At 39.7% G+C, this 68,760-nt stretch overlaps 4 protein-coding genes across 4 annotated transcripts; all 4 read left to right on the top strand.

Moving 5' to 3' along the window:
- On the top strand, positions 13,347-14,869 carry LOC109229884. The gene is made up of 3 exons (XM_019395433.1): positions 13,347-14,072; positions 14,175-14,506; positions 14,755-14,869. The coding sequence occupies exons 1-3, from the start codon at positions 13,347-13,349 to the stop codon at positions 14,867-14,869; spliced, it is 1,173 nt and encodes a 390-aa protein (XP_019250978.1).
- On the top strand, positions 34,905-41,212 carry LOC109228786 (protein TIC 22-like, chloroplastic). Its single transcript, XM_019393991.1, has 7 exons — positions 34,905-35,453; positions 37,434-37,508; positions 38,831-38,887; positions 40,210-40,269; positions 40,353-40,430; positions 40,509-40,544; positions 40,931-41,212. Exons 1-7 carry the CDS (start codon positions 35,013-35,015, stop codon positions 41,009-41,011), a joined length of 828 nt encoding a protein of 275 aa, XP_019249536.1. The 5' UTR covers positions 34,905-35,012; the 3' UTR covers positions 41,012-41,212.
- Positions 46,715-48,042, top strand: LOC109229883. The gene is made up of 2 exons (XM_019395432.1): positions 46,715-47,834; positions 47,987-48,042. The coding sequence occupies exons 1-2, from the start codon at positions 46,715-46,717 to the stop codon at positions 48,040-48,042; spliced, it is 1,176 nt and encodes a 391-aa protein (XP_019250977.1).
- On the top strand, positions 62,504-63,679 carry LOC109229882 (classical arabinogalactan protein 9-like). The gene is made up of 2 exons (XM_019395431.1): positions 62,504-62,667; positions 63,415-63,679. The coding sequence occupies exons 1-2, from the start codon at positions 62,504-62,506 to the stop codon at positions 63,677-63,679; spliced, it is 429 nt and encodes a 142-aa protein (XP_019250976.1).

Here is a 68,760-nt window from a genome sequence, read left to right as displayed (position 1 = left end):
ACTCTTGGGACTACTCTTGGCGGTGGCGGAGGAGGGTCTGGAATAGGATTGTTGTCATTGGCCTGACGGCCTCTACGTGGAGCTTGAGGTACGGGAAGCTCATCATGATCAATATCTTCTACCTCCTCCCCCGCCATGGCATTGCCAAGAGGGTCATTAGCATTTAAGGCCATAGTACCTGAGTGATCGACACAAACAAAATTAGTAAACAAGAAGGAAAGAGAAGCAAAACACAAAACGAACTAAACAGATAGTCAACACCGTAAGCTCCATGGCAACGGCGCCAAAAAGAGATCGCTTCCAACTCGAAGCTTCACCAAGGTAGGAAGAGCGGGTCGCAATAGCTTTTACCCGAATAGAGGTCGGGATCGATTTCCTCAGGGAGCTAGTAGTGGAGTTGATTTTCTGTCTAGTCTAGAGATGTGTTTGTACTCCTAATGTCACTTCAAACATTCTTGGTTTCTGATTTTATAACTACTATGATAAAACTAATGATTAACGCTAAATTATGCTACTAGAATATTGCTAACTTGTATCTAATGGGAAGAAAGGCACTAGGGTCGTGACACTACCTAGGTGGCTAATTGACGGGTAGATGTTACTAAGGATAGATTGACATATTTGGGGCTTATGCTATAACCGTTGCACAATTGTACCCACTCTCACACCTCTCAGTAGAGAGAGTGATTTTGCCCAATTGACTCTCTCGAGACCAATTGGGTAGGCCAATTAGATCAAGCAACTAGGGTTCAAGTAGGGTGATTACTCTCTCGAGATTTAACCCGTTAATTGGGACTATCATTTCTCATGAGTCCATCCCAATTCCTTGTTGGGTCAATTTTGGGGTCATAAACTCTCTTTCTCAAGAAGAGTCAAACCCACAAAGCTTGAATCAGTGTTTGCAACCACCAATTCTTAAATAAAAACATAAAATCAACCCAAATAACAAACACCCATAATCAATCTAACCCTAGATGGCAACACCCATCAATTACCCATACTAGGGTTGAGCCACAGCCCTAGCTAATGGGTTTAGCTACTCATGCTTGAAAGAGAAAATGAAGAAATAGATGAAGGACTAAGCATATTAATTAATTACTAAGAAGAAATCACACGAATCTATCGTAAAATTAAAGCTAAAGTGCAAAAACTGGCTACAAAACCGAGTCTCACGAGCGCAGCTATCTCTCGAATACCAAAAACTTCCCTAAAAATGGTAAAATGTTCTATTTATACTAGGCTGGAAAAACTGGACAAAAATACCCCTGCAGGGTCAGTGTGGGTCGTACAAAAAGGACTGCGGCCGCACTGGCTCTTAGACTTCACATTTCTGCTTCTCTGAACTTGAGGACCGGGGACCGCGTGGAAGTGTACCGCAGCCGCGGAGGGAGTTGGCGCGTTTTGCACATTATGGACCGCGGACCGCATGGCTGGAACACTGGGAATCTTCACTTTCTGAATCTCTGCTCCGCGGACCGCGCCAAAAGGTAGCGTGGCCGCGAAGCAACCACCGCGGACCGCATAACGAGTACCGCGGCCGCCTGGACTTAAGCCCAAATTAGTCAAGTCTCTAAACCTCATGTCCGCAGACCGCACAAAAGAGTAGTGCGGCCGCGGAGCCTGACCGCGGACCGCACAAAAGAGTAGTGCGGCCGCGTAGCCTCAGCCTGATTATACCAACTCTCTGAACCTCCTAGTGCGGCCGCATTCACTTTTGCGCGGTCCGCACTAGGGTCTCTATTCCTTAGATTTCTTGGTCTTTAATACTTGAGCAGGTTTCACTCCTTTTGAGCCGATCTTTGACATTTCGTCACTTTGTCGATCAAACATGCAATCAAGCACAACTTGTGAGCATTTTGGGACTATTTTGTAGCGATTTATAACCAAAGCACAAGCAAGTAGGGGCATAAAACATGTTAAAATCCTAACTTATCAGTGGCGTATAAGTGAGGTGACTAGTACCTATGCGCCGCCATATTATTTGTTTATCATGTTCCCTTCCCCATTCCCAATTGATCATCTTCTTGCCTTGACTATTTCCTGCTTATTGATGCTTCTATGTCTAACTGCTTCCTGGTAGATGTTGTTTCTTTATTGAAAGTATTAGATGTTCCGTAGTTTCATGGTGTTGCATTATTGGTTTAAGCTGGTTTGCCGGTATTTCATAGTATATTTCGGTTGGTCTCGCTGTGTAGCATTAATTGATGAAGTTTCATAATTGTTTAGTTTTCCGTTTGCATTGGTTTGAGGCATTAATATGGTGGAGGGTTTTGAGCTAAATTGTGAAATACTTGTTCTTATTGTGTGACTGTGTCACGACCCCAAATCTAAACTGGCCGTGATGGCGCCTATCGTGGTACTAGGCTAGCCAAATTTACTGAAAATATCATAAGGTTCCCATTTGATACATAAATTATCCTATGTTTTATAATAATTTCCACTTTTAAGCATTTCAAAACAATAAAAATGATCAGAACGTCTAAACAAATCCCCAACATCTAGAGTCAACCGTCATGAGTATCTAAGAAGTGATACGCTCTAATACTAATTCTCTACTACAACAAATGTGGGAAGTAAAGTAAAATGACAGAGGAGGAAGGAGAAAGAGTAGGCTGCGGACGCCGAGCAGCTACCTCACAATCTCCGACAATGCTCCAAATAGGGTAGCTCAACTATCGCTCTGCCCCGGTACCTGAATCTGCACACAAGGTGCAGGGAGTAACGTGAGTACGCCAACTCAGTAAGTAACAACCATAACTAAAGACTTGAGTGCAGTGACGAGCATTTTTAAAGATCATGTAAAAACCATATAATAAGCAACAGTAGAAGTGATTAAACTCAAGTCGGGAATCTACATTCCGAATATTTCATAAAAACTCAAGTTTTTCCGTTTAAACTCGTATAAAACATTCGTTCAACATTTATCAAAGAGGCTCAGTGTAAAGAAAAGTGAAAACAGTAGTTTCATTAAAATATCAGCCCTCCGGACACAGTGTCACTCCCAAATAAAGCATCTCGGGCAAGCCTCTCAGTCACTCGTGACTCTACTCTCATAAGTCAATGCTCACACTCAGCACTCTCACTCAACAGGTACCATATAACAACCGCTGCGGCATGCAACCCGATCCATAATAGTAACTCGCTGCGGCGTGCAGCCCGATCCATAATAGTAACCCGCTGCGGCGTGCAGCCCGATCCATAATAGTAACCCGTTGTGGCGTGCAGCCGGATCTATAATAGTCGACTACGCTCACTAGGGGTGTACAGACTCCTGGAGGGGCTCCTACAGCCCAATCGCTATATTGTTGCAGCATGCAGCCCGATCCAATATATATCACTGTGGTGTGCAGCCCGATCCATATAATATCTGCTACAGCGTGCAGCCCGATCCATAACTATCCTCACAAACTCGGCTCTCGGTCTCACTCAGTCATCCTCACAAGCCTCTCGGGCAACTCATCTCAACTCACAGGACTCAGCCCAAAGTACCTCTGAGTATTCAAAAACGGTGTGATAATAGTGATAACAGCAACAGGTATAAAGCATGAGTGAGTTCATAAATTCTTCTATCAAAAATAGTGTGAGAATAGTGGGAAAAAAACCCTGAGGGTCTAAATAGGTCGGCACAAGGCCCCGAACATGGCATACAGCTATAATAAAGTATAAATCTCTAAAATATAGGATATCATATGGTTTCAAATCAACACGCGGCTTAATAGTCGCTACGGGACGGACCAAGTCACAATCCCTATCGGTGCACGCGCACACGCTCGTCACCTAGCATGTGTGTCACCTCATTTATCAAAACAATATGAAATACTGGGGTTTCATACCCTCAGGTCTAGATTTACAATCGTTACTTACCTCAAACCGGCCCGAATACTACTCCGCGATGCTCTTGCCTCTCGAGTCGGCTCCCAAATGCTCCGAATCTATTCAAAACCAGATTAATAACTTCAAAATATGCTAGGGAGACGAAACCCATTAGAGAATTATCAAAATTAGGCACAAATCCCGAAATTGGCCAAACCCGACCCCCGGGCCCATGTCTCGGGATTCGATAAAAATCACAAAATCGGAATCCTCATTCTCCCATGAGTCCATACATACCAAGAACATCAAAATCGGACCATAATTGCCCCTTCAACTCCTCAATTAAAGTCTCCAATCTCCCATGCCCTAACTTTCCCAATTTTGAGTTTAAATCCAACTAATTTCGGGTTTAATTATAGAAATCTACCTAGAATCGAGTTATGAAGTCAAAAATCTTACCTCCAAGTGTTTCTCCTTTGATTCCTTCTTTAATCTCTCTTAAAAGCTTCAATTCCATCCAAAAATTGTGAAAAGTGGGCTAAAAATCGCGGAGATTGCTTTTTAAATATTCTGCCCAGGTCCTTGTATGCGAACACGGCCACAGCCTCGCGTTCGCGAAGCGCAAAGTTCCACTGCACAATTTTCCTCTTTCGCGAACACGATCTCTATCTCGCGAACGTGGAGCTTCAGCTGCCCAAAATTACGCGAACGCGTCTCCACCATGCGAACGCGATGGGCAAATCTCTGGCTGCCCCACTTTACCTCTTCGCGAACGCATCATACACCCCGCGTTCGCATTCCTTCCACTAGCCAAACCTTCACGAACGCGGGCCTACTTTGCGTACACATAGAACAAAAAGGCCCCAGCCCCCATAACCCTTCGCGAACGCGGCTCCACCAACGCGAACGCGAAGAAGAAACTCTACAACCAACAACCAGCAAAAATCTACCAACTCTTAAGTCCAAAATTTGATCCGTTAACCACCCGAAACACACCCGAGGCCCTCGGGACCTCAACCAAACATACCAACACGTCCCATAACCTTATTCAAACTTTGTAGAGCCTAAGAAACACCCAAAACAACACCCATTCCAACCCCGATAGCTAATTTTTCACTGCCAACCTGAAATCGCCAAAAACTCAATTTCGCCAATTCAAGCCTAAACCTACTCCGGACCTCCGAAAAATATTCCGAACTCACTCCTAAGTCCCAAATCACCTAACGAAACTATCCGAGCCATAAAATCTGCATTCCGAGGTCGTTTACCAAATAGTCAACTTCCGGTTGACTTTTCTAACCATAAGGCCAACTTAAGAGACTAAGTGTCTCATTTCTCACCACGACCACTCCGAACCCGAGCCAACCAACCCAACAAAACACACAAGAGCTGAACCACACAAAATGAAGCAGAAATAGGGGAAATGGGGCTAAACTCTCGGAACGACCGACCGGGTCGTTACATTCTCCCCCACTTAAACATACGTTCGTCCTCGAACGTGCCCAGAGTTATTTCAGAAACCATCAAATTGCCGTGAAATCCTACCATACACATATCCCGGGGGTGATCCCACGTCGCCCCATCCTATATAGGTCCAATAGCACAACACAGTTGAAATTTCGAAATCCAACCTGACCCATAAACCTTAGAACCAAATTCCCACTTCTGAAATAATTTACAAGATCAAAATTCCACAACTATAAACTGAATAAGTCTGAATATGCTGAATCAAGCCATATACGTAACCCCAGATGTAATCACATAATATACCGCATGACTCAAACACTCATAGCGATAACTCCTAATCGCAATAGCTGCTTAAAACAACCCAATACCGGTAAATAACCTCTTATCAAGCAAAGCCTCGCTTTAACACTTTCATATGGTGCCGATGATGAAAGAAACACGTAGAAACTAGCAGCCATTCGTCCGATCAGTCAGTCATGGAACTCCCCTTCTCTGACAGGAAATACTGCAAAGTTTCTAAGCCGATCAGCATCAATACCATCCAGAGCCATAACTTGTGCAACTCATGCACTCAATAACAACATCTCAAGAGTTCAAATCATAAAATAAAGAAGATTCACACGAGAGGACTATTCTGCCACTAACAATTACCATCACAACATCATCCTAAAAGCCTGGCACACATCGTAAAATCAGAACACACGAATCTGACACCAAGGAGCATACCTCTACATAACTCCGCTGCAATGCATGATCCCATCCAAACGTTGGTCCACATGAAATACTTCAAGCCACCTTGCTCAAAATCAACAACCATGCGCAATCCAACATTAAGTACTCGAAGTGCATTGCCATAATCATGGGGAAATAGGACGATACCATGCCACACAAACCCGTAAGAACATAACCAACACGTCTCAATCCCGCAACACCCAATTACCCACCTTACTCAAATCTAGCTATAAAGCCTAACTAGAACCGCACCATATGTGCCTATAACCAACAATCACAACTCCCCGCAACCCCGAAGGGTAACTCATAGATCACTCCAGAATACGAATAAACTCAATGATAGACAAAGGGTACATCCCTTAACAATAGCAATTTGGAGTCAACAACTCCGACCTGGTGTAGAACACACCCCATACTGGCCTACCAATAACCCTAAATCAACTTGGGTCACCCGCAACATATAGATAACTCACCGAAAGTTCACAATGATTGAATCATGGTACATACTAACATCTGACTAGCTTTGCTCGCATCTTCACAGTTCACTACCACAAAATAACCTGTTTATGAGAACTCTCAGTCTCGAAGTCCATGAAGCGCATGAATCTCCATATCTGATCCCATCTCCACCGCTCGAATATATAACACCTCTAATACTCAATCATTCCACGAGGGATACCCCTATAATTCTTCTGTGCCACCAAACAACCTTGAATATCAGCAGTCGATCCAACAAGAAAGCGTCGCAATACCAATGAAGTACCCTTAACTCTACACATTGCCCTTTCTGAAATGTATACCCTCATCAAGCCGCCCAATAGTGATATCATCTACCTAGTCGTCTGAAACTCCCGATGTTGTCTAAGAATTTTTTTTTGACCTTCCTTCCAGAACTGAACCGTGACCTCACATATGCAAATCTCAACTCTATCCAACATACCGCATACGCCATGCCATCCTAGGACAAATATGGGAACTTCATGATCCCTTCTGAGGCACAAGCTACTACGTACTCAACTAGCCAAGAACTTTCCATTTGATCCCATCTAGAAGAAAAATCATTATACATCATATGATCCTCGCGCTAGTAGAAAATATACATCTCTAATCGTGGTAGAAACCATCAGGAACTATCTGAATCCCATTTGTACAACACCAAACCGTCAGGATTGAATCTTTCTAACTCAACCAAGCTACGCAGGTCACCAAAACCCAAGAGCATTGCTAAGAAACACCTGTAAAACTCATTTCCTCATAAACACCCAAAGGACTAATCATACCCCTTACCATGTCGATCCGACGTACTACCAAGCTGTCCTATTAATCCAAGTTCCTTCTGACTTACCTTCGAATTGATACTTCTCCTTGCCATAATACCGCAATTCTAAACCTAGACTCACCACACGAGACCCAAGCATAGGACTGTATCGTTTAAGGCTCGTAAGCCGCTAAATACTCTCTCAAATATCCCCAAAAGTGACATTCAAAATACTTACTCTGAAGAGACTTCCTGCGAATCTGAAACCATTACCTTCATTTTCCTGATACTTATAGATAGAATCCAAAAACACCACAAGCCTTGACACCCTCCACGTAAATCTCAGTTCTAGCCCAATTCACACCTTGAAGATCCTCAATTGCTACATATAACCTTGAATCCGTCAGAACCATTCTCGAGAGTCATCCACTCTACGCAAATTGCAATTACACTGACCAAGCAGACAGAACGATCTGACCCTATTTGCAAACCACATACTAGGAAAGTAATCCACACATTTGAAGCAACAAGCAAACTCATACTGCACACACTACACTTTTTACAATTACAACTCAATCATTCAATAAAGTCCATTTACCCGTAGAGTACATTACAACCTGTATCGAAGAATTCCATTACTCGAGTCATTCCCAGACTCCACCTCTGCAGGTCATATCTGGTTCACCAATATACCTCGAACCGACCAATACAACACATAATCGTGCCATCAAATCATCATTAACGGGCTCCCCCACTTGGCTCAAGGCCAAAGATTCAGGACCAACAATAACTCACAATGCCCATACGCTATAACTGCCACCATACTGTGGTGAGATTTAACTAAATCCTTCATAAGCTCATATGACACAAACCATCTAATATCCCAAATCGAATGCAAATCTTGCATTCACCATTGCAACAGTAAATGCCAACTCCCACAAGCGACCTAGCTCAAATTGCAACAAATATCAATTACTGATAAAAGAGGACTTGCTACAAAACTACCTAAGGGTCACACAACCTCAGAACACCCCGCGGGAAATAACCCCCCTCAAACTGATATCATCTCTATACCCTTCGAAAAATCATAACTATCACGCAATCACTACACCCTTCTGCATTAAAACACAACCAATGCCTAACCTCGAGGCATAAACATACGCGGTATAAGAACCTGAAGCTGATGGCAGAACTAACACCAGAGCTGAGGTCAAATAAATCTTGAGCTTCTGGAAGCTCTACCCACACTTGTCTGACCACATGGATACCCTCACTAGACACCACGTGTCCCAAGAATGCTACTGAACTGAGCAAAAATTCACACTTGGAGAACTTTGTATAGAGCTTCTCCTCCCTGAATCCTTATAATGCCATCCTCAAATACTGAGTATGCTACCCCTGGCTACGTGTATATGCAAGGATTCCATCAATGAATACTATAACAAAGGAGTGCTAGTACGGCTGGAATACACCGTTAATCAAGTACATGAACGCTACTGGACAATGGTCGGCGCCAAAGATATCACCAAGAACTCATAACACAATAGAAAGATCCGCTTCACTCCACAACTAAACAACATAAGAGGTCTTCCAATACACTCACAATTCGAGGCCATATGCCAACTCCAGACATAAGTCAAACACTCAATAGTTCTTGCTACATATCCAGCCCATCCTTTTTTGACACAATCAAGCAATATGACCACCTCTCACCCTCAAATCATACTCACCACATAGTCATCTAGTCATAAAGTCCCGTCAATAAGGACACCAACGGACATATAAGTCCCCAAATACATGTGCTCACACAACAAAATCTCAGCACTCAAGCCACAGACAGAATCCGTCCTCAAGTCCTCCAGACTGGCCCATTATCAACATGCTAAAACTCGCATCTCATCCATGGAAGTCATAAGTCGTCGATGCACAGCTGATACCAAGCACTCACGTGCGCATTCGAATACATGAAAGGAATTCAAAGAGTTACGCTTTTGGCTGAATAAAATGGATTTGCGCGACAAGACTTCAAGAATGTGAGATTTTTCCTAAGGGTTCTGTATCCTCTCGAAGATAAGTACAGACGTCTCTGTACCGATCCGCAAGACTCTACTAAACCTGCTCATGACCGGTGAGTCCTATGTAACCTAGGCTTTGATACAAACTTGTCACGACCCCAAATCTAAACTGGCCGTGATGGCGCCTATCGTGGTACTAGGCTAGCCAAATTTACTGAAAATATCATAAGGTTCCCATTTAATACATAAATTGTCCTATGTTTCAAAATAATTTCCATTTTTAAGCATTTCAAAACAATAAAAATGATCAGAACGTCTAAACAAAGCCCCAATATCTGGAGTCAACCGTCATGAGCATCTAAGAAGTGATACAGTCTAATACTAATTCTCTACTACAACAAATCTGGGAAGTAAAGTAAAATGACAGAGTAGGAAGGAGAAAGAGTAGGTTGCGGATGCCGAGCACCTACCTCACAATCTCCGAACAATGCTACAAATGGGGTAGCTCAACTATCGCTCTGCCCCGGTACCTGAAAATGGTGAAAAGTGGGCTAAAAATCACAGAGATGGCTTTTTAAATATTCTGCCCAGGTCCTTGTATGCGAACGCGGCCACAGCCTCGCGTTCGCGAAGCACAGAGTTCCATTGCCCAATTGTCCTCTTTCGCGAACGCGAGCTCCGTCTCGCGAATGCGGAGCTTCAGCTGCCCAAAATTATGCGAACGCGTCTCCACCATGCGAACGCGATGGGCAAATCCCTGGCTGCCCCACTTTACCTCTTCGCGAACGCATCATACACCCCGCGTTCGCATTCCTTCCACTGGCCAAACCTTCGCAAAATCGGGCCTACTTCGCGGACGCATAGAACAAAAAGGCCCCAGCCCCCATAAAACTTCGCTAACGCGGCTCCACCAATGCGAACGCGAAGAAGAAACTCTGCAACCAAAAACCAGCAAAAATCTGCCAACTCTTAAGTCCAAAATTTGATCCGTTAACAACTCAAAACTCACCCGAGGCCCTCGGTACCTCAACCAAACATACCAACACATCGCATAACCTTATTCAAACTTAGTCGAGCCTTCGAAACACCCAAAACAATTCCAAAACACCAAAATCACATCGGATTCAAGCCTATGAACTTTAAGATTTCTAAATTTCGCTAATGTTGCTGAAACTACCCAAAACACGTCCACACATATCCAAAATGACACTACTAACCTGTTCCAACTTCCAGAATTCTATTCCGACCCCGATAGCTAATTTTTCACTACCGACCTAAAATCGCCAAAAACTCAATTTTGCCAATTCAAGCCTAAACCTACTCCGGACCTCCGAAAAATATTCCGAACTCACTCCTAAGTCACAAATCACCTAACAAAACTATCCAAGCTATAAAATCCGCATTCCGAGGTCGTTTCCCAAATAGTCAACTTCCGGTTGACTTTTCTAACTATAAGGCCAACTTAAAAGACTAAGTGTCTCATTTCTCACCACGACTACTCCGAACCCGAGCCAACCAACCCAACAAAACACACAAGAGCTGAACCACACAAAATGAAGCAAAAATAGGGGAAATAGGGATAAACTCTCGCAACGATCGACCGGGTCGTTACAGACTGGTTATTGTTTGGTGGGATCGGGTTGCACGCCGTAACAAGGAGTAATAAGGATGGACAGGTGGGATCGGGTTGAACACCGCAACAGGAGGAATAAGGGTGATATATTGAGGAGTAATAAGAGCGGACTGGTGGGATCGGGTTGCACGCCGCAACAGGAGTAATACAGGTGAATGTTCATGTTGTTACTGATTATATGGTGGGACCCGGATGCACGTCGCATCATTTTATTGTTTGCGTATTCTACTTCTACTGTTATTTTATTCTGTAGCATTGAAATTCTCTTAAGGATTGGTTATAGCTGAGTACTGGCAAGATAGCTGGGTTCCTTATTTATTTACTGCAAGTTACTATTTCATTTTGTTTCGTTCTCCCTTTTTGCTTTATTATAAACTATATGCATGTTATATTATAAACGCCCCGCCGTAGCCTCGTCACTACCTCGTCGAGGTTATGCTCGGCACTTATTAGTATATGGGGTCGTTGTACTGATATTGCACTCTGCACTTTCTGTGCAGATTTTGGAGCTGATTGTGGCTGATCGAGAGGTCGGTTGCAGGCATTCGTCCAGGAGACCCAAGGTAGTCCTGCAGGCGTCGGCAGGTCCTGCCGTCCCCTTCTATGTTATACATTTTCGTTTTATTTTCTTTCGAGACAGATGTACTTTTCTTTCCAATACTTGTAGATATTCATAGAACGTTCGTGGATTGTGACACCAGTTCTGGGTGGTAGTAATAGTTCATGGTTAAGCAGTATTTATTTAATTCCGCATTGGTGATCACTTGTTTAAAACTGTGTACTTGTATTCAATTAATTGTAAAAGAAAATAGTTAGCTAAATTTTAATGTTGGCTTGCCTAGCTGGTGCGATGTTAGGCGTCATCACGGTCCCGACGGTTGAGAATTCGGGTCGTAACAAGTTGGTATAAGAGCATTAGATTGCTTAGGTCTCACAATTCACGGACAAGCTTAGTAGAGTCCGGCGGGACCAACGTGGCACCAGCAGTATCTCAGGCTGGAGGAGGAGCCCAAACTCCTGCCACTCATACTCCGGAGCAGATGGCTCCCTAGTTTCAGACCCCAGCAGCTCATCCAGTTAGGGTAGTTCAGCCAGTTACTGCAGCACCGCCCATTAATGGGGCAGCTACGTCCTTCGATGCTTGGGCGAAGTGCACAAATAGCCACTAAAAGCAGCTGCTTTTATTTTAAAGCCAGTGTTTTCAATGTATTTAGGCTTTAGCCACTACTTTAATAAACTTATACCTAACTGGACGAAAATACCCTTCTGGTATAAGTTATACCTACGCTTTTAATCCCACAGAACGAGAAGCAGCAGCAGCAGCAGAAGCGTCGATCGACACTTTGATCGCAATTCTCTTCCAATTTCAAAAATTCAACATTCTCATCCAAAAAATCGACATAGATAAACAGTAAGGTATACTTTCATGTGTTTCTGTCGATTTTTATTTCGATATAGTTACGACATAGATAAACAGTAAGGTATACTTTCATGTGTTTCTGTCGATTTTTATTTCGATATAGTTATACTTTTTTCGATTTGTATTGATTTGATTATATAGTAGATAAGAATTTGATTTTTTTTGAATTTCTGGATTGATAAAGTTAAGGACATCGCCTCCTATGATAATTCTATAAAAGTTGAGCACATAATATTAAGGACATAGTGTCTTCATTTTGGAAATTGAATTCAAAAATTAAGGACACAATGTCCTTAACTTTGATTCCACTGTTCTCATTTTGCAAATTGAATTGAAAAACTTAAGGACACAATGTCCTTCACTTTGTTGCTGTTCTTCTGTATACTAAGTCCTGAAGTTTGAGTTTCAAATTGAAAAAGTTAAGGACAGGAAGTCCTTAAGTTTGAATTACAGATTGAAAAGTTAAGTACATGAGTCCTTAAGTTTTGACTTGCAGGTTAAAAAGTTTAGGACAGGCAGTCCTTAACTTTTAATTCCAAGTTTAAATGTTAAGGACAGGCAGTCCTTAAGTTTTGACTTGCAGGTTAAAAAGTTTAGGACAGGCAGTCCTTAACTTTTAATTCCAAGTTTAAATGTTAAGGACTGGCAGTCCTTAAGTTTTAATGTCTGGTTCAAAAGTTAAGGACAGGCAGTCCTTAACTTTTAATTCCAAGTTCAAATGTTAAGGATTGGCAGTCCTTAAGTTTTAATTCCAAGTTCAAATGTTAAGGACAGGCAGTCCTTAACTTTTAATTCCATGTTCAAATGTTAAGGACAGGCAGTCCTTAAGTTTTAATTTATGGTTCTAAAGTTAAGGACAGGCAGTCCCTAACTTTTAATTCCAAGTTAAAATGTTAAGGACACTTAGTCCTTACCTTGGTCTTGCACTTACAGTACACCTGTTCTTAATTATACAAGGATTGCTTTATAACGTATGTCCTCAGTTTCCCAATTCTCTTGACTTGCAGGATGGAAACAATATGCATTATAGTTGCTTTTAATGGTAGATGGACTGAAGACTATAAATATCTTGATCATCAAACAAAGCTTTTTCTAGTACCTGAGTCAATTCGGTTTGAAGATTTCACTAAACAGATCTTTGAGCTTATTGAATTGGATAGAGAAAAGTTTGAAGCAGTGATATGGTTTGATATCAACCTTGGAACAAGCAAAGGAATGCTTGTATCCAAAGATTTAGATCTTCACACATGTATAGAGTTGCTAAAAACTCATTCACTCTTCAAGAGCTGTCGTTTCATAGTTGATATTTCGGAAAGAGTTTTTGCATCAACAAGCAATGAACATGTCAACACAGAAACTCAACATGACAATCAAGACAAATGCCAACAGATAATGAAAATAGATATGGTTGAAGCTCAACCATTAAATGAAGAGGTGCTTCAAACATTTGATTCTATTCAAGTAGAAGGACAAAGCATTATAGAGATTGACGACGAACAAGCTTCGGGTATTCAAGTCTTAGAGAGTGCACCGGTAATCGAAGAAGTTGCTGAAAAAACCTGTACTCAAATAACTAGACGAAGATCAAATTTGAAACAAAAAGAATCCCCAACTACGATATTAAGAGAAAATGCTTTGTTGGATGAAATAAAAGTCGGATCAGTATTTGACAAGAAGAAGAGTATAATTAACTGTTTTTCCAATATAGCAATCAAAGGACATTTTGAATTCAAGGTTGTTAGATCAAGCTCAACAAGATATTCGTTGACATGCAATGATGATAGGTGTTGTTAGTGTGTGCGTGCTTTCAGAATTAAAGATTCAACACTGTTCAAGATAGTAAAGATTGAGAAAAAGCATGACTGCTCTGTTAACACTATGAAAGCAGATCAAAGGCATGCTACTTCAAAGTTGATTAGTGGTTACATTATCGACAATCTTCGGGACCCAAGATTTGAAGTTACACCAGCTTTTGTCATGGCAGAGATGCAAAAATTGCATGGACTAGACATTGGATATCACAAGGCGTGGCGTGCTATTCAACATGCTTCCGCTTTAATAAGAGGAAGTCCCGAAGAGAATTATGAATTATTGTCTTCATACTTGTATATGATGACAAGTAAAAACCCGGGAACTTATACTAACATAAAGATAGACGACAACAACAGGTAAACAATTTAGGACATGCTGTCTTTAACCTTGTTAACTTTTGAGTTTTAACCAGAAGTTGAGGACTGGCTGTCCTTAAGTTTTGATCTTGTAATTCAAAGTTAAGGACTGCCAGTCCTTAAGTTTTGAACTTTGAAATCAAAGTTAAGGACAGCATGTCCTTAACTTTATAACTTGGAAATGTAAGTTAAGGACTGACTGTCATAAACTTCAGGTATTTTAACCTTGTTTTATATTGTATTTTCAGGTTTCTTTATATGTTTTATGCATATGGATCATCAATAGCTGGTTGGAATCATTGTAGACCAGTGATTGCTGTTGATGCAACTTTTTTAAAGTCAAAATATCGTGGTGTTTTCTGAAGTTTCCTAAACTTGCAAAATTCATATGTATCCTTTACAGCAATTTTATACAAAAGAACACCACAATTTCTTTACAACTCCTTTGGACAGAAAGTTTCATTTTCACTCTCATAATCATCGCCAACATTTTCTGGTGGAGTATCATAACCAGAATTTCGTTTCCATTCACCATGTGCCCAAAGATTTGCAGCAAGTTCTTTTCAAAAGTCTTTTATGTCTTCGGGTTGGAATTGCTCCACGTCCTTTCCAATCATCAGCAACTCGACATATTTGATCAGGAATGCACCACATCAGTCCTAAGAGAAATGTATGATATGTAGTGAATTAAACAATAAATCTAAAGTACATATAAATAATATAACAAATAACAACACGTACGATCCATTTTGGTGTGGTGATCTTTGCCACTGTATATCAAATTTGTTGAAGACATTCCCAAAAGACTTGTGATGTTTGTCAAACTGTGCGAACTTTAGCAAGTGGGGGATCATGCGTGCATACATTTCCATGTGTTTCATTCCTGCCTCATATGGCTCACTGTATATGGAATCGTATACATCAATCTTTTTCTGATTCAAGTCCAATACCCCCAACAGAAAGTGTGTCAGAGCATTATCATCTTCAGAAGGAAGCCGACATGGAAAAAAGATTTTGTCAACCTCTGTCCAAGCAATTCCACATCTAAGGCTGTCCCCCCACACATATAGTGTCAGAAATAACTGATCATCACCAGCACACCAAAAGTCATCAGTAGCATCTTCACTGAAATCTTTATACACAAGTACCATATAATTATCAAAAAGAATATCAGTAGTTGTGCATCGAAAAGGATGATCGCGAGGGTGGTAGCATTCCTTCTTTCTCAGATAATATAGGGCAATGTCAATATGCTTCATAAAAAGGCAAAAAATAAAACAAATCCATCAGTCATAAAATAATTAAAAAATGATAAATTAAGAATAGAAAAAATAAATGCCTTGTGAATTATCTAACCTTATCATCAAGTATAAAACTGCTATCTGAAAGCTCAAGGAAGAACATTTTGCTACTGATTTTTTGATGATACAATTTGTATGGATTTTTCCTCACACCATTATCATCAGCATATATATCAATTTGTCCCCTGAAAATTTTGAAAATATCAAAGTTAGAATTTAATCCTGAACTTAGCCTTTCATGTTGCAAAATTAACGACAGGCAGTCCTTAAATTTGAATTAGAAGTTCAAAAGCTAAGGACACTTGGTCCTTAACTTATAGATTCAAGTTTAAAACTTAAGGACTGTCTGTCCTTAACTTTGAATTCCAAATTCAAAAGCTAAGGACAGGCAGTCCTTAAGTTTGAGTATCAAGTTCAAAAGTTAAGGACATGAGGTCCTTAACTTATAGATTCAAGTTTAAAACTTAAGGACTGTCTGTCCTTAACTTTGAATTCCAAGTTCAAAACTTAGGGACAGACAGTCCTTAAGTTTGAATTAGAAGTTCAAAAGCTAAGGACTGTCTGCCCTTAACTTTGGGTATCAAGTTCAAAAGTTAAGGACAGGAGATCCTTAACTTATAGTTTCAAGTTCAAAACTTAAGGACAGACAGTCCTTAAGTTTGACTTGAAGGTTCAAATGTTAACGATAGGCAGTCCTTTACTTTGAATTACAAGTTCGAATATTTAGGACACATGGTCCTCAACTTTGACTTACAACTTCAAATGTTCAGGAGACTTATTCCTAAAATTAGTCTTACAATCACAGAAGTTAAGGACTTAGTGAAATACATGAAGGCACTTACTCTTTTTTGCGACCTCTCCTTTTCTCCTTGCGCAACCACGCAATGAATTTCTTCATTAATTTTGCATCTTCTACGGCATAATGAAAAATACACCTACGAGTATATGTTGATTTTATCCAGCCTGAACTCTTCGGAGTATTTTGATCATCTGACTTCGAAGTTCCCGCTTTTCTTTCCTGATCAAAAGGAGATTTCAACTGCCAACTTAGCTTCTTGTACCTTTTACCTCGACCAAGCTCTTCTTCAATATTTCCTTCAACCTCCATAGTCAAAGCCCCATCAATGCTCATTTGTGTACTTGGAGGAGTAGGAGAAAGAATAGCAAATGACGGACCATCATAACCAATACTGTCTCTCTTTCTTTTCCTCGTATTTTTGCTAACAGCTTCATCATTGTTGTCCTCTGCCAGCAACTCTATATATATATATATTAGTTTGCTGCAACTCGTCAAATGAAGAGACAAAATTTCAATATGAATATAATATTTAGGACACAATCAGTACCTGTCTTCTGCACACTACCTTCTTGTATTTTTTCAAGAGACAATTCAGCTAAGATATTGCTTGCATCATTTTCTTTTTCTCCCAATTGCACATTTTCATCATCTTGCAATTGTTCACCCTGTGCTTCAGTTGCTTGTTCACAAGATTCTGCAAAAATATTTACAAGAGCTAACACAATTAGTACTTGTTAATAATCTTTGATAAAACAAACATATATAAAATAAAATAAAATACTGTCTAACCATTAAGGACTGCTTGTCCTTAACTTTTGCACTTAAAATTTGAAGTTAAGGACCAAGTGTCCTTAACTTTTCAACTTCAAACTATAAGTTAAGGACTGCACTTCCTTAACTTTTGCACATGAAACTTGAAGTTAAGGACCAAATGTCCTTAACTTTTGAACTACAATTTTGAAGTTCAAGACCTATTGTCCTTAACTTTTGAACTTCAAACTTTAAGTTAAGGACTGCTTGTCCTTAACTTTTTTACGTGACACTTGAAATTCAGAATAACATAACACTACCTTCTTGTATTTTTTCAAGAGACAATTCAGCTAAGATATTACTTGCATCATTTTCTTTTTCTTCCAATTGCACATTTTCATCATCTTGCAATTGTTCACCCTGTGCTTCAGTTGCTTGTTCACAAGATTCTGCAAAAATATTTACAAGAGCTAACACAATTAGTACTTGTTAATAATCTTTGATAAAACAAACATATATAAAATAAAATAAAATACTGTCTAACCATTTGCAATAGTCAAGATCATCCCAATTATATCATTATCTTCACTAGCATTTTCTTCGGTTCCAATATCGTCGTTAAGAGAGGGAGGTCTAGAGATATCACATGTTGCATTTATGCATTTGGAACCAATCTCACTTCTGCTTGTTCCTTCAGTATTTTGTACGTCTTGAGATTGTATTCCACTTTTCTCTTGATACTCCACTCCAGCTTCTTCCCTTCCAGCTTCAAAAGATTCTGTAACATTTGCAATTAATACCCATTCTAATAATTCACTGAAACTAACATACAATATATAATGAAAATTTTATCTAACCTTGATTGGCACAACTTTGAAATCCAAATTTTTCTTTGTATGACAGAGGTGTAGAAAGATCATATGTTCCTTCTAAGCATTTGCATACAATCCCGCTGACACTTGTTCCCAATGGACTTGATAAATCCTCCTGAGATTGCAATCCACATTTACAAATTTTTTCTGTTTCTCCTTTCTCTGTTTCTCCTTTCTCTTTTGGATTTTCCCGGTCTTGAAATTCACCTACATCTTCAACTTCCACTCCATCAGTAGATTCTACAAATATTTGTAATCACAAAAAAGTTTATATGTATTTCTCTATTCAATATAAATTTTAAAAAAAAAAAAATCAAAATCTATATCTAACCTTTCCCAATATCAGTAACGTTCTCAGTTTCATCATCTAGATGTGCATCTCTAAAATCGCTTTCATACTGCACTTCTGCATCCACATCCATATCATCACGTTCATCACCGCCTGCATCTTCGTTGATTGTAACAGTAGGCTCTGTAGCACGACAATGATCATCAACTCCATCTTTTCTAATTGGAACACTAGATTCTCTATCTGTGTTCATTTGATCAGCTTTCCCAAAAATGTTCAACAAAGTATCAAGCTTTGATCCTAGAGTTTTCTTTAAATCCTGAGAAAGAAACTAAGTTAGAAAGTTAAGGACAGGTTCAAAATTTAAGGACAGGCAGTCCTTAAGTTTGATTTACAGGTTGAAAAGTTAAGGACAGGCAGTCCTTAACTTTGAATTCCAAGTTCAAAACATAAGGACAAGAAGTCCTTAAGTTTCATTTCCAAGTTCAAAAGTTAAGGACAGGCAGTCCTTAACTTTGAATTCCAAGTTCACAAATTAAGGACAAGAAGTCCTTAACTTTGAATTCCAAGTTCAAAACTTAAGGACAAGAAGTCCTTAAGTTTCATTTCCAAGTTCAAAAGTTAAGGACAGGCAGTCCTTAACTTTGAATTCCAAGTTCAAAAGTTAAGGACAACAAGTCCTTAACTTTCAATTCCAAGTTCAAAATTTAATGACACAAAGTCCTAAAGTTAGACTAACTGAAAATACCATGATTTCATTCTCAATCTTTTTTTCTGCTACAGCTATTTTCTGATAAACTCTAGTAACTTCAGCTTGCAAATCCTTCTTAAAACTCTCTGATAATCTCTGAATCAAAAAAACATAAAATAAAAAAAAAGTGTTCGTAAGTAAGAAATAATCAAATAAAAAACTAATACTATTCAAAGGCAGAAACACATACTCTAACAATTTCCTTAAGTATGGCTTCGTCAAATTGTGTGGAAGAAGACCTTGAGCTTTGATCTTGTGAAATTGGATCCTCCACACTAAGAGGCTCTGTATCTTCTTCTTCAACAGGAATGAATGGTGACACCTCGATCAACTTAAACAACTATTATATAAGAAAAAGTAAACATAAGTATTCACAACTAAAACAAATAAACAAAAAAATAGATAGTGATTACATTAACTTACATTTTCATTATGGAAATATTTTCTACAAAGAGCATCAAACTGTGGAGACTTCATTTCAGAATAACATAACATCCGAGGATAACCAGATTCTTTGAAGTTCACAAATTGTTTTTCTTGGAAAATAGGAAGTACTTCCATAATCCAAACACAAAAGGCAAAAGGAAAGCCAACTATAGTGTAGCTATCCTTCTCTTTATCTTTGTCTTTCTCCTTCTCAATCTCATTCTCATTTGGCTTCAAACAACTCTTCAATGATTTTAATAGCGTCTCATAAGAAAGAGAGCCCCAGTTGAAGGAAGAGCAGAGTGCGTCATCGTCGACAATTTTCATTATCTGATCGGACACATTCCTATTCTTCCGCTTGCCCATCAAAACAGATTCAACAAAATAGATTGTTGCCAACTTCAAAGCATCATCATCGCTGCCAACAAATGATGAAGCTGTACCATGTGGGTGACTAGAAATAAAACTAAACAAATCACCCAACTCAATTCTATCCTTTCTAGGGAAATAGACTCTCTAAAGCCTATTCTCTTTCTCATGTAAACCTTTGATGTCGAGCGACGAATAAGACTTCAAACCAGTAATTATATGAAATGCGTCACGGGTAAACTTAATTTCACGGTCAAATACCTTGAATGTCATTGAATCAGGTTCATTATTTACAATTTCTGAAAGCAATATACAGTGAATAAGTTTACCAGAGAACTTCACACTTTGTAATCGGAAGAAGTTGCCAAAAATACCATCCCTCAATTTCTTCCACTGGCTATTCGACAAAAAACTTTTAATTGTTTTCTTATATTGTAAATCTCCTTTCCAATACACCATAAAATTACGCCAATCCTCAAACTCGAACACATGATCTCCTTCCATTATCACACTACAAAAGAAGGAAAAAGAAAACAAAGATTAGGACTTACAGTTAGTTGGAGGGACTTGGTCCTTAACTTCAAGTGTCACGTACAAAAGTTAAGGACAAGCAGTCCTTAACTTAAAGTTTAAAGTTCAAAAGTTAAGGACAATAGGTCCTGAACTTCAAATTTGTAGTTCAAAAGTTAAGGACATTTGGTCCTTAACTTAAAGTTTCAAGTTTAAAAGTTAAGGAAATGAAGTCGTTAACTTATAGTTTCAAGTTGAAAAGTTAAGGACACTTGGTCCTTAACTTCAAATTTTAAGTGCAAAAGTTAAGGATCCTTAACTTATAGTTTCAACTTCCAAAGTTAAGGACACTTGGTCCTTAACTTCAAGTTTCATGTGCAAAAGTTAAGGACAATCAGTCCTTAACTTTGAGTTACCAACTTCAAAATTTAATGTCGTTTACTTTCTTATATTTCATGTAACACAGTTAACTAAAAATTCATAAACTACAGTAAGACTTATGAATTTCTATGACTATTTTTATGAAATATCCCTACATAATCAAATATATTGAATCAAACCACAAACACATTTTCTACATTTCAACACTAAAAATTTCTGAATAACAGAATCACACTACATCTCCGACACTGAATCAACATATAATGATCATTTTTGAAATTTCACACATACTTCACACGGCATTGAACCCGAATACACATATAGAAAAACAAAAATGCATAAAAAAAACATATTACCAGTCGCGATCGATTCACAGAAGATGACGGAGAAGATGAAGGAGCAGAAAGATTAATTGAAGATCGTTTGCATGCGAGGATGATGAAGTAGCAGAGAAGACGCAACTTGCCCTGAAACCGCTCTCAAATGCTTTTCCCTCGTCTGAATGAAAAATAAGGGTTTTTGGGCATTTTGGCATTATAAGCGCATTGAAGAAAGGGTAAATGTGTCTTTTCCCTATTAGTAGTGGCTATTTTTGCTGAGCATTGTAACTAGTGGATAAAAATTAAAGACACCCTTAATTAGTGGCTACTACACGCCATTTTTACTCGATGCTTTGTGGAGATTAGATAGGTTTATCAAGCTTTTCCCAATTCATTTCAGTGGTGCTACTTCAGAGGACCCCCAGGAGTACCTTGATAGCTTCCATGAGGTTCTTCGGAACATGGGTATTTTGGAGACCAATGGGGTCGACTTTGCTGCTTTTCAGATGACTGGTTCCGCCAAGAAATGGTGGAGGGATTATTTATTGACTAGACCAGCTGGGTCGCCTGCCCTCACTTGGGATCAGTTCTCACATCTCTTCTTGGAGAAGTTTCTGCCTATCACTACGAGAGAGGAGTGCTTCCGTCAGTTCGAGCGTCTTCAACAAGGCAGCATGACTGTCACCCAGTATGAGACTCATTTTGTGGATTTGGCTCGACATGCTATTATTTTGCTTCCCACAGAGAGAGAGAGAGAGAGAGAGAGGAGGTTTATTGAGGGTCTTGCTTACCTATTAGATTGCAGATGGCTAAGAGACTGGGAGCGAGATTTCTTTTAGGATGCGGCCAATGTGGGCAGACGGGTCGAGATGGTTCTTGGACAGGGAGGTCTGGGATCAGACAAGTGACCTCATCATTCTGGTGTGTTCAGCAGCGCCTCATCTGGAGGCAAGGGTGTTTTTGGTAGAGGCCATCCTCCTAGGCCATTTCATTCAGCACTTCAGGTATCTCCCGGTGCATCTGGGAGTCGTGGTTCTTATGTGCCTCCTTCTACTCAGCTAGCCTATAGTGCACCACCAGCTCCTATCAGAACACCTCCTCTTCAGATTTACTATCATGGTCAGTCGGCTCGTCAGGGTCCGTCTCAGTTTTCACAGCCATACTATCAGGATGGATGCTTTGAGTGTGGTGACTATGGGCATATTCGGAGAGCCTGTCCGAGATTATTGGGTGTTCAACCTCAGTACCAGAGTTCTCGTGCCATGGTTCCGGCACCAGCTGCCGCACCGCCTGCTCCGCCATCTAGAGGTAGGGGTAAGGTATCCAGAGGTAGGGTCCAGATTGTTAGAGGTGGAGGTCAGGCCGTTAGAGGTGGAGGCCCGCCAGTCATAGGTCATCCTAGAGATATGGTTCAGGGTGGTGGGGCCCAGCCCCAATGTTATGCCTTTCCAGCCAGGCTTGAGGCTGAGTCCTCCGATGCTGTTATCATAGGTACTGTTTCAGTTCGCAATAGAGATGCTTCAGTTCTATTTGATCTGGGTCTACTTACTCTTATGTGTCATCTAATTTTGCTTCATATTTGGTTGTGCCCCGTGATTCCTTGAGTGCCTCTGTATATGTGTCCACGGCCGTGGGGGATGCTATTGTCGTAGATTGTGAGTATCGCTCGTGTGTGGTCGTTATTGGGGGTCTGGAGACCAGTGTAGACCTTTTGCTTCTAGATATGGTCGATTTCGATGTTATATTAGGCATGGATTGTTGTCGCCTTATTACACTATCTTGGATTGTCATGCCAAGACAGTGACCTTAGCCTTACCGGGGTTGCCTCGATTAGAGTGAAGAGGGACTCCTAGCCATTCTTCGGGGTATGGTCGAGAAGGGGTGTTATTTGGCTTATGTTCGTGATTCTAGTGTTGAGGTTCCTTCTATGAATTATGTGCCTGTTGTTCGTGAGTTTCCTGAGGTATTTCTTGCAGACTTGCCGGGGATGCCACCCGACATGGTTATTAACTTTTGCATTGATGTGGCTCCGGGCACCCAGCCCATTTCTATTCCGCCATACCGGATGGCCCCACCGGAGTTGAAAGAATTGATAGAACAGTTGCAGCATTTGTTTGATAAGGGCTTCATTAGACCTAGTGTCTCGCCCTGGGGTGCACCGGTGTTATTTGTGATGAAGAAGGATGGGTCAATGAGGATGTGTATAGATTATATGAAATTGAACAAAGTCACTATCAAGAACAAGTATCCGTTGTCGGGGATTGATGATTTGTTTGATCAGCTTCAGGGTGGTGTTTTCAAAGATTGACCTGAGATTTGGCTACCATCAGCTGAGGATTAGGGCGTCCGATGTTCCTAAGATAGCTTTTCGGACTCGGTATGGGCATTATGAGTTTTTGGTAATGTCCTTTGGGTTGACTAATGCCCCAGCAGCATTTATGGACTTGATGAACTGAGTGTTCAAGACTTACCTGGATTCATTTGTGATTATGTTTATTGATGACATTTTGATATACTCCCGTAGCGGGGAGGATCATGAGCAGCACCTCCGGATAGTGCTCCATACTTTGAGGGACAATCAGTTGTATGCTAAATTTTCGAAGTGCGAGTTTTGGCTGGATTCCGTCGCTTTCTTGGGTCACATCGTATCAGCAGCGGGTATTCAGGTAGATCCTAAGAAGATTGAGGCAATCAAGAACTGGCCTAGACTCACTTCAGCTACGGAGATCAGGAGCTTCTTGAGTTTGGAGGGTTACTACCGTTGGTTTGTGGAGGAGTTTTCATCTATTGCAGCCCCGATGACTAAGTTGACTCAGAAAGGTGCCCCATATGAGGCGAGCTTTCAGAAGCTCAAGACAGCTTTGACTACAGCACCAGTGTTAGTATTACCATCAGGTTCAGGATCTTACACGGTATATTGTGATGCCTCCCATGTTAGGCTCGGAGCAGTACTGATGCAGGAGGGCAGGGTGATTGCATATGCGTCTTGGTAATTGAAGGTTCATGAGAAGAATTACCCTGTTCATGGCTTAGAGTTGGCAGCCATTGCTCACGCATTGAATATTTGGAGGCACTATATATATGGCGTGCCATGTGAGGTCTTCACGGATCATCGCAGCCTTCAGTATTTGTTCAGGCAGAAGTATCTCAATTTGAGGTATAGGAGATGATTAGAGCTATTGAAAGACTATGATATCACTATATTGTATCATTCGGGAAAGGCCAATGTGGTGGCCGATGCATTGAGTAGGAAGGCAGTGAGTATGGGCAGCCTTGCTTTCATTCCGGTCGGTGAGAGACCGCTAGCTTCAGATATTCAGACTTTGGCCAATCAGTTTTTGAGGTTGGATATTTCAGAGCCCAGTCGTGTTCTAGCTTGTACAGTCGCTCGGTCTTCTTTGCTTGAGCGTATCAGAGATCGGCAATATGATGACCCTCACTTGATGGTCCTTAGGGACACATTTCGGCACGGTGGTGCCAAGCAGGTTACAGTTGGAAATGGCTGTCTTTTGAGGATGCAGGGTCGTATATGTGTGCCTAATATTGATGGGATTCGTGAGTTGATCCTTGAGGAGGCTCACAGTTCTCGGTGTTCTATTCACCCGGATGCTGCTAAGATGTACCAGGACCTTCGGCACCATTATTGGTGGAGGAGGATGAAAAAGGATATAGTTGCTTATGTAGCTCAGTGACTGAATTATCAGCAGGTGAATTATAAGCACTAGAGACCCGGTGGTTTGCTTCAGCAGATAGAGATTCTTGAGTGGGAGTGGGACTTTGTTGTTGGACTCCCACGGACTCAGAGGAAGTTCGACGTCGATTGGGTTATTTTGGACCGGCTGACTAAGTCAACGCATTTCATTCCTGTGGTAGTTTCTTATTCCTCGAAGCGGTTACCAGAGATTTATATTCGGGAGATCGTCCGTCTTCACGGTGTGCTCGTGTCTATCATTTCTGATCGAGGTACGCAGTTTACCTCGCATTTCTGGAGGACAGTACAGAGTGAGTTGGGTACGCGGGTCAAGTTGAGCACAACATTTCATCCTTAGACGGATGGATAGTCCGAGCATACTATTCAGATCTTAGAGGATATGCTCTGTGCCTGTGTTATTGACTTTGGAGGTTCTTGGGATCAGTTCTTGCCCCTTGCAAAGTTCGCCTACAATAATAGCTACCAGTCGAGCATTCAGATGGCTCCCTAAGAGGCATTATATGGTAGACGGTGTAGGTTGTCAGTAGGGTGGTTTGAGCCGGGGGAGGCTCGATTGTTGGGTACAGATTTAGTGCAGGAGTCCTTGGACAAGGTCAAGATTATTCAGGATTGCCTTCGTACAGCTCAGTCCAGGCAAAAGAGTTATGCCAACCGTAGAGTTTGTGATATGATATTCATGGTCGGGGAGAGAGTATTGCTTCGGGTATCGCCCATGAAGGGTGTCATGAGGTTTGGGAAGAAGGGCAATTTGAGCCCTAAGTATATCGGGCCATTCGAGATTCTCGAGAGAGTGGGGGAGGTGGCTCATAGACTTGCGTTGCCTCTAGAGTTATCATCAGTTCATCCAGTATTTCATGTGTCCATGCTCCGGAAGTATCATGGTGACCCGTCCCACGTATTAGATTTTAGCTCTATCCAGTTGGACAAGGATTTGACTTATGAGGAGGAGCCGGTAGCCATTCTAGACCGGTAGGTTCGACAGCTGAGGTCGAAGAGCTATCCTTCAGTTCGAGCGCAATAGAGAGGTTAGCCTGTTGAGGCAGCTACTTGGGAGTCCGAGCCGCACATGCGGAGTAGATATCCTCAATTGTTCGCCAGTCCAGGTACTTTTCTATGTCCGTTTGAGGACGAACATTTGTTCTAGAGGTAGAGATTGTGATGACCCAAGGGGTCATCTTGTGTTTTAGGACTTTATTCCACATTCATTAGCCTTAAACATCTGATAATTATTCTCCTCGATCTGCATACGCAGTCCGTGCATAATTCCGGAAAAAATTTATATGAAAAATAGAAGAAATAATAATATTTGGAAATTTAAAATTATTTTAGTTGACTTTGGTCAACGTTTTGAGCAAATGGACCCGGACCCGTGATCCAACGGTCCCGATGGGTCCGTAATAAAATATGGAATCTGGGCGTATGTCCGGAATCGAATTCCGAGGTCCATAGCCCGAGAAATTAATTTTTGACTAAAATTGAATTTCAGAAAATTTATGGTTTTAATGTATGAGATTTATGCTTGATTTTCGATGGTATCGGGCCCGTATTTTGGTTCCGGAACCCGGTGCAGGTCCGTTATAATATATAAACCTTGTCTGTGAAACTTGGTGAGAAAAAACATTTATTTGACGTGTTTCGGACCTTCGATTGAGGAAATAGGAAATTTAAAGTGTTCTTAAGAATCTTGTGAGTTTTGGTACTAAATTCATAGTTCGAGGGGTTATTGTGGCGATTTGATCGTGTGAGTAAGTCTGTATGATGTTTTTAGACTTGTGTGCATGTTTGATTTGGAGCCCCGAGGACTCGGGTGCCATTCGGGCGATGCGCGAGTTGAGTTAAAACTCAACCAAGGCTGTTGGTGCACCAGATCTGGTGTGCCCGCACCTGCGAACCTTTGGTCGCAGGTGCGAGCGACAGCCCGCAGATGCGACCCAGGGCCTCTACTTCGATCTCCGCAAATGCGGACTCCTCATCGCAGGAGAGAGACCGCAGAAGCGAAAACTCGTCCGCAGGTGCGGCCCCAAGGGCCCAGTTCCATTCCGCATAAGCGGACCTCCTGTCCGAATGTGCGGACGTGCAGATGCAGCCCAAGCACCGCAGGTGCGAAGGTCGGGCAGCGAGTTCATTTAATTCGAACTCCAACCCTTTTCTTCTTATTTTCAATGGGATAGGCGACCTACGGCGATTTATCTAAGGAAATTTCTTCCCCAAACCGTAGGTAAGTGTTCCTTAACTTGCTTCTTTCAATCTTTTACTTCTATTTACAAGAATTAAACCTAGAACCTAGGAGTTTTATGGTAGAAATTGGGGGTTTGGGTAGAATTAGGGATTTTTGGAAAATTAGAAATTGGACCTCGATTTGGGGTCGGATTTCAAAACTAATCGCATATTCAGGCTCGGGGGGAATGGGCAAATCGATTTGGTTCGAACTTCGAGTTTTGACCAAGTGGGCCCGAGGTTGATTTTTAACTTTTTGGGGGAAAATTTGGGAAATCTGTAATTAGTCATTAAAGTTGTTTCCTTTAGCGATAATTGATGTTATTAAGTTGATATTGACTGGATACGAGTGGTTCGGAGGTGGAAAATAGAGGAAAATCGATAATTGAGCGTTGAGTTGGTCGTCAGATTGAGGTAAGTGTTTGGTCTAACTTCGACTTGAGGGATTAGTAATCCCCGACTTAATTGCTATGTGAAATTTCATGTGTGTGGCGTATAGGTGAGGTGATGAGTACCTATGCGCCGCCAAATTATTTGTTTATCCTATTCCCTTCCCCGTTCCCAATTTATCATCTTCTTGCCTTGATTGTTTCCTGCTTATTGATGCTTCTATGTCTAATTGCTTTTTGTTAGATGTTGTTTCTTTTTTGAAAGTATTAGTTATTCCGTAGTTTCATGGTATTACATTACTAGTTTGCCGATGTTTCATAGTATATTTCGATTGTTCTCGCTGTGTAGCATTAATTGATGAAGTTTCATAATTGTTTAGTTTTTCTTTTGCATTGGTTTGAGGCATAAATGTTGTGGAGGGTTTTGAGCTAAATTGTGAAATACTTGTTCTTATTGTGTGACTGGTGATTGTCTGCTGGGATCGGGTTGCATACCGCAAAAAGGAGTAATAAGGGTGGACAGGTGGGATCGGGTTGTACGCCGCAACAGGAAGAATAAGGGTGATATATTGAGGAGTAATAAGGGTGGACTGGTGGGATCGAGTTGCACGCCACAACAGGAGTAATAAGGGTGAATGTTCATGTTGTTACTGATTATATGGTGGGACCGAGATGCACGCTGCATCATTTTGTTGTTTGCGTATTCTACTTCTACTGTGGTTTTATTCTGTAGCAATTGAAATTTTCTTAAGGATTGGATATAGCCGAGTACTGGCAAGATAGCTGGGTACCTTATTTTTTGACTGTAAGTTATTGTTTCATTTCATTTCGTACTCCCTTTTTGCTTTATTATAAACTGTATGCATGTTATATTATAAACGCCCCGCCGTAGCCTCGTCACTACCTCGTCAAGGTTAGGCTCGGTATTTACCAGTACATGGTGTCGGTTGTACTGATATGCACTCTGCACTTTCTGTGCAGATTTTGGAGTTGATTGTGGCTGATCGAGAGGTCGGTTGCAGGCATTCGTCCACGAGACCCAAGTTAGTCCTGCAGGCGTTGGCGTCCCCTCCTATGTTATACATTTCTGTTTTATTTTCTTTCAAGACAGATGTACTTTTCTTTCAGACCAATACTTGTAGATATTCATAGAACGTTCGTGGATTGTGACACCAGTTCTGGGTGGTAGTAATAGTTCATGGTTAAGAAGTATTTATTTAATTCTGCATTGGTGATCACTTGTTTAAAACTGTTTACTTGTATTCAATTAATTGTAAAAGAAAATGGTTAGCTAAATTCTAATGTTAGCTTGCCTAGCGGGTGCGATGCTAGGTGCCATCACGGTCCCGACGGTTGGGAATTTGGGTCGTGACACTAACCATCGAATAAGTTATCCCGGGATTGAAATTAGTACCAGGATAACTTATTTCTGTCAGATGGTGGAATAGCAATCTAGAATAAGTCGTCCCAGGATAAAGCAATAAAATTGACAATCACATGATTAATATAACATACTAAATAATCATTAAAATAATCCCAGGATAACTAATCACAATACAACTAATTTGCATCGGTTATGCTTCCTTCGGGATTCACCCTGCATTGGTTATATTAATCTCGGCATAACTAATCTCATCATAGCTTGTCTTCAAACCAAATTGTATGGGGTGAAATTAGTTGATTACAAGTGGTGAATAGCAAGGTGATACGTGGAACCGAGAACAGACAAAAGTTAAGTCAGTAAATAATTGGCATCGATTACGAAGTACATAACCGATACAAGGTGAATACTGGAGAAAGCATAACTGATGGCAAAGATTCGAAGGTTTGACATCGGATAACATTAAATGAGTAGCCGATACAGAGAATATTTGCATTCAAAATCAGCCGTTATGCACTCATCAAATGATACTTTTATTCTCATTCAAGAAGAGCTTGATTTTAGAACCTTGTCTCCCTAAGAATAGCTATAAATACGAGATTGGCAACTCTTGCAAGGACATGACACCTTCTGCACACAAAAGCTATAACATATTGTATCATGCTCAAGCTAAAGAATTTTATCATTGTTTTATCATTGTTACTGTTCTTGCTTTAGGAAAGACCAAGCTCTGAATCAGGCTTGCTATTTTCTTTGTTTTCAATTGCTAATTTTATTGTTGGATTAGCATTTTCGGATCAAGTCAATTCGCTTGTCTATATTTCACCCTATAAATTTAACTATTTTATTACAGGTAAACACAAACGACCCTTATATGTTTAGTCTTGTGTGTTGTACCCAAAATTGCAACTAATGATCGGTGTGAACCAATGATTTTAGAACTACAATGGGTGCAAACTCTGTATATTCTATAATATAAGGAAATACAGAAGCATGTAAGGATTTACCTACTTAAATCTCTTGTTAAAATATTCCACATTTAATTTTGATCATTCTTCCTCATCACATTCTTAACAATTTTCACTAAATTCTTTTTAAGCTCTTTCCAATTGCATTAAGTAGCACCTCTGTTGAGCTCACCTAGACTCGAAGTAGTAGTTAGTCTTTTATCAGGGAGAAATTCAAAAATAGTCAGATTTACAAGTAGGTCATTAAAAAATAGCCACAGTATCAAAAGTAATCGAAATTTAGTCACTTTTCATGTAAAGATAAATCTGAGCGAAAACACTGTTCAAAATTCAGAAAATACTCCTGCATGATATACTGGAACTCCAACATAAGTATACTGGAACTCCAACATAAGTATACTGTTATACTGGAGTTCCAGTATAATATACCAGTCCAGCATAATATGCTGGAAGTTCATACAGGTGCTCCAATCTCCAGCATATGCTGGAACTTTTCGTGTGTTGGAGTTCTAGCATAATATGCTGGAAGTTCATACACAGGTGTAGCGATCTCCAGTATATCATGCTGGAACTTTCCGTATTACAGCAAAATAGCGGCTATTTTTCAATGGCTCTGCAAACGCTGACTATTTTGAATGACCAGTCCGAAAACTGGCTAGCCCGTGCTATTTTACCTTTTATCCACTCAAATTTGAAGAATTATGTTTTTAGTTGCTTTTTATCTCCATATCCATATGGAGAACATATTTTATTACAATTAAAATTAGGTAAGGTACAATATCAAGCTTAACAAAGGCACTTAAGCATTGTTAACAAAAGTTTGTAGGCCAAAATGTGCTATCTAATTAATAGAAAATATAAGTAAAGTGACAAAATAACATTTGCCTTGCATTTTCATAATTTAGGTATGCTTGAATTATTTAGAATTCTCTTAATGGTTGTTATTGATAAGAAGGGTATTTTTAGTGTATGAAATTTCACATACTCTTATCCATAATTGATAGATAAATTCACATGTGTAAAATTAATACTGCCAATCAGACTTCAAAATAATTACACATATATACTTTTTCTTGTGCCGTCAATCAATGCTTCATTAATTATACAAATAACTTTTTATGCAACCAACTAATGTATTTATGTTATTTTACGCTTAAATATAAACACTCTTAACATCGTTATATAAATATACAATAACTTTATATGTGACCAACCAAACTATATAATCTATCTTATGCTTAAGTACAAACACTCCTAATATCGTTAATATAGTTATTATTCGGTTATTACGGTAGTATATTCGCTGTATTCGCGTTGCTGTATTCATGAATACAACAGCAAAAAGAGCATAAAAATCAAGGCAGTCCAGCTGTACGCACATGTATTCACATGTATTCCCGCCATGTATTCATGAATACATCAGCAAAAAGCGCCTAAAATCAGGGGAGTCCAGCTTTATTCATATAGCAGCAAAAAATGCCTAAAATCAGGGCAATCCAGCTGTACGCACATTTATGGCTCTGCTGTATTCATGAATACATAAGTAAAAAGCGCCTGAAATCAGGGCAGTCCAACTGTATGTGCATGTATTCACATGTATTCGCGCCATATATTTATGAATACAGTAACAACAATCACCTTAAAAATAGGTATGTCCAATTGTCAAAGAGAGAGGAAAAACATAAATAGCATATTTCATGCCTTATTTCATGCCTCAATAGTAGTATATACCATAAATATTTATTTTGCTATAAATATAAAAGGTAGCTATAGAAAATAATATTTTAAAAATTTTTTTATTTATAATAAATATGTTGTATACCTTTACTATAGGAGGTAAAATTTCTTATTCCAATTACTAGTGAGATTATGCTCGGGCTAAGCCCGGGCCCAATGGCTATGTGATCAGTCGTGTTAAATGTATATCTTGGTTTAATTGTTTCTTTGTCCATTCTTAGTGGTAAACCCATGTTAATACAATTTAGAAAATTTTAAGTGTTTTGAAAGGGCGACAAAGTTGACTATATCCATCAAATAGTATGAGGCAATTTAAGTGATGGAACATATTTAGTTCAACTCTCACATAGTTCTCTATGTCCAGGGGCGGACCTAGGATTTGAAGGTCGTAGGTGCACTTTTGGATTCAACCAAGATCTACTTTGTATATAGGGTGTCCACTACTAATATATCGCTATTCTCTAAAGATAGGTACATGTATACATGAAATTCTTGTGGAACTTTACGGGTGCCAGTGACCCCTAGATCTCTTTATAGTATAGTTCCGCCTCTATCTGTGTGTTATTTGATTTCTAATCTATGTGCTAAAATAATTTCATATATATATTTTTATCATGTGTCCCTGGGACTTAACGTTAATATAAAGATAAGTTATTTATCAAATAAATATTACTATAATGAAGTTATAATTAAATTAGGCTTACAATGAGCAACTGCCCCTACAAACACCATAGTTTATTATGCCCGCGCCAACTTTTGTCAAACATAGTATATTTATTATCGACCTCTTCCGTTATTTATTATCAAATTTGCTGTCTCTTTAAATAATATAAAATATATACACATTCAAGTATAATAATTCAATTTTTACATTGCATATAACATTTTAGTAAATGAATAACTTTTGTATTTCAAATTTACTTCATCTGCGTATGAACACCAACCTGTATTCTAACAATGTAAGGTTTTGTAATAATTTGTTCGTTCTTTTTTAACTCTACAGTGATAAGATGAGTATTCTTATTTTACATTTTACCCCATTAAAAATGATATTCTTCTATCTCATTTTATATGATATTTTTTTAGTCAGTTTAAAAAGGAATGTTAATTATTTTTTATACTTAATAATAATTTAACCATAAAATGCTCATTGTACACTTAATAAGATGATTTATAACCAATATAAATATTTATGGCTCATTTAGATCATAAGTGCCAAAAGTATTCCTTTTTTTCTTAAACTCTATGGCCATTGGCCAGTCAAATACCGTCATGAAAATTAAGACTGAAAAAGTACATAATTTTTGCAAATCTAAGACAAATACTAATTGAAATCGCAAACTAATTGAATTCTGCATTAGTTTATGCAGTGATTTTTTTTTTGTTATACAGTCAAATAAAAAGTGCATTACTTATGTGAAAATTATTTTATCTTTCTAATAAAAGTTTGTGCTATCTTAAGAGGAACTTTATCCTGAAAAGATTTCTTCTAATCCTTCTAAATGGACGATCCCTTAAAAATACTGCTAAAAAGATTGGCATTAGAGTTGTGATGTTGCACTAATCTTTTCACTTATTAATAGGTAAAAATTTCTCAATGGTTTGAGGCTGCTGAAATAAAAAAATTTGCCGAAGTTTTACCTTAGGTGTGTTTGGTACGAAGGAATTCCGAAACTTTTTCTAATTTTTTTCGTATTTGGTTGGCTTAAATGTTTGAAAAATATTTTCCTTATTACTCAAAATGTTTCTCCTCCTCAACTTTCCCCACCCTCACCAACCCACCCCACAACTCTCTCCAAAAATATTTTTATTTTCAATTTCAGTTTTTTTTCGTCACCACCCATCTTACTACCCCTCCCCCAAAGCAAGAAAAAGTTTTTCTTTTACTTTTTTTTTGTAATTTTACTTTTTTTTTTCTGCACCACCCATCCCGCCAAACCCCACCCCCACTGCCCCACCCCACGCACAAAAAAAGTTTTTTTTTTTTGTAATTTTCAAATTTCCGTTTTTTCATTTTTCTGTACCACCCACCCCCTCCCCCACCCCACTGCCCACCTTACCCCACATAAAAAAAGTGTTTTTCTTTTGTAATTTCAGATTTTTATTTTTTCGTTTTTCAGCACCCCTTCCCCCTCCCCCGCCCCAAAAATTTATTTTTTTTATATAAATATTGTTAGTTTTNATCTTTTTACTAAAAGGATTGAGCCGAATACAACAAAGATTCTATTGCATATATTTTGACTAAGTATATACTTACCTAGATATACAAGATTTGAAATACAAAATCTAGAAAACTAAATCAAAATCTAAGACTCAAATCTTTCTATTGTTGTCTTGGATCCACAATTAATCCTACGGATCCTTAGGATTGGTATATTCTTTTCTATCCTGTAGTTTGTAGTTTCCCTGAATCAAGCCAAGTATCACACCTCTTTCTACCCATCCTGTATATTGTCCCCTTTGTTCCGTGTTGAAATAGAACCTTAATTTATTACTTAGTTTTTTTATTAGATTTTAGATTGTTAGTGATTAGATATTAGTATTAGACGAGATTTTACGAAACAATTATTTTTTGATTTCTTTATAGGAGAGGACAAATCTCTTTTTTTCGATGCGAATTTGACACGACATAGGAGAAGCCGCCCTTTATTAAAAATTTTTTTCATTTTTCTGTACCACCCACCCCTCCCCACCCCACTGCCCACCTTACCCCACATTAAAAAAAGTGTTTTTCTTTTGTAATTTCAGATTTTTATTTTTTCGTTTTTCAGCACCCCTTCCCCCTCCCCCGCCCCAAAAATTTATTTTTTTTATATAAATATTGTTAGTTTTAGTTTTTTATTTTTTCGGTTTACAGGTTTGATATTTTACAAGTTCCAAAGTTATGAGTTCGGAGGTTTATATGTTTGGAAGTTTACGGGTTCAAAATTTCGCGGTTTCGAAAGTTTAACGGTTCGGTAGTATATGAAATTTGTTGGTTCGAAAATTTATAGTTTCGTGTTTATTGTATCAAAATTATTTATAAATACTCTTGAGAAGTTATTTCCTTAATTTGGATACCAAACATTGAAAAATGAATAAGATTACTACTTATTTTCCAAGAAAACATTTTCCGCTATACCAAACACACCCTTAATATAGGTAAACATTTTCCTTTTTACCTTGGCTCTCTCCATCTCTATCTTATGTCTCTCTTCTCTCTCTCTCCTCCCCCCCCCCCCAACACCCCCCACCCACAACACACACACCCCAAAACCCCTTTCTGTAGACACAAAATCTATAGCAGTTTTTAAAACCTTTTCACCATTTGCTCTCTAATTTCACCTAATAAAACATGAATATCTTCAAACCTAAACAGTCATCTTCATCTTCTTCTTCAGCAACACCACCACATCTACAGCTCCAACAAACTTTCAAGAATTTACAAACCCACTTCTCCAATTTCCTTCAAACCACTTTTCCGCAACTCAACACACTTAATTCTTATCAAAATTCACAAAACCCATGGGCTAAAATTGGTGTTACTAATAATAATAGTGTAAAAAAGCAATCTTTATCTACTGAAGCTATTGAGGAGAGGTTGGCTGGAGTACCTGTTTATGCACTTAGCAATGCTTCTGAAGAATTCGTGCTTGTTTCGGGTGTTAGTACTGGTAAAAATCTTGGGTTGTTTTGTTTTAGTGAAGCTGATGCTGAAGCTCTTCGTCAGCAAATGGAATCTATGGACCCCACCATGCGAAATGGCTCGAGGGTTGTTCCTGTTGCTCTTAACAAGGTTAGCTTCATTAATTGCTTTTGTACAACTCATTTTTGTGTAATGGATGTGTTTATCGTGTTATGATTAATAGTGGCGAAGCTAGGAAATTTAATAGGGGTGTTCAAATTTTGAACAACCTTTGCTAGTGGGCTACGCAAGGGTGTTCAAAGTCTATTTTTTTAATTAATAACAAGTAATATTTGACTCTATACACAGTATATTTCTCAGGGAAGGATGTTCAGTGGACCACCCTTGGACACATCCATGATGAATATCTATGCTCGACTAGTAGTGTTATGTCGGGTCAATGAAGTGCGATGAGAACCATAGCGGATGCAAAAGAACACTAGGTAATTTTTCCTTGGTGGATAGAGTTATCTTGTACCCGTGCTGGTGGGAGCTAGAATAGGTGCGCGCAAGTTGGCACAGACGCCACTATCATTAGAAAAACTTAAGAAAATTAAAAAATAGTGTTCGGGAGGGGGGGGGGGGGGGGTAGTACATGGACTTGTTGTGTGTCGAATATAATAAATTGTTTATGTGAGGAATAATAATGCGAGGATTGTTATAGGGTGAAAAAGAATATAGAGATTGTTATGGGTTGAGTACTACTGCAAGGATTCTTATGCATAGATTGCCTACTTAATATTTGTTCCCGTTGCTCTGAATAAGGTTAACTTTATTGGCTGCGATTGGCCCCGACATCACAGTCATCTGAAAAAGAAAAGTAATAACAAATAGTGTCAAATAATGTTAGCGGGGTTAGTACATGGACTAGTTTTGCTGCGATTATAATGAAGGATTTGTTTATGTGGAGAACAAAAAAGTGAGGATTGTTGTGGGGTGAAAAATAATGTAGGGATTTTTATGCATTGAGTACTAGTGTGGGGATTATTATGCATAGATTGCCTACTTAAGGGAATTTTTGTCCTAAGATATTTTTATCTATGTACTGTAATACATGTTTCCTATTCCACATTCTATTTTGCACGAAATAATATATAGATTCCTGCATAGCTTACAAGGCCACTGGCAATGTGGTGTTTAATACTGCTAATCAAATGCTACCTTAATAAACAAAGATTATTCTTCCTTAGGTAGTTAAACAAACATTGTATTTCTTTGTGGAATTTCATGTTGAGATTATATTTTTATGCGGCAACAAAGTGAGCCCTTATAAAACATGTGTTTGACTTAACATGATTATTAAGAGAAACAAGAATTATGTCTTAATCCTAAGTTGTGATCGACTATATAAATCCTCAATAATCATTTCACTCCATTTGGCCCGTCCCATTTCAATTTAGTGATTTGGGTTCTCTAACTCCGAAGGTTCTTTACATTCTTTAGGTTACATATAAATTTTTAAACAAACTAAAAAGACTTGTAACAAACACTAAACTGATCTGTCGTGTACTGACATGATTACCTCTTAGTCGAAAATATGGTTGTCTTGGAAGTGAACTACAACAACAACCCAGTGAAATCCACATAGTGCGGTCTTGGGGTGGAGGCGGAGGGGTAGAGTGTATGCAGACGTTACTCCTGCCCTTTGAAGGTAGAGATGTTGTTTTCAATAGACCCCCGACTCAAAGAACAAAGGAAAAGAAGCAGAAATAACAATTGGTAACAACATCGAGATAGGTGATACAGAGATAGAATAATCGAAGCAAACGAACCAACAAATAGTAAAAGAAATCTGCGGATAAGAAGGTATGGACATACAATGTTCATGAAGAACTGAAAATTTAGAGAAAGAACTGAGAATAAGAATTGTTTAACATTTGTTGAGAAATGGCCATGTGTTTACTTTTTATAACTAGAACAATGAAGTAAAGATAATGTGGCATTGGAAAGAACAAAAGCAAGTAGGACAAGCATGACTGAGCTAGTAATTGCCGTCATTGAATTAAAAAACTGATTATCGGAGGCTGATAGTTGTATCCTTGATTGCAAAAGAAAAATGTTATTGAGTCTAATTGAGAGTCAATAATGCAGGTTTTCCAGCTCAAAGTTGATGGAGTGGCTTTCAGGTTGATACCAGAGGCATCTCAAGTAAAGAATGCAATCAAGGTGAATATCTGGTGATACAGATTTTTGTAATTTTTATTGATGAAGTCAATGTTATGATTTTGGTTTGAAATTCTCTTTGCTGTAGACTAAGTGTGTGCTTAAATCTTCATAGTGGTATTGTGAGAATTTGATACTGGGTTGCTTGTCGATCTTCAAGAAGTGCTGTCTATAGGTCAATAAGTTTGTTATGTTCTTAATCAAACAAAAGATTATTCTTTTGAAGGTCTCCATTAGTCTATTATAGCAGAGTATCATAGCTTTCCTGGATCAGCTATTACCTATTCTCTGCTTGCTGAGCATAGTCATTATCATTGCAAAGTATTCGCAGGTATTCCAAAGTTTTCGACTATAACAACAACAAACCTAGTGGGATCCCACAAGTGGGGTTTGGGGAGGGTAGTGTGTACGCAGACCTTACCCTTCCCTAGGAAGGTAGAAAGGTTGTTCCGATAGACCCTTGGCTCATGGACATTGGTCAAGATTTTGAAAGTTTTAGTATCATTATGCATCCCACTTGCGGGATCCCACTGGGTTGTTGTTGTTATTGTTGTTGTTGTTAGTATCACTATGTATGAAACTTTTACACAATTTATGTGTATTGATTAGAAGATTAGACACTTTTTTATTGTTCTAGCTTTCCCTTTTAAGCTGGCATATGTGCGAGCACTGGTTGCATACATTGTCAAGCATAAGATTCTTCCAGTTTCAGTACTTCGTCCTATCGATGATTTTAACATCCTGTGCTACGTGAGCACCTTTGGTTATTCCAAGGTTCCTTCTCTGTAAATATGTTGTGATTGACGATTCAACAGGAATCCTATCTAAAACATTGTCTGAACCCGTCTTTTGTTTGACCAAATACTAACAACATCCAGAGTAATGAGATAGCACAACAATAAGTAGTAGATACTTTTGCTTGACGCCAAATCTGAATGTTTGTGGCACTTCAGATGAGTATTAAGATGTTTTCTTCATCTTAGAGATAAATATATAGTAAACAGAAGCTGCTTTTAGGTTGAAGTGGATGAAAGGTAGCTGTTGCTCAGTAAGTTTCTTTTTACTGTAACAAAGATTACATGTACCAGTTGTGGACTCCAGAACATAGTGTCATAACATATATTCGGTCAGTCAAATATTAGGAGGCCTCATCTTTAAGTGATATTTCTTTGAGGAATAACATTTAGGTTTCTGCTTATGCCAAAAATGGTTTTGTGCATCCAAATTTAATTCATCATGTTTAAAATATCATTTGGTGCACCATAAATTTTTCCTTTTATAATCTGAAGCTGATCATATTCTGCTGCCTTTGTTTTTTCAACTAGGAAAGGGAAAGGACTGGAACGTCTGATGAGAGCTTTTATGGTGTTCCAGTGTTTCAGGTACACTCTCTCAGCTTTAATCTTGGCATCCTTTAGCAGCTAGAGAACTGCCAAAGCATGATATAAAAAGTCGGCTTAGAAACTGAAATGCTCATCTGCCTTGTCAATTGTGCTTACTGCTATATCCTCGTGTGTGAGTGGAAGCATCTTTTTTATTCACTTCATTAGAATTATGAGAATCCCTGTGTGCACTAATAAATTCCCAAAATGATTAAAGGCAAAAAGCCATCCGCGCAAAATATTGCGAGGCTTCGACCTCTGCATTTGAGACCGCATTGTATTGCTCTTGTTTCATCTTCTTGGATGATGTTGCCTGGTTAAGAAAGTTCTTTTATCGCTTGTGTAGCAGCCTGATGCAAATTTAACTTTAGAACCATCATTAATAATGTGACCACTACTGAGGTTTTAAGCTAGATATCCTCTTCATTCATATAAGAAAGAGATCTAATGGCAAACCTATTTAATATTTCCTAATAGGACTCACATGTTTGTGCCAATATATTTCTTATTATATTCCTAAAAATACCAATCTCTTATTATGAAATAAGCCAATCTTTTGGATGAGTAAGGGCGTAACATTTCCATGATTGAATATGTTGACGGATGCAAAACCATCTCCACAAACCGAAATATGGGAGAGTTCCGATGTTTCACAGTTTGCTTAAATTTTATTATTCAAAAAGAATATCATGGCAGACAGGATCCGGATCCTAGCAAAAGCAAAAAAGCTAGGTGATTTCTTCCCATTTATCTAAGTTTTGGTGGGCAGAGTCGCCCAATTCCTGTACTGGTGAGAGAATGCAGTAGCCAGTAGAATATTTGAGGTAATTTTCTTATAACTGTGGGTTTGTTCCAACTTGTGCGCACCTTGACTAACGGGGTACCTGCTATCTCCAGCGGCCCACCTACGCAGGTACCGGATAACTGTGTCCACCAAGGCTTGAGATAAACACCACGCCGACATCTGAAAATCACAGTCACATAATTTCACAACAGATTTAGCACCGCTAGATTCATAGATTATGTGAATGGTGGGCTGGAATTTCATGCCACATGATGGCCCTTTGTGCTATATAGCAACAACAACAACAACAACTACCCAGTGAAACCCCACAAAGTGGGGTCTGGGGAGGGTAATGTGTACGCAGACCTTACCCCTACCCCGATAGGGCAGGGAGGCTGTTTCCGATAGACCCTCGGCTCAGAAACTTTGTGCTATATAGCATGGTCACAAATATAGCATACTAGATCTTGTTTTTCTTGTCAGTTCTCCTCCTCATGAGTTTGAAAATGACATTTATCCATCTGATCGTTTATTATAGTCAAGGAGCTTAATTCTGAGGAGCCAGAACAAGAGATATCGCCCTGTTTTCTTCAGGAAGGTTAGCTAATTGTCTGGAGTTAGTATCCACTAATGTGATATGATGCTATATCGCCCTTCGTGTAATTTTATCAACTTGTGCAGGAGGACCTAGAGAACTCACTACTAAGAGCTTCTCAGCAGCAAGGGCGATTGAATCCTGCTTTGAAAGGAGATATTCAGGTAGGTCTATTGATATTTACCTACCGGTGCGTCTTAGCTTCATGAATTATGACCAAGAATTGTCATCTGATTTGATAGGTTGCTGTTCTGGAGGATATAATACAAGGCATGAAGGTGAGAATCCTCGACAAGAAATTTACATGTTATATCTTCAAGTTCTTGATCCAACAAATGATGTCGGGAAAATTTGCAGAACTTCTCTGTCATCCTCTTACCCGTTTTAATTTCTTATATCTATTTACTTTTGATAATAAGAAATCGCTGAAGCCAGATAGCACATGGTTCAAAACTCGGTGGATAATAGCCGACCCTCTACCCTTCTCCATTTAAATACCAGGCTTTTGTATGCAACATCATTGGAACTCGTGACATGTGCCTAACTCACACATCATGCGTTACACTGTTATTTTTGTTCATTTTGCTTGTTAAATGCACATTCCCTTGGTTAATGGCCGTATTATAATCAGTGCGAATAACAAAGAATGAACATATTTTTGCAGGATACTTCGACGTCAAAGTGGGACGATGTTGTATTTGTTCCTCCAGGTTTTGATGTTTCAACAGATCCCTCCCAGAAGTAAGAGAACCTATGTCATGTCATCTCATGTTGCTTGGCCAATCCTATATTAGCATTTTTGATATCATGAGTGTAAATTGTAGTAACTTTGACTATGCATTAGGTCCTGTTATGTGACAAATTCTTATAGAAACTGGAGCTAAGATTTCTGAAGTGTTTGATAATTGTAGACAAATTCTGTGTGCAATTAACTTCTCTGTAGGGATGTCAAACCTTCCGTAGGGATGTCAAACGGTGCGGTGCGATGCTGTTGCAGGGCAAACTCTCAAAGATTTCAACTCGTCCCGCATCACATAATTTGTTGTTTCAACCCACCCTGCTCGCCCCCGCATTAACCTGCCCCCTCCCCGCCCCCCTTAAATTTTTTTCTTTTTTGGATGAATTTGATAGTAAAAATTAAGATTCATAAACTACTTTTTCATTTTTTCTGAAATAGTATTAATTTAATTTAAACCCAAATACTATACAAGCACCTCCCTAACAAAAACAAAATGACAAGTGCCTTGCCGTTGTTACCATATCAAGTCTCGGTTTGTCTTTTTTTCACTAATTGTTTGCAATTTAGTAATACTTTTCTAAATTAATGAGTTTTCTGTTTAAGTTTTTTTATTTTTTTTATTTACAATTGCTATAAGCTTGGTTGTTTTAACATTTTTTATTTCTGTTTTGCAATGAGTCGTTTGAAAGTTGAAACTCCAATCCCCAAATCATCAAGAAAGGAAAAGTATAAATAGCTCTGAGTCCATCTTATTATAAAGGTGAGAAACTATGTAATCTAATAAGTAAAATAATATATAGTACAAACAGCGGCAATGCAAAATTTTGGATCAGTATATGTTTCTTGGCCAGACCAGCAGCCATACCCGCATCAACCCGCACCCGCCCTGCAACTGCAAGTTTTTTTTTAAAAAAAATTCAACCCGCCACGCCCCGCCCTACACCCACACTGTCACAAACCCGCCAGCCCCACTTAGGTTCAAACCTGCACCTGCACCGCCTCATTGCCATTCCTACTTCTCTGAGTTGGGCTTGGGCCAGTGTAAGGAAACCTTAGCTAGTCCAACTATGCTCTACGTAGAAATGACACCATGTAGCCATTTTAAAGGGATGTTATTTAGGAATTAGCCAGTGCGTCTTGAATTTTAGTTTTTTAGTTCTTTTTTTCGGGACAAAAATGTCCTGAATTGTCCTGCAGTTAAGGTTTTTAGTTTAAAATTTCAGTTTAAAATAAGTATTGACTAATCTCTAAATAGCATACTTGAGAATTACTATCTGTACAGTTATCCTTGTGCTACTACTTATGGACCCAAATGGGGCGAATCGTTGATTAGAATAGTAAAATACAATTTGGCAATATAAACGATACGTGTGTTTTATGAGGAGCATAAAATTAGGTTATGTAATTTTATGAATAATGAGTTATTTTATAGTGTTTACACTTAAATATTAAGCTTTTGTCTATGATAGAACTTGAACGCGTGACGTTAATCTCGATTGCAGTGGTGACGTGTATGTTATTGATAAGCTTTACATTTTGAGCTGATTTGTTTTTTATACGCTAATAATATATGAGTATACGGAATATTTTCATTGTAAATATTTTTTTTTACTATAATTGAAATGATTTAAGTTATGTACACTGGTATTTAAATAATTTGCAATTTTATCGTTGTAACATGCGACTCCCCTCTTTTTTCATGTTGCAAAACCATGCTAATTATATACAATTATCTATAACTGATCTTTAATAATCTAATAGTATATAACAAATTTAAATGATAAATGATTTTTTTATAGCTTAATTATATGTATATGCTTCTCAATAATTACATTATTTTGACTCATAATATTGTTATATACACTAGAGAGGGAAGCGGATGTATCATATAAGATCTAAGTTCGGTTGAAGCGAGTAACTTTGGCTCATATCATGTGTATGCATCAAACGATCAGTGGATGCAGTGACATCTTTAAATACAGAAATCATAAAGTTTAAATCCTGAATCCGCTTTTCTGAGTATGAAATGCTTTGAATATCTTATTCTTAAGAAATATAATATATGTTATGTATCGTCTTGTTTCAAACATTGCCACATAGAATCAAATATGCACTTCATTCTTGGAATAAGAATCTCTATAACTTTTTTTAATAAAAGAATTTTATTGAGAAAAGAGGAATTATTTTAGATGGAAATGAGTTGGCAATGTACCCAAAAAGGGATGCCCTTTGCCATGGGAATCAAATCGGTGTTAGGAAAGATATTATTCTCATCTCACTATGATTACACTGATTTTAAACTTCTGTTTAATTCCTAAACAATTTCATAAATACTTTAATTAAATTTTAGGGGGTCATTTGGTTAGCAACATATAACCAAACATTAAATAAATTTAATCATACATTTTAAACCGATATTGGTATCCTAATCTCAATAATCAAACGGCCTCTATACAGGGGTGGAGCTAGAGTATCGGGAGTGAGTTCAGCCGAACCCAATAGCTTTGGTTCGAACTTTGTATTTTGTCAATAAAAATCCATTTAATATGTATAAATTATTACTTTAGAACCCCGTAACTTAAAACAATTGAAATAAATAGTCTCTATAATCTAAAAAGTTAAAATAAAGAACTATTGAAGGGATGCCAAGGTTGTTGCCACCCATTATTATCTTGCTAAATAGTCGTTAATGATATAAGAGTTTAAAGTTTTATACATCGAACGTGTAATAGTATTAGGTCAACTTTTAAAAAAAACTACAGAAAATTTTTCGTAATAAGTGAAATTAATAACCTGAAAAATAAGATAAATAGTTTACCACACCATTTAAAATACATTGATAGTGTAGAATATTTTTTTTTAAATTCATTACCCCTTTTCCTTTTCCTTTTTCCTTTTCCTTCTCGATCCTTCAATGTAATGAATTGTTTTTAAAAACAAAAATCTATTATATATAAGTCTATTTCTTTTAAATCATATACTATGTAGTCTATTTCTTTTAAATCATATACTATGTAGTCTATTTCTTTTAAATCATATAATATGTACCCTATAACACAATAATATTCACGTTACAAACAGGATTCTTGAATGAGTATCATGTGTATACTAGTGGGTTTAGCATGATCTCACCCAAGGGTAATATTTTATATTTATTTATCGATAATGGTCCACTTAATTAACAGATAATAAAATATATATTGTTAGAATAGTTTATGTTGTAAATAGATTGTGCTTTACAGATAGTTTCCTCTATTTCATTTACAATTAATCAACATCCTTATTAGATAAAGTTTATTAAATTGCTAATTTTGTCTCTTTCACTCGAGCAAGTTGATAAATCAACAACAAGGGGCGGAGCAACAGTAGAAGTTACGGATTCGGCAGAGCCCAATAATTTTAGCTCAAATTTTATATTTGTATTATAAAATTTACTTAATATATATAAATAGTCTATCCCGAACAGAATAAGCAAAAATAAGTTGTAATGCAATACTCATAAATTTAAATTCCCGGATCCGCCTATTCAACAACTCTGCAATACTCACTTTGCGGACATAACAATGCACATTTTCTTGAAAAAAATTGGCACAAAATTATTCAGTTGTAAAGCTATAAAAAAAAAAGGCTTCAATTCTTACAACTTGATTACTTATTCAAAGATCAAGAAATCCAGCAATTTTTGTATACAATTAATATATTCCTTTTTCCATGACAATATAGTTTCTAATTGTGGAGTCAAAATAAATTAATTTTAGTTTCTATGTCTTTATTCGAAAAAAGTTGAGGTCAGCTATACGAATACAAATATTAATTAACTGATAATGTCTCTCCATTTAGCTCCATCTTAGTTTAAAATACTCCTAGAAAATGTATTACCTAAAATAAACGTACTAACATGACCAAAACATATGCTTACTGGTATATAAATTTCTAACATAACTAAAACACTCATGGAAAATATACGACATAAAGTAAACATACTATAATATGACTAGACATATTTTCAACTAATTGATATCGCATATATATGTCTTTTTCTTCCATTATGTCATTTTTGATAAGTCAACATAGATTTATCTCGTATGATTTTGCGACAAATTCATTAAGTATGATTTTACATCTATCTCGTACCTCTTAACACGTTCGCTATTCATGTTTTTACATGTACCCTTGTGCATCCGGAAATAGCATTTGGCATTTTATTCCACTAAATTTGATTCAAGAACTCGAGAATGAACTAATGCCCTATTTAGGTATCTCGATTAAAATTCCAACAAATGTATTTTTCATCAAAAAAGTATTTTTCTTTATTTTGATTATCCTCGATACAGAAATATGAGTTCGAATATGACCATAAAAACACATAGTTCCTATGAGATGATTTTTTCTATATTTTGCATAATTTTATTAAATAAATAACCTGGGTCTCAACTAACAAAGTGGTCTAACAGCTGCCAATAATTAAATAGGAAGGTGATTAATATTTTATAGCATTTAAATCATGCTATAAAAAATAAAAAATAAAAAAGTAGTATAAGCCGAAAAGCAACTAAATATTCAGTGGGCCATAGTTACATTGACGGCGGTGGGCTTTATTGGTCTGATTTTATGGGCCGCTCTCACCAACTCAATATGGCCCACTTTCCTTCTTTACCATTTTTAATGAGATTCTTTAGTCTCTTTCTAAATTTAATTTCTTTTGTCCTTTTCTTATGTCTAACAAAATTGCATTTTTTATTAAAATTATATCTAACAAATCACTAGAGATCGTTTGGTTTAGAAGTAAGTTATGCATGCATAAACTAGTAATGTAGAAGTTTTATGTAAGGTGATTTAGTGAAGGAATTATGTGCGGTGATTAATAATGAATCGTTGTTATATAGTGATTAATACTTAAAAAAAATATTTTACATGATTTACTTACTCTAAAAGAAATCTTTTTCTTTAAATGGTTTAATCCTTGTATTACTTATACACGTATTCTTATTTCACATTCTATCCCGCATAAAAAGTATATAAATCCTGTATAATTTAATGCAGGTATTACTTAGTACCACCAACCAAACACTGTATTATCTTGTATGAAATTTTATGAAATTAATTACTCACAAACCTCAACCAAACATTGTATTATCTTATGCATTATATACACAATCGAAAGACCCGTTAAGTTTTTTTGCTATTTTTAAAATAACAGTATATATAATATAGTCGAACTTATTGATAAAAAAATACAAAACAAATGTGGTGCAGTGGATGAGACTGCTCCTCCCTTAACCAGAGGTCTCGAGTTCGAGCCCTGGGTATTGAAAAATCCTTGGTAGGGAGCGCTTCCCTCCGAATGGGGCCCTACGCGGCGCGAATCCGGATATAGTCGGGCTCCATTGTAATAACGGCAGTAGCAAGTTATCTCTTTCTGTATAAGACTTTTTGTTATTCTGTTTTTTAATATCTCTTTGGTGCTTATCAGATTCCTTTTGTTTAGGATTGTTATTCACATAGGTTTCTCTGTATCCTAGATTATCTCTAAGTTGTTTCATTATTCACAGCTTTAATATACTACACTTAGCTATATAAAGCCAACCTGATAATCAATATAATATAAGTTCTTCTTCTGCCTTTATCACTCTTTATGGTATCAAGAGCCCTACTGCTCCAACGAGCTTGATCCTAATTTTTTTTTTAACCCACGCACTGCACACATAAATGGCTCCAAGTTCTCCAACTGTTGTCAATGCCGATAACACCTCCGGTTCAAAGACTGTTGTCCAGTTCAATCCCGTTGCTCAACTTCCCATCAAACTTACTGGTAGCCATAACTTTTCACTATGGAAGGCTCAGGTGTCCATGCTTATGTGTGGGCACAATCTCTTTGGTCACCTTGATGGATCGAAACCAACCCCCTCTCAGACTATCTCTGCAAATAACCAAGAAGTACCCAATCCTGATTTTCTTGCTTGGTTTCAGCAAGATCAGCTCATACAAAATGCTGTATTGGCATCTGTAGACTCAACAATTGCTAGTACAGTTGCTTCTGCTGCCAATGCCAAAATGGCTTGGGATGCACTGCATATTGCTTATGCAAACAAGTCCCAAACTCATACCTTTAGTCTTCGAGACTGTCTAGACCGCCTTTCCAAGGACTCTCTCCCTATTGCAGATTATCTTCATCAAGTTCGCACACTATGTGATGAACTTGCCACTGCTGGATCCCTCGTTTTCAATGAAGAATTGGTTGTCAAGATTCTTACTGGACTTGGATCTGAATTCCGACACCTTTCCGCTGCTATCCGAGCTCGAGATTCAACAATCTCATACGAAAAACTATATGAAAAGCTCCTTGATCATGAGTTTTTTCTTCATCATGAGGAAGCCAAAAGGACTCCTTCTGCTCCAATAACTGTTGATATTGCTCAGGGGACTGCGTCAACTCCTACACGCCAGGGATCCAACAACAATCGGCGATCAAATGCACCCAACAACAACAATCTCAATCAACAAAGTCGCAATCAAGCATGGCGCAATAATCAGCAGCCCAGGCGCAACAATCAACAACAACAGCCTCCCAACAACAGCATTTACTGCCAACTTTGTGATGGTAGAGTACATACAGCTCATGTATGTCGGACACGGTCTCACAATCATTTTCAAGCTCCCGCTAATTATGCTGCAAGCTTCCAAAATCAGCAAGCTCCGTGGATCGTTGACAGTGGTGCAACACATCATATTGCCTCGGACACTCAAAGTCTAGCCACTATGCAAGACTACCATGGTTCGGAAGATATAGTCATGGGCAATGGTAATACCATTCCAATCTCCTATACTGGTAATGTGAACATTAATGCATTATATCACAAATTCCATCTCCAAAATGTTCTCTGCTCTCCAGCCATTAAAAATAATCTACTCTCTGTCTCTAAGTTTTGTCAAGACAATAACACCTCTATTGAATTCTTTTCTCGTTTTTATTTTGTGAAGGATCTGACTACGGGGGCACCATCGGTTCGCGGATGGACTACGAATGGGCTGTATGAGTAGCTAACGGGCGATGTTGAAGGTCCTCCCAAATGCAATGTTGCTGTCCCATATCACCTGTGGCATCGACGACTAGGCCACCCTAATCATCGTGCTCTAAATAAATTTCTGCTTGATTTTTCCATTCCAGTTTCTGATTAAAAAACCGGTACTATCCGTAATTCATGTTATTCCAATAAAAGCCACAGGATGCCTTTCTCGAAAACTTCTTTGCACAGTGATAAGAAATTACATTTAATTTATAGTGATTTGTGGGGACCGTCTCCGGTATTATCAATTGACAAAAAACGATACTACATTTTATTTGTTGATCAATTTTCAAAATATGTGGTTGTTCACGCTCAAAGCTAAAACGGAAGTTTTGAAAATCTTCCAAACCTTACATCCCCTGCTTGAAAGACATTTTCACACAAAAATATTATCCTTGTACACTGATGGTGGTGGTGAATTTCAAAAATTAGATTCCTATTTAAAAAATCATGGAATTGAACACTTAGTATCGCCCCCATACACACCCCAACGGGTAGCCTTAGTTGAACGCCGACATCGGCATGTCAATGAGAAAGCCCGCATCTTGTTACACCTAACATCTTACCTTCAACTTTTTGGAGTTATGCATGTCATCAAGCAGTTTATTAGATTAATAAGATGACTACACCAAATTTACAAAATAAATCACCTTTTTGAAATCCTATTTCAAACAGTACCTAATTATAATTCCATCAAAAAATTTGTATGCTTATGCTACTCATGGCTTAAACCTAATTCCAGTAATAAACTAGAACCTCGATCTACACCATGTGTTTATTTAGGATTTTCTAATAAATTTTATAGCCATCAGTGTTTTGATCCAGTTAATTCCAAAATATATGTATCCAGGGATGTAGTTTTTCTAGAAGACAATTTTCCTTTTCAAAATATTTTTTCAGATTTTAGAAGTAAGGATAATGTAACTTGGGATAATATTTCTATTGAACAACCAGCCAAAGAGGATAATAATTCAACTTTAAATTCCTCTTATCAGCTTCCACCACCGGTGACTATATTGCCCGCGGTCCCTCAATGCCCACAAGCTATCACATTTGCTTCTGATGGTGTCTCTCAACAATCAGGTAATTGTCACGACCCTGATTTCCCACCATCGGGAGTCGTGATGGCGCCTACTATCGGAGCTAGGCAAGCCAAGCATTAAAACATTCTCTGATGACATCTCAACAATATAAATAAAACGAGTCATTTAAATAAAAGCGGAAGTCCTAAAAGCATAGATAACTGAAAACCAAAATGCGGAAGTTCAATAACATCTCTACCCAGATCCGGTGTCACTAACTCTCGAACTACTAAAGAGTGCTAAAAATAAGTCTGAATAGAAGTACATCAATGTTTGTCTCGGTATAAGGAAAACAAACTAATAACATAGAAGGGACTCCGGCCTGCGGACGCCAGCTAGGCTACCTCGAAAGTCCCTGGACTGAAGTCAGCTCCCAATCAACTACTGCTGTGGTCCAAAAGCTGCTCCTGGATCTGTGCAAAAAGATGCACAGAGTGTAGCATCGGCACAACCGACCCCATGTGCTGGTAAGTGCCTGGCCTAACCCCGGCGAAGTAGTGACGAGGCTAGACAGGACTACCAAACCAACCTGTGCAGTTCAATATATATATATGCAAAACAAAAGGAAAGAATACAGAAAATAAATAGCTAAGAGGGAGGGGAGCATACTATGGGGAAGTACAGTCCGGATATAAAGTCAGCAATTTAAGCAAGAAACCGTGCAATAATAATAATTAATGAGAGCAAAATTAACAGTTGCACGGCATCAACCTTCGTGCTTTTACTCTCATTCTCACCAAAAGCAATCAAATAAAGTGCACGGCATCAACCTTCGTGCTTTTTCCTCACATAACTCTCATATCATGGCACGGAATAATCCTTCGTGCAATTGTAATCAAATCAGGGCACGGAATGTTCCTTCGTGCATAAATAATCAAAACATGCCACGGAATGACCCTTCGTGCAAATATAATCAAAACATGGCACGGAATGACCCTTCGTGCAAATATAATCAAAACATGGCACGGAATGACCCTTCGTGCATAAATAATCAAAGCATGGCACGGAATCACCCTTCGTGCAAATATAATCAAAATATGGCACGGAATGACCCTTCGTGCATAATCACTCTTCCTCACCCAATCAACAATCACAACCAAACGGGGCGAGGGGATAGACAAATAATAAGAAATATCCCGGTAAGGGAAAACACAAGTAAACAGCTAAATCCCCGCAAGGGAGCAACAACAATAACTTTCACATCCCGGCAAGGGAGATAATCAATATACACAAACCATCCCGGCAAGGGATTAATCATATCTCTTTCTATTTCTTTCATTTCTTACTCAATAGTCTTTTTATCGTTCGAGCCAACGCTCCAAAGAATTTACAATTCATAATTAGTCTCCTTACTCTTCACATTACATAGAATTCATCAATTAAGCATGGAAGAGTCGCAACAAAATCAGATTACGTACAAGTAAGGACTCACGGTCATGCTAGACACCAGTGTATAGATACTCGTCACCATGCCTATACACCGTACTCAACATTTAGCAATTAGCAAAACAATACTCTAATCCTATTCCCTCAAGCCAAAGTTAGATCAAACACTTACCTCGGTCCAAAGAATAGCATTCAACCCTCAAATACCGCCTTTCCTCTAAAATCCGACTCCGAAACCACGATATCTAGGCATAATTAATTCAATAATATCAATAAAGACTCAATAACAAAATCACATAACCTAGATATGAAGTTTCTAGCATCCCTCCAAAAATACCAAAATTCGACACCGGGCCCACATGGTCCAAACACGAGGCTCGGACCAAAACCCAATCACCCATAACCCCACGAGTTCAAATATATAATTTGTTTTAAGATTCGACCCCAAATTGAGGTTGAATCACCCAAAGTTCTCAAAAAACCTAACTCTACCCAAAACCCTTAATTTCTACTTTGATTTCATGATTTAGGTCTAGGATTTCAGTAATTAATGAAGAAGAGTGAATGAATTAGGTGGGAAATTACTCACCCAAAGACTTTGGTGAAGAAGAGCTTCAAAAATCGCCCCTAGAGCTTGGAGAAGACAAGTTTTATGAAAGAATGGGAATAATCCTGTAACTATTCTGTTTTTGAACTTTAAAAATCACTGGGCAAAAATGCCCTTCGCGTTCGCGGGAAAGGGGCCGCGTTCGCGAAGGGTAAGTTGGGTCTGCATCGCGATCGCGTGGGAGGAAACGCGAACGCATAGAAGGAAAAAGGCTGGGGTCCTGGGTTTACTCTATGCGAACGCGTGGATACATACGCGAACGCGATGAAGGGTGAGCTGATACTATGCGAATGCGAGGACGAGTTCGCGAACGCAATGAAGGAATTACTGGGGGGGGCTGCGTTGGCCTACGCAATCGCGTAAGGGGCACGCGAACGCGAAGAAGGGGACTCAGTGGGCATCGCGAACGCATAAGGAAGAATGCGAATGCGTAGAACAAATGGGTGCCTGCAACGGCTGAAGGAAATCTGCAATATTTCTAAGTGCAAAAACCACTCCAAATCACTCCCGAGCCCTCGGGGCTCCTAACCAAACACACACACTAACTCAATAACATCCTACGAACTTAACGGAGCGATCAAATCGCCAAGATAACATCATATACATAGAGTCAAGCCTCAAATCACAAGATTTCTTCCAACTTTTTCATCAAACACAAATTTTCCATTTTTAAGTCCGAAACACGTCAAACGACGTCCGTTTTCAACCAAACTTCACAGAAAGCGCTTAAACCATATATAAGACTTGTACCGGGCGTCGGAACCAAAATACGAGCCCGATACCACAGTCTTTTAATCAAATTTTCATTTCTATTTTCCTTAATAATTTCAGAAAAACAATTTCACAGAAAAATTCTTTTCTCGGGCTCTAGACCTCGGAATTCGACTCCGGGCATATGCCCGAGTCCTATATTTTTCTACGGACCCTCCGGGACCGTCAAATCATGGGTCCGGGTCCGTTTACCAAAAATGTTAACGAAAGTCAACTTTAATCATTTTAAAGCCACATTTTGAAATTTTTCACAGAATTTAACATATAATCTTTCCGGCTACGCGCCCCGACTGCGCACGCATATCGAGGCAAGTAAAAATGAGGTTTTCAAGGCCTCGGAAGCACGGGATGAAAGAGAAAACAGGTGATGACCCTTTGGATCGTCACATTCTCCACCTCTAAAACAACCATTCGTCCTCGAACGGACAAAGAAAGAAGTACCTGGGTCGGGAAAAAGATGAGGATAACGGCTCCGCATATCAGACTCGGACTCCCAGGTCGAAGCCTCAGGAGGCTGACCTCTCCACTGGACACGCACTGAAGGAAATCTCTTCGACCTCAACTGTCGAACCTGCCGGTCTAGAATAGCTACCGGCTCCTCCTCGTAAGACAGATCCTTGTCCAACTGGACAGTGCTGAAATCTAACACGTGGGCTGGATCGCCCTGATACCTCCGAAGCATGGACACATGGAACACTGGATGCACGGCTGACAAGCTGGGCGGCAAGGCAAGTCTGTAAGCCACCTCTCCCACACGATCGAGAATCTCAAATGGGCCAATGAATCTAGGGCTAAGCTTGACCTTCTTCCCAAATCTCATCACGCCCTTCATAGGCGACACTCGGAGCAAGACCCGCTCACCAACCATGAAAGCTACATCTCGAACCTTACGATCCGCATTACTCTTTTGCCGCGACTGAGCCGAACGAAGCCTGTCCTGAATGATCTTGACCTTATCCAAGGCCTCCTGAACTAAATCTGTACCCAATAACCGAGCCTCTCCCGACTCGAACCATCCGACTGGAGACCGATATCGCCTACCATACAACGCCTCATATGGAGCCATCTGAATGCTGGACTGGTAGCTGTTGTTGTAGGCGAACTCTGCTAAGGGCAAAAACTGGTCCCACGAGCCTCCAAAATCAATGACACAGGCTCGGAGCACGTCCTCCATTATTTGAATAGTCCTCTCGGACTGGCCGTCCGTCTGAGGATGGAACGCTGTGCTCAACTCAACCCGTGTGCCCAACTCTCGCTAAACTGCACCCCAGAAACGCGAGGTAAACTGCGTCCCCCGATCCGAAATGATAGATGCCGGCACACCATGAAGGCGAACAATCTCCCGAATATAAATCTCAGCTAACCTCTCGGATGAATAGGAGACTGCTACAGGAATGAAATGCGCTGACTTGGTCAGCCTATCAACAATAACCCATATCAAGTCGAACTTCTTCCGAGTCAACGGAAGTCCAGTAACGAAATCCACGGTAATCCTCTCCCATTTCCTCTCGGGAATCTCAATCCTCTGAAACAACCCACCAGGCCTCTGGTGTTCATACTTAACCTGTTGACAGTTCAAGCATCGAGCCACATATGCAACAATATCTTTCTTCATCCTACGCCACCAATAATGCTGCCGCAAGTCCTGATACATCTTCGCGGCGCCCGGGTGAATGGAATACCGAGAACTATGGGCCTCCGCTAAGATCAACTCTCGAATCCCATCGACATTGGGCACACAAACTCGCCCCTGCAATCTCAAAACACCATCATCATCTAAGGTCATCTTCGTGGCACCTCCACGCTGCACCGTATCTCTCAGGACACACAAATGGGGATCATCAAACTACCGATCACGGATACGCTCCAATAATGAAGAACGAGCGACCGTGCAAGCTAACACCCTGCTAGGCTCAGAAATGTCCAACCTCACAAATCGATTGGCAAAGGCCTGAATATCCAAAGCAAGCGGTCTCTGGCAGACCGGAATATAAGCAAGACTACCCATGCTGGCGGACTTCCTACTCAATGCATCGGCCACCAGATTGGCCTTACCCGGGTGATACAAGATAGTAACATCATAATCTTTCAACAACTCCAACCATCTCCTCTGCCTCACATTCAACTCCTTCTGCTTGAACAGGTACTAGAGACTCTTGTGATCAGTGTACACCTCACACGTCACACCATATAGGTAATGCCTCCAAATCTTCAAAGCATGAACAATGGCTGCCAACTCTAGATCATGAACCGGATAATTCTTCTCGTGGATCTTCAACTGCCTCGAAGCATAAGCAATGACTCTGCCATCCTGCATCAATACCGCACCAAGCCCAATACGGGAAGCATCACAATAAACTGTATAAGGCCCTAAGCCTGTGGGCAAAACTAATATCGGTGCCGTAGTCAGAGCTGTCTTGAGCTTCTGAAAGCTCGCCTCACACTCATCTGACCATCTGAATTGGGCACCCTTCTGGGTCAATCTGGTCATCGGGGCTGCTATGGATGAAAATCCCTCCACGAACCGACGGTAATAACCTGCTAACCCCAAGAAACTTCGAATCTCAGTAGCTGATGCTGGTCGAGGCCAGTTCTTGACTGCCTCAATCTTCTTCGGGTCCACCTGAATACCCTCTGCTGATACGACATGACCCAGAAATGCAACCGAACTCAACCAGAACTCACACTTCGAGAACTTAGCATATAACTGACTATCCTTCAGAGTCTGAAGAACCACTCTGAGGTGCTGCTCGTGCTCCTCCTGGCTGCGGGAGTACACCAGAATATCATCAATAAAGACTATCACGAACAGGTCCAAGTAAGGTCTGAACACTCGGTTCATCAACTCCATAAATGCTGTTGGGGCATTGCTCAACCCAAATGACATGACCAAAAACTCGTAATGCCCATACCGAGTGCGAAATGCTGTCTTAGGGACATCAGACGCCCTAATCCTCAGCTGATGGTAGCCAGATCTCAAGTCTATCTTTGAAAACACCTTTGCACCCTGAAGCTGGTCAAATAAATCATCAATCCTCGGCAGTGGATACTTGTTTTTTATCATCACTTTGTTCAATTTCCGGTAATCAATGCACATCCTCATCGATCCATCCTTTTTCATAACACCGGCGCACCCCAAGGAGAAACGTTGGGTCTGATGAAACCCTTCTCAAGCAAATCCTGCAACTGATCCTTTAACTCTTTCAACTCTGGCGGGGCCATGCGATACGGCGGAATGGAAATGGGCTGAGTGCCCGGAGCCAGGTCAATACAAAAATCAATATCCCTATCTGGCGGCATACCCGGCAGGTCTGAAGGGAAAACCTCGGGAAACTCCCGAACAATAGGAACAGAATCAATAGAAGGGACCTCTGTGCTGGAATCGCGAACATACGCCAGATAAGCTAAACACCCCTTCTCGACCATGCGTCGAGCCTTCACATATGAAATAACACTGTGGGTGGCATGACCTGGGGTCCCTCTCCACTCCAATCGGGGCAAATCCGGCAAAGCCAAGGTCACGGTCTTGGCGTGACAATCCAAGATAGCATAATACGGGGAAAACCAATCCATCCCTAATATAACGTCAAAATCCACCATGTCTAAGAGCAATAAATCAACACGGGTCTCAAGACTATTACGACCCAAACCGAAGGGCCGCGACGGGCACCCGGTGCCTTACTCAACCGAGTACCAACGTAACATATCTTTCTTATCATACTATCATGGGTAAATGAGCTAGAAAACCCTTCATGAGATAACAAGAATAAAACATAAGGGAATACTTAACGTATGATGACCCAGCATGATATACAAACTTATACATGTGACATACGGGCCTATAAGGCCGACATGACCATTTGTAAACTCAAAACATAGGCCGACAAGGCCATACAAGTATCCATACACCTGACATCTGTCTACAAGCCTCTAAGAGTACATAAAATTATAAAGGTCGGGACAGGGCCCCGCTATACCAATCAATACATATCCAAAGCATACTGACCAAATAGGCAACTCCGGAGCAAGTGGAGTGCACCAACACCTTCGCTGAGCTGATAGCCTACTAGGAGGAATATCAACCTGTCTATCGGGACCTGCGGGCATGAAACGCAGCGTCCCCAGGCAAAAGGGACGTCAGTACGAATAAAGTACCGAGTATGTAAGGCAGGAAAGCATAAATAAGAACAGTAATGTAAAGAGAGATAGAGGAGATACAACCTGTAACATCTGAGTGCCTCTGGGGGCTACTGACATGAAATGCATAATACATATATATACATAAACTTTTAAAAACATACGCCTCTGTGGGCATCATCATCATCATATCATACCCGGCCTCAAAGAGGACTCGGTAAAAACATACCCGGCCACGTGGAGCTCGGTAAACCCAACTGATCAGTGGTTGCACAATAGGTGCCATACCCGGCCGACTATAGCGCGGCTCGGTAGAGTAAAGTAGATACGTATATAATGCATGCTGGACTCATGGAGTCACGTTCTAAACCTTTTGGAGTGACATAAAGTCATTGCACCATCGATTAACATTATGGACATCATGCCATCAATATGAACTTCACTAGGACTCAAGGATCATATATGCTTTCTTGGAATAACTTTGTAAGGAAAGAATAACATGGACAACCTTAGTTGCTAGGAGTAGACTCATTATGAAATAGCGTATCGTTTATGTTCGTTTCACTTTAGATCATGCCAAAAGAATGAAGGAAGAGCCTTAACATACCTTGTATATACTGCCCCAATCTCAAGCTATGAAATTTTCACGACTCCTTAGTCTACAATAAGAGAAACGATACTGTAGTTATCATTTAAGCGTCATAACTATTATGTATCGACCACAACCTATTTTACGATGAAACGGACAGCACCTCCCCTATATATATGACTTCACACAATTCCAAACAATCACCAAACAGCCCAAAAAACATCAATAATAATCATATTGAGCCTCCCAAAACAGTCCACGCACAACCTAATCACTTCATACATACGACGGCCACCGTAGTCGTGTCAAACGATCCGGAAATGTTACGAAGAACTACCAGCCCACAACCCTACATCTATATGGTGTTTTTCCACATCCTTCCTCCTCCAAAACTCCACAAAACAGTAGTAAAAGATACAACCCAATACCAACACGAAACAGCCCAAAAACAGCGCACAACAAGTCGAATAATTCGAACTCACGGCTTCCAATCACCGTCCTGTGAGTTCTAGCTATTAGGAAATGAATTTATCAACATTACTTCATATTTAAAAGCTTAAATACAGAAATAAGGCATTTTCTTAACTATTAAATACCTTCCAAAACTCCAACTACAAAGAAAAAGAGAGGCAATATAGCGATACTCACGTCGTGGGGATCGTTCTAGTGTTATTGCTTCGTGATTTTGTGCCTCGGATGATAATCTTGTTGGATAACCTTGTGGACAGCTTAAGGGTGAGGTTAGGGGTCTTATTTGGTCGAGCTCTCTGGAATTATGAAGAAAGAGACGACATAGGAAGATAAATATCCATTTTGGTTGAAAAGTCAAAAGGTGCTACTTGGCACCATCTCATTGGTCCTTTTTCAAATACCTATATCTTTTTATCCGGATATCGTATGAACGAACGGTTAAGAGTATTGGAAACTAGATTCCAAGACCTTCAATTTGATATATAATATGTCCCAAAAAGACCTCATATAACACACGAAATGTATTGCTCAAAAAGCTTTAGTGACACACCTACTTGCCAACTATGCAGTCTGTGCAGTCTTGCAAAACTACAAATATCTCTCTACCCCGATGTCGTATCGAAGAGCGGTTTAATGCATTGGAAACTAGACTCGTAGATCTTCAATTTGATATGTAGATCATCCATTGATTCCAAGTATATTGGGAGAAAAGTGCATCTACATTTGACCTAAATGTCAGCAAATTATAAATGGAACTTGTGATGACCTTTTCCAACTTTTGTTCCACAACTCGCTTGACTTCAAAACATAACACCAACTATCGTACGACTAAAATAACTCATAATATAATCTCGTTATAATGTTAATAACCCTAGTATCACCCCAAAAGTACATGGTAAAATATTCCAACTTGTCGACTTTCGACGAAACTTATTTTCTTCAATTCGTTTAGCTTCTAAGCCTTCAAACCCTCTTGCTACTTGGTACTAATGATCTTAAATATTTGTAACCTCCACATTAACATGATGAACTAACTTTGTAAACTTTTAAAAGATGATTCCCTTTCTGATCTCACATTAATTGACTTATGACGTACTCTTACATACGATAACACGGGGTGTAACAAAGACCCTCAAACACTACCACACAGGAATGATGAACTCGGTCGACCACTGTAGAATCACCCACCGGTACAGATACATAAACAGGAATACCCAAAGCATCACTAGGCATAGCCAGGTAGGGTATAAAATAGGACAACACATATGAATACGTAGACCCAGGGTCAAATAGCACTGAAGCATCCCAATCACAGACCAGAATAGTACCTGTAATAACAGCATATGACGACTCAGCCTCTGGCCTGGCTGGCAAAGCATAACACCGGGGCTGGGCCCCACCTCCCTGAGCATGTCTCTGGGACGATCGGCTACTGGCTGACCCCTACCTCTGGCGGTCCGAGCTCCACCTCTACGGTCTCTACCTCCACCTCTATGATCCCTACCCCCGCCTCTAGCTGGTTGGGCACGCTGTGGATCACCTGGTGCCTGAATCATGGGGCGAGGACCCTGCTGCTGAGAACTACCCGAGGCTCGAGGGCAAAATCTGACAATGTGACTCGGGTCACCACAACCATAACAAGCCCGCGGCTGCTGAGACTGCTGGCCCTGTCGACCTGAATATCCTCCCCGGAAACTCTGAAGTGGCGGTGCACTGATGGGCGGCTGATCAAAATAATGCTGCTGAGAACCACCACCGCCTGGAGTACCATGAGAGACCTGGAGTGCTGACTGAAAGGGCCTCGGTGGATGGCCTCTACCATAAGAATCCCTACCTCCAGACGAGGTACCACTGAACCTACCAAAATGACAAGGCCTCTTATCCGACCCCTGACCACCTCCCCGTGCAAGAGCCATCTTAACTCTGCGGGCCGCATTGGCCGCCTCCTGAAAAGAAATCTCACTACCAGCTCCCATAGCCATCTGGAGACGGATCGACTGAATCAATCCATCAATAAACCTCCGCACCCTCTCTCGCTCTGTGGGGAGTATAACAATAGCATGGCGGGCTAGATCAATGAACCGAGTCTCATACTGTGTAACTGTCATAGAGCCCTGCTGGAGGCGCTCAAACTGCCTGCGAAAAGCCTCTCGCTGAGTCACTGGGAGAAACTTCTCCAAAAACAACTCTGCAAACTGGTCCCAAGTCAATGATGGCGACCCTGCTGGTCTGGATAAACAATAGTCCCTCCACCAAGTCTTGGCGGATCCTGCTAGTCGAAAGGTGGAGAAGTCGACCCCATTGGTCTCCACAATACCCATAGTCCGAAGGATCTCATGGCAGCCAAATAAGAAATCCTGTGGATCCTCTGATGAAGTACCGCTGAATGTGGTGGTGAAGAGCTTGGAGAACCTATCAAGCCTCCACAAAGCATCTGAGGACATAGCCGCTCCATCGCCGGCCTGGGTAACAATACCTGGCCGAACTGCCACAGCTGGCTGAACCGCTGGAACCTGAGCCTGGGGAGCTACCTGCTCCGGAGTACGTGCAGTAGGAGTCTGAACTCCTCCTCCAACCTGAGAAGTGGCTGGTGCTACTGGAAGCAAACCCGCTCTAGTGACACTCTCCACAAAGCCTACCAATCTGACCAGAGCGTCCTGAAGAATTGGGGTGGCTATGAACCCCTCTGGGACCTGAGCTGGGCGCACCGGAGCTGCTGGGGCTGGAACCTCCTCGTCATAATCAACATGAGGCTCCACCTCTGGGACTGCCACTTGGGGCTGAGCTCTGCCCCTGCCTCGGCCTCTGGCACGACCTCGGCCTCGCCCTCTGCCCCTCGTAGGAACTGCTGCTGGGGGCTCGGGCTGCTGCGCGGTAGAAGAGGAAGCACATGTTCTCGCCATCTGCGAAAGAACAGAGTGGAAAGATAATCAGTATTTGAGAAATAGAATCGCACGACAAGAAAGAACAAAGTGAAATTTTCCTAACTCCGTAGCCTCTGGGGAATAAATACAGACGTCTCCGTACCGATCCCTCAGACTCTACTAAGTTTGTCCGTGAGTAGCGAGACCTATGTAACCTAGCGCTCTGATACCAACTTGTCACGACCCGGATTTCCCACCATCGGGAGTCGTGATGGCGCCTACTATCGGAGCTAGGCAAGCCAAGCATTAAAACATTCTCTGATGACATCTCAACAATATAAATAAAACGAGTCATTTAAATAAAAGCGGAAGTCTTAAAAGCATAGATAATTGAAAACCAAAATGCGGAAGTTCAATAACATCTCTACCCAGATCCGGTGTCACTAACTCACGAACTACTAAAGAGTGCTAAAAACAAGTCTGAATAGAAGTACATCAATGTTTGTCTCGTTACAAGGAAAACAAACTAATAACATAAAAGGGACTCCGGCCTGCGGACGCCAGCTAGGATACCTCGAAAGTCCCTGGACTGAAGTCAGCTCCCAATCAACTACTGCTGTGGTCCAAAAGCTGCTCCTAGATCTGTGCAAAAAGATGCACAGAGTGTAGCATCGACACAACCGACCCCATGTGCTGGTAAGTGCCTGGCCTAACCCCGGCGAAGTAGTGACGAGGCTAGACAGGACTACCAAACCAACCTGTGCAGTTCAATATATATATATGCAAAACAAAAGGAAAGTCATACAGAAAATAAACAGCTAAGAGGGAGGGGAGCATACTATGGGGAAGTACAGTCCGAATATAAAGTCAGCAATTTAAGCAANNAGTACAGTCCGAATATAAGTCAGCAATTTAAGCAAGAAACCGTGCAATAATAATATTAATGAGAGCAGAAATTACAGTTGCACGGCATCAACCTTCGTGCTTTTACTCTCATTCTCACCAAAAGCAATCAAATAAAGTGCACGGCATCAACCTTCGTGCTTTTTCCTCACATAACTCTCATATCATGGCACGGAATAATCCTTCGTGCAATTGTAATCAAATCAGGGCACGGAATGTTCCTTCGTGCATAAATAATCAAAACGTGCCACGGAATGACCCTTCGTGCAAATATAATCAAAACATGGCACGGAATGACCCTTCGTGCAAATATAATCAAAACATGGCACAGAATGACCCTTCGTGCATAAATAATCAAAGCATGGCACGGAATGACCCTTCGTGCAAATATAATCAAAACATGGCACGGAATGACCCTTCGTGCATAATCACTCTTCCTCACCCAATCAACAATCACAACCAAACGGGGCGAGGGGATAGACAAATAATAAGAAATATCCCGGTAAGGGAAAACACAAGTAAACAGCTAAATCCCGGCAAGGGAGCAACAACAATAACTTTCACATCCCGGCAAGGGAGATAATCAATATACACAAACCATCCCGGCAAAGGATTAATCATATCTCTTTCTATTTCTTTCATTTCTTACTCAATAGTCTTTTTATCGTTCGAGCCAACGCTCCAATGAATTTACAATTCATAATTAGTCTCCTTACTCTTCACATTACATAGAATTCATCAATTAAGCATGGAAGAGTCGCAACAAAATTAGATTACATACAAGTAAGGACTCACGGTCATGCTAGACACCAGTGTATAGATACTCGTCACCATGCCTATACACCGTACTCAACATTTTGCAATTAGCAAAAACAATACTCTAATCCTATTCCCTCAAGCCAAAGTTAGATCAAACACTTACCTCGGTCCAAAGAATAGCATTCAACCCTCAAATACCGCCTTTCCTCTAAAATCCGACTCCGAAACCACGATATCTAGGCATAATTAATTTAATAATATCAATAAAGACTCAATAACAAAATCCCATAACCTAGATATGAAGTTTCTAGCATCCCTCCGAAAATACCAAAATTCGACACCGGGCCCACATGGTCCAAACACGAGGCTCGGACCAAAACCCAATCATCCATAACCCCACGAGTTCAAATATATAATTTGTGTTAAGATTCGCCCCCAAATTGAGGTTGAATCACCCAAAGTTCTCAAAAAACCTAACTCTACCCAAAACCCTTAATTTCTACTTTGATTTCATGATTTAGGTCTAGGATTTCAGTAATTAATGAAGAAGAGTGAAGGAATTAGGTGGGAAATTACTCACCCAAAGACTTTGGTAAAGAAGAGCTTCAAAAATCGCCCCTAGAGCTTGGAAAAGACAAGTTTTATGAAAGAATGGGAATAATCCCGTAACTATTCTATTTTTGAACTTTAAAAATCACTGGGCAAAAATGCCCTTCACGTTCGCGGGAAAGGGGCCGCGTTCGTGAAGGGTAAGCTGGGTCTGCATCGCGATCGCGTGGGAGGAAACGCGAACGCGTAGAAGGAAAAAGGCTGGGGTCCTGGGTTTACTCTACGCGAACGCGTGGGTACATACGCGGACGCGATGAAGGGTAAGCTGATACTATGCGAACGCGAGGACGAGTTCCCGAACGCAATGGGAATTACTGGGAGGGCCTATGTTGGCCTACGCTATCGCGTAAGGGGCACGCGAACGCGAAGAAGGGGACTCAGTGGGCATCGCGAACGCATAAGGAAGAACGCGAACGCGTAGAACAAATGGGTGCCTGCAACAGCTGAAGGAAATATGCAATATTTCTAAGTGCAAAAACCACTCCGAACCACCTCCGAATCACTCCCGAGCCCTCGGGGCTCCTAACCAAACACACACACTAACTCAATAATATCCTACGAACTTAACCGAGCGATCAAATCGCCAAGATAACATCATATACATAGAGTCAAGCCTCAAATCACAAGATTTCTTCCAACTTTTTCATCAAACACAAATTTTCCATTTTTAAGTCCGAAACACGTCAAACGACGTCCATTTTCAACCAAACTTCACAGAAAGCGCTTAAACCATATATAAGACTTGTACCGGGCGTCTGAACCAAAATACAAGCCCGATACCACAGTCTTTTAATCAAATTTTCATTTCCATTTTCCTTAATAATTTCAGAAAAACAATTTCACAAAAAAATTCTTTTCTCGGGCTCTAGACCTCGAAATTCGACTCCGGGCATATGCCCGAGTCCCATATTTTTCTACGGACCCTCCGGGACCATCAAATCACGGGTCCGGGTCCGGGTCCGTTTACCAAAAATGTTGACCAAAATTAACTTTAATCATTTTAAAGCCACATTTTAAAATTTTTCACAGAATTTAACATATAATCTTTCCGGCTACGCGCCCCGACTGCGCACGCGAATCGAGGCAAGTAAAAATGAGATTTTCAAGGCCTCGGAAGCACGTGATGAAAGAGAAAACAGGTGATGACCCTTTGGGTCGTCACAGTAATATTCCTTCTCCTCATACCCCGAATCCTACTTCTCCACCTTCCATACAAGCTCCACAACAGCAGAGAACTACTTCTCCTCCTTCAATCTTGGCACCTCAAGTTTTGCCCTCACAGCCACTTATCACATATCATAGACGAGAAAGACCATCCACTCCTATCCAAAATCCTGGTCCGTCCCACTCTACGTCTGCTTCGGCACTACATCAACCGCAAATGGCTTCTTCTCCACCTCGACCAGAATCCTCTCAGCCTATTCAGTAGGACCCACCAACCCAAACCCAATCAAACTAGCCAGCCACCAAAGTGCACCCAATGATCACTCGATCACAAACTAATAGTCTAAAACCTCGTTAATTTCTCACAACCACTACATCATCTCAAAAAATTCCCATAACCCATAAGCAAGCCAAGCTAATTCCCCACTGGAATTTAGCAATGCAAGCCGAATTTGATGCTCTTGTTTACAACCAGACTTGGGATTTGGTTCGATGTGACTCTTCCAAAAATGTAGTGGATTGTAAGTGGCTATTCCGTATTAAGTATAAACCTGACGGTTCTATTGACGGGTATAAGGCTCGTTTGGTCGCCAAGGGATTTACTCAGCGTCCTGGACTTGATTACCATTCCACCTTAAGTCCAGTAGTCAATCCTGCTACTGTCCGTCTTGTCCTAACTATAGCCACTCAACTTGATTGGCATGTTCATCAACTGGATGTTAACAATGCCTTCTTGCAAGGTAGTCTTGATGAAGAAGTCTATATGCGGCAGCCACCGGGATTTGAAAGTTCTGAGAATCCTACCCATGTATGTCGTCTTCAAAAGGCAATTTATGGCCTCAAGCAGGCTCCTCGTGCTTGGTATACGAAACTCAAAAACTATCTGTTTACTTTGGGTTTTTTAAAATCCCGATCTGATTCCTCGCTCTTCATTTTGCATAAATATGGGTTCATTGTGTACATTTTGGACTATGTTGTTGATATTTTAGTGACCGGTAATCACCAACAAGGTGTTCATTATATCATTGACGCCCTCTCAAAACGTTTTTCATTGAAGGATTTAGGACCTCTTCATTACTTTCTTGGTGTTGAGGTAATTCGTTCCTCTACTGGTCTCTTTCTCTCTCAACAAAAGTACACTATGGACCTACTGCATGAGGTTGCGATGGATAATGCAAAGGTGTTTCTACACCCATGACATGTACTGTTGTTTTTGACCCCTCACCTGATGATCATCTAGTTGATGGTTCTTTTTACCGGCGCATTATTGGTAAGCTTCATTACCTTTCTTTCACTCAACCTGATATAGCTTATGTTGTCAGCAAGTTGTCACAGGATATGCATCAACCGCTTATGTCATATTTGGTTGCTCTTAAGCGGCTTCTACTGGGTGGGAGATCCTCATGATCGCACCTCCACCACTTGTTATGTTTTCTATCTTGGTCGTTCTCCTATTTCATGGTCTTCGAAGAAGCAACGTTCAGTTTCTCGTTCTTCTACAGAGGCTGAATATCGGGCAATTGCAGGTGCTGTTTCCGAGACTAATTGGCTCACCCATCTTCTTCAAGAGCTTCAGTTTCCTTTAACTGTTGTTCCGAGAGTTCTCTGTGACAATGTCATCACCACTTATATTTGTGCCAATCCTGTTTTCCATAGCCGCATGAAGCATGTGGCTATCGACTTCCACTTTGTCCGTGAGCAGGTTGAGCACAAACAGCTTGAAGTTACCCATTTAGATGATGCGGATCAAGTTGTGGAGCTTCTTACAAAGCCTCTTCCACAAGCAGTTTTCAATAAATATTTTTCCAAGTTGGGCGTCGTAAACCTCGATGCCAACTTGCGGGGGCGTAATAACGGCAGTAGCAAGTTATCTCCTTCTGTATAGGACTTTTTGTTTTAATATCTCTTTTGGTGCTTATCAGATTCCTTTTGTTTAGGATTGTTATTCACATAGGTTTCTCTGTATCCTAGATTCTCTCTAAGTTGTTACATTATTCACAGCTTTTGTGTACTACACTTGGCTATATAAAGCCAACCTAATAATCAATATAATATAAGTTCTTCTTCTGCCTTTATCACTCTTTACAATGCGGGTACCGGACACCGGGTGGAAAACCCCAAAAAAAAATACAGAACAAAAAGATAATAGAAGGTTAGTTATATTCTCTTGCCCGTGAATAGGAGCCGGTTAGATGCTTGAATTTTGAATAATTTGAGCAGGTGATCCCACAAATATTACCCATTTGTCCATAGATCTTTTTTTCCTGGAAGTTTTTTTCTTCAAAAAACATGTTTGTCCATGAAAATTTATAAGTTTTTTGGAGATTTTTCGAAAATGAGTTTTTCAAAATGTAAAAAGTGGTTTTGGCCCCTTTTTCAAGATATCCGAATTCTTTTTCCTACTCACAAAACTGCAATATTTTTAATTTTTTTAAGTGAAATATATATCCAAACATAATTTTAAATTTCAAATAGTATTTTTTAACTTAACTTAAAATGTTATTCTTTTTCAAAAACGCCCATTAACTCTTAGCTAGATATCTTAAGTAATTAATATGATGAATACCTCATGTTATTCATAATCGTAGTTCTAACCTTCCGCCTTTACCTGCATTCCGTAATGGGCATTAATCTCATCTTCCCTTTTTCCATAAAGCAATGTGATGATAACTGAATTTCATCTGCAACTTTCAGAATGAATTACTCCATATTTTTTTTTCCATTTGAAAAAGAGTTTACTATGCATCGACATTGTAAAATATATCGACATGATCACATCATTTAACTATGAGGTATGTACTTATTATCAATTTCTATGATAAACATTAATTAGCAATTTAATAAAAGTAAAATTAATCTGCTATCACAAGTTATATTACACTAATATTGTATAAAATTTATCTCCTACATGGGCGAAGTTACTGTTTAACCAAAAAACTGAATATTTGGTTAAAACTAGAATTTAATAGAGAAATCGGGTTACTGATAATCAAGAAATAAGAGATTTTGTGAACAACAATAAAGCAATGAATAAGAGTATATTTCAGTATAATCGGAATGATATTTTGTGTCCTACAGATGTTGTGACTTTCTCCTTTTATAGTCAATTCTAAGAGAAAGTGTAATACCTTTGTCTTAATGAGGCAATTACGAGCAGTAAATGATATTAAAATAAACGTTATTCAATCATTCTTATTAAATACAAATTCTCTAACGTATTTGGCATTTAATGTTGAATTTGGACTCTTTTACGCTATTAGATTCATATCTTCAATTCCTTCTGATCTTCGAGCTTTAAATGGCTCGAACATGTACGAGTCTCGTTTCATCTGGATAATAGCTCGTACCTTTAAGTATCTTCTCTCCCGCATCTATTGTTGCTCGTGTCTTCTAACTGTTTGCCATGCTTTGACTATTTGACCGGTCCACGTGTCATGACATGTCATCTTCAATATTTAAATTCAGTTTTTTCCCAATACAGATAGTCCCCCCACTTTCCATTTATTTATCAATTAAATATTTGGGAAGTGGATCTTTATTAAAAAGGGAATTTTTGCCATAATTAATGCTATGACAGTACTAACGCTTCAGTTGTCTTTTCTATTTAATGCATCGCACACGTGTCCCCTTCTCATTAGCTCTGTAATTCTGCAGCCTTTTTTCAAGGCTTCTTTAACTCCACTATTCACGAAGTGATAGTTGCCTTTATTATAGGCTTTCCATCATTACACTTCTTAATCTTTGACGGTTGCTTTTATATAAACTTAATCCTCCTTCCACAAATTTTTACCTAATATTTCACTTTTTACTTCTATTCACTTCTTCCTCTGTTCACGCCTTTCTACCATGTCATCTTCAAATCCCAACCCTAGGAGAGTCCCAATTCTTGACAGTTTCCCCAATGCCCCTGTGAGACATAGAAGGGGTAGAGGGGGTAGGCTTCGTGGCCTTGGATCCATTCGTGGTGGTACCTCTGGTTCCATCACTCCTTCTTCTAGCTCTGGTATTACTTCTAGAGGTTCTTTCATTAATAGATCTTCCTCTAAAGGCAAAGAATCTTCTGAGTCGATGCAAGAACCTTTGGTCGAAGAAATAGTGCCAACCGATTTATCTTTCGAGCATGATAAAGAATCCCTTCGTGACCAAGTAATTAAATTAGAGAGAGCTGACACTTATCCTTCTTTAATTACTGAACCCTTAATTTCCACTGTTCGAAAAGATTGTTGTTGGAGAGATGACCTTCATATAGCTATTCCTAACCCAAACCAGAGAATATCTTCTTATAGGATTGGTTTTTCCTCTGTTTATACTTATCCCTTTACTTTGGGATTTATTCCTGCTATCGACTCAGTCATACTCGATTTTTGTCGTTTTTTCAAAATTTGTTTGGCTCAAATTGGCCCTCTCGTATGGAGAGCAGTAGCTTGTTTAAGGTATGTATCGGTAAAGGCTGATGTTGATTTTACCTTCTCTCATCTGATTCATCTTTACCACCCCAAGCTGTTTCGCAATGGTGTTTTTACCCTAACCGCAAGAAGTAAAAGGGTTTTGGTAAGCCCTGAAGATGATAAAGATCGAGGCTGGTACACCCGTTATGTTGCGGTACCCACGGTTGATTTGGTGGGTGAATCAAATATTCCTTTCCCTGAGAAATGGAACCTTGCACGTAAGTATTTCTTTCTTGCCGTGTTTGTTTTATTTCAACTCTTTTCTAATTTCATTCTTTTTTGCTTTTTTGTAGCAACCATGGGAGATGTGGAACCCGTTCCTAATTTCCGTGGTTGGGTAGATGCTATTTTGAAGGCCGTGCCTATGGAGGCACGAACCTGGAAATCTATTTCTAACAAACATGGTTGGAAAGTAAAAACTCACGGTATGCGTCTCTTATTGTTTCCCGTATGTTAAATTCTTTCCCCTCTTCTAACTTTTTATCCTTCTTTCTGTCAGGATTTGCTATTCGAGGAATGTCAGCTGAAGTAGCTATTGCCCTTCGAGCTTCTTTTGGTACTCCTCTTTCTTTGGAGAGAGCACAAGCTACGCTGTCAAAGAGGAAAGTTGTTGAAGAGGATTCCGAGGATGATGAAGATGAAGACGCCTCTTTGGCAGTTAGACCTAGAGTCAGGAGACGTATCATTTCTGAAGATGAAGCTGAAATTTCTCCTACCCGTGCCTCCTCTCCGGTTAATACTGTTTCCGATGATGAAACCATCCCCAGGAACACCATTGAATCCACTCAATGTCTCTTCAATGAGGGTTTCGAAAGTGGTGATCTAGGTCCAGTTTTAGATGAGATTCCTCTTTCCTCTTCCATTCCTATTCCTTCTATTCCTTCTTTAGTTTCAAGTA

The sequence above is a fragment of the Nicotiana attenuata genome, chromosome 7, assembly GCF_001879085.1.
Source record: "Nicotiana attenuata strain UT chromosome 7, NIATTr2, whole genome shotgun sequence".
Classification (NCBI taxonomy): domain Eukaryota; kingdom Viridiplantae; phylum Streptophyta; class Magnoliopsida; order Solanales; family Solanaceae; genus Nicotiana; species Nicotiana attenuata.
Note: the sequence above shows the minus strand (reverse complement) of the source record. Positions and strands in the feature narration are given on the sequence as shown.

Excerpts from the sequence above, each read along its gene's own strand:
- LOC109229884 (XM_019395433.1), top strand. The coding sequence starts at position 13,347 with ATGGAAACAATATGCATTATAGTTGCTTTTAATGGTAGATGGACTGAA. Across the intron at positions 14,073-14,174 it reads AAGGACATTTTGAATTCAAG|ATAGTAAAGATTGAGAAAAA; the intron begins GTTGTTAGATCA and ends ACACTGTTCAAG. Across the intron at positions 14,507-14,754 it reads AAGATAGACGACAACAACAG|GTTTCTTTATATGTTTTATG; the intron begins GTAAACAATTTA and ends TTGTATTTTCAG.
- LOC109228786 (XM_019393991.1), top strand. The coding sequence starts at position 35,013 with ATGAATATCTTCAAACCTAAACAGTCATCTTCATCTTCTTCTTCAGCA. Across the intron at positions 35,454-37,433 it reads TTCCTGTTGCTCTTAACAAG|GTTTTCCAGCTCAAAGTTGA; the intron begins GTTAGCTTCATT and ends TCAATAATGCAG. Across the intron at positions 40,431-40,508 it reads CTTTGAAAGGAGATATTCAG|GTTGCTGTTCTGGAGGATAT; the intron begins GTAGGTCTATTG and ends CTGATTTGATAG.
- LOC109229883 (XM_019395432.1), top strand. The coding sequence starts at position 46,715 with ATGGCTCCAAGTTCTCCAACTGTTGTCAATGCCGATAACACCTCCGGT. Across the intron at positions 47,835-47,986 it reads CATTCCAATCTCCTATACTG|GATCTGACTACGGGGGCACC; the intron begins GTAATGTGAACA and ends TATTTTGTGAAG.
- LOC109229882 (XM_019395431.1), top strand. The coding sequence starts at position 62,504 with ATGAAGGGTAAGCTGATACTATGCGAACGCGAGGACGAGTTCCCGAAC. Across the intron at positions 62,668-63,414 it reads ATAAGGAAGAACGCGAACGC|TAATATTCCTTCTCCTCATA; the intron begins GTAGAACAAATG and ends GGGTCGTCACAG.